Source organism: Dinoponera quadriceps, unplaced genomic scaffold (genome assembly GCF_001313825.1).
Source record: "Dinoponera quadriceps isolate SergipeBrazil2010 unplaced genomic scaffold, ASM131382v1 scaffold5977, whole genome shotgun sequence".
Taxonomy (NCBI): Eukaryota; Metazoa; Arthropoda; class Insecta; order Hymenoptera; family Formicidae; genus Dinoponera; species Dinoponera quadriceps.
This window is the reverse complement of record NW_014559899.1, coordinates 1-60,020: the sequence shown is the minus strand read 5'-3', so window position 1 is coordinate 60,020 and position 60,020 is coordinate 1. Positions and strand designations below refer to the sequence as shown.

General features: G+C 37.1%; 4 protein-coding genes and 1 long non-coding RNA gene across 9 annotated transcripts in view; 3 read left to right on the top strand and 2 right to left on the bottom strand.

Annotated features, from left to right (window-relative positions):
* The window catches only part of LOC106750521, a 17,002-nt gene extending 12,812 nt beyond the window's left edge, over positions 1-4,190 (bottom strand). Inside the window, exons 1-2 of the mRNA XM_014630924.1 lie at positions 4,011-4,190; positions 2,904-3,171 (exon numbers count right to left, since the gene is read on the bottom strand). The gene's annotated coding sequence lies outside the window, so the exon portion shown is untranslated. The remainder of the gene's footprint in view (positions 1-2,903; positions 3,172-4,010) is intronic.
* Positions 4,191-4,652: 462 nt separating this feature from the next.
* On the top strand, positions 4,653-10,148 carry LOC106750525 (cleavage and polyadenylation specificity factor subunit 5). Its single transcript, XM_014630934.1, has 6 exons — positions 4,653-4,848; positions 8,102-8,302; positions 8,396-8,459; positions 9,395-9,560; positions 9,647-9,761; positions 9,841-10,148. Exons 1-6 carry the CDS (start codon positions 4,730-4,732, stop codon positions 9,860-9,862), a joined length of 687 nt encoding a protein of 228 aa, XP_014486420.1. The 5' UTR covers positions 4,653-4,729; the 3' UTR covers positions 9,863-10,148.
* An 843-nt stretch (positions 10,149-10,991) lies between these two features.
* Positions 10,992-18,655, top strand: LOC106750522 (Golgi apparatus protein 1). Of its 2 annotated transcripts, XM_014630925.1 has the most exons (15): positions 10,992-11,151; positions 11,306-11,670; positions 11,763-12,325; positions 12,507-12,924; positions 13,162-13,263; positions 13,519-13,797; positions 13,961-14,130; positions 14,545-14,662; positions 14,728-14,924; positions 15,048-15,267; positions 15,550-15,876; positions 15,988-16,167; positions 16,248-16,476; positions 16,651-16,757; positions 16,853-17,017. In XM_014630925.1, exons 2-15 carry the CDS (start codon positions 11,356-11,358, stop codon positions 17,015-17,017), a joined length of 3,390 nt encoding a protein of 1,129 aa, XP_014486411.1. In that variant the 5' UTR covers positions 10,992-11,151; positions 11,306-11,355. The 2 variants fall into 2 exon arrangements, with proteins under 2 accessions (XP_014486411.1, XP_014486412.1); XM_014630926.1 differs by lacking the exon at positions 10,992-11,151 and having other exon boundaries at positions 11,356-11,670; positions 16,853-18,655.
* Positions 18,656-23,740: 5,085 nt separating this feature from the next.
* Positions 23,741-48,675, top strand: LOC106750517. Its single transcript, XM_014630922.1, has 4 exons — positions 23,741-23,950; positions 25,436-28,615; positions 48,206-48,389; positions 48,609-48,675. Exons 2-4 carry the CDS (start codon positions 26,956-26,958, stop codon positions 48,673-48,675), a joined length of 1,911 nt encoding a protein of 636 aa, XP_014486408.1. The 5' UTR covers positions 23,741-23,950; positions 25,436-26,955.
* A 7,124-nt stretch (positions 48,676-55,799) lies between these two features.
* On the bottom strand, positions 55,800-58,588 carry LOC106750526. 4 transcript variants are annotated; one of them, XR_001374952.1, is made up of 4 exons: positions 58,574-58,588; positions 58,117-58,288; positions 56,907-57,203; positions 55,800-56,232 (listed from the first exon to the last, which is right to left on the bottom strand). It is a non-coding gene; the product is annotated as an uncharacterized LOC106750526 (long non-coding RNA). The 4 variants fall into 4 exon arrangements; XR_001374951.1 differs by lacking the exon at positions 58,574-58,588 and having other exon boundaries at positions 58,117-58,373; XR_001374954.1 differs by lacking the exons at positions 58,117-58,288; positions 58,574-58,588 and adding an exon at positions 57,432-57,497.
* Between the last annotated feature and the right edge of the window lie 1,432 nt (positions 58,589-60,020).

Sequence of the window (60,020 nt, the reverse complement as noted above, 5' to 3'; positions counted from 1 at the left end):
GGGGGGGGGGGGGGGGGGGGGGGGTGCCAGAGTTCAAGTCGCGAGACTCGGAGATCCGAATCTCAGTCACAGCACGAAGCACCCCACGGTAAAACACAAAGACGGAATAAATTGCGTTACACATCGGCCGACGACGTATGACGACAGCGTGATAGTCGCAGCCGCCGGGGGGCCTTTTCTCTCTATTTTAGGGCAATCTGCAGCTGCGTCGACTTACAACCGTTTCGGGAACGACCAAGACACTCTCCCGTCGTCTCTCTCACTGGCGACCGCTCCTCCTCAATTAAACGGAGAGACCTACCTCCCTAGATCTCTCCTCGTTCCAATACTCGCATATAGGCATCGAAATCTACCGTTTCTTTTTCTCTCAATCACGTCGGCCGGACACTCTCTCGACACGAAAGAGAAACATCGAGGCGCATTCGAACGGCGTTACGGCCGCAAAATTTAAAGGCAAGCTTAGAAAAAAAAAAGAGGAAAAAAATAATGGAAAAAAGGCCGTGATATCAACGCAGATCGTTGACAGCGTGTCGTCTACATGTGTACATGCGCGCGCGTGCAAGGACCGGGGAAAATCGGTCTCTGTGTCGTCCACCTGAAATGGCATCATGCGCAATCCGATTCCAGAGAGTTCGCAACGATGGAAGCAAGTCGAATTGCAGCCACACCGACGTACTTCAGCCGTCCGTTGCTGCTTCCTCGTTGCGTTATTACGTATACCGCAATTTGGTCGACACTTGATTGACTTAATCGAAATAATAAAAAGAAAGAAAAAAGATACATATGCAACTTTCGGTTTATACGCATGTTACTATCCAGGCATCGAGGAACGCCGTCGAGAATTTCAGTTCGACGGAACAAAAAAACAGAACGATTCTACTGTTACGAGTCGATCATTTACACGTATTTCGTCTCTTTCAGCATAATTTGTCCGTTTTCTTTGTTCGGGGATAACGATGGTTATTTGGTTACCGAGTAATCTTCTTAGTTTAATATTTTTAACCCTTCAGTTCAGCGTACGAGGATACATTCTCCTTTTGCGATATTATGTAAGAAAGGTGGTTTTATTTTACAACCGTGTCCCGAAGATAGGCGCGCACGAAAGTTGTCGGTTAAATTATATTTAAGAAATTTGTCGATTATAAAAAATGCTGTAGAGATCTTGAGGGATGCGAAGTATCGGTAAGACGCAAGCGCAATGTCATTTTGTACAGAGTGAAGGTCCGTTTTGTAGTTTAAAATAATGAGTTCACGAATAGATCATACTTTTTGTTTTTCATCATATTTCGTAACTGTGGATTTTTAGTTCCGCATATTCGTTAAATAAATAAACGTTCACGATTTTGCGTTTCGACGCGGTACGAATAACGTGAAAATTAAATTAAAAGAAATTCGAGCACTGCTGCAACATGTTTTATGTTAAACTATGTAATAAAATACGTATGAATAAGGATGATACCCTGCACCTCTCGAGAATCATGTAAACTGCACTTCATTGCATTATTTCGGTTGTAGTTTTCAGTTTTAAGATACACCTTCCATTCTTCTTTTTATGTTACAACAAAAATTTTCACTGTTGGAAGATATTTTAACGTGTGATAAATTTAGAATTGCTTTTCCCTTAGCAAGAAGTTGATTAATGTTACGTATTAGATATTAATTTAATTTCGTTTAAGCCTTCTAAAAATGAAGATGTAGAAAGATGAAGAAGACCCACGAAGAAAACTTGCTTATTTTCTTAAAATATTTAGAATTATAATATTGTATTTTTCCGTGTCGATAGTATGTGTATTCTGTATATATAATATATTCCATTAAATAAAACTTACAAGAATAGCTTTTTAATGTTTTGTAGCGTACCTAAAATATATTTTTATTTCATTAAGTATATATATATATATATATAACAGGATGAGTATGTAATCCCATTACATATATCTTTTTATAATAGTGACATTATCCCCTACGCGAAAATAATGAGAATTTCAGATAAGATTAAAATTATTAATCAGGATCTTAGATAAGATTACAGAACAATAAAATGAAATGATATATCTAGTAGTGATCACGATAAAAATTATGATTAAAAAAACTTTTTCTTGGAAAAGGCTAAGTTAATTAACTATCACTGCGTACATAAGCAGTGACGATTTTATATTTAAAAAAAACTTACCTTTTATCGGTTAAAAAAATTATTTCTAAAATTACGCAATTATACATATATAGTATACGTAACGTCTTATAATAAATAATGAAACGTCTCATAATTCTTTACGTAGGCATAATTCACTAAAGTGTATGATAATATAACGAAAAGTATTTGATTAGGAGTAGAACTTATTGCGGATGCAACATTACTATCTTAATCTCACGAGGTAAAAAGTATAAGCTCTTATATCTTTTTACGATCTTTGTACTTAGGAAATAATAATTTTTATCTTTCTTTACGAAGGATTTCTCCAGGTTTTATTGCTAGTACAGAAAGACATTTATGTAAATCCTGCTTAATTCGTTGTTAGGTACGTTTTATAGTATAAGTCAAATAGTTAAGGGCGAACTCCGTGCGATTAATAATATCATAATGGAAACATGAAGAAGAGATTCACCATGTGAATGCAAAACATGTTGTACAACTTATTTTGTACGAATGTTTTACATGGTTTCTTTATTTATTCTGTAAATTCAGGGTCATGATTTACTTACCACCACAGTATATTAGACTCCGAATATACAGTGAAAGCAAAATCGCATAGGAATTGTGGATATTAATAGAGATATTTCAGTAAAATAATTACGGAGTGCTCGCAAAAACGATAGACAGCTAAACGAGGCTGTAGTAGAATCAGAACACTTCCCTCCTGAATTATGAACTAATTTTATTACATGACTTAATGAAGAATTACCTTCTGACTTTAGAAACTTCAGAAACTTGAGATACTTCTTTCTTCTTTGCTCTTTCTCTCTCTCTCTCTTTCTTTGTCTCAGCTAAAACGTACGACGAAAGCTAAGAGTTGATGAGAACAAAGACGACCGAGCAGCAAACCATCAGTGAAGAACAACGAAATGTGGAAGTCGAAAGAAGTAGTTAACTGCACCATGTCATTGTACAAAATCCATCGAAGAGGCCGAATCTGTTCTTGTCACCTAACACACACTGAGTGGTCTAAAACCCTGCAACATACACCAGTTTTCCCTCACTGTAACAACGCCCCTTACCTAAATTTTACAGCAATCATAAATATCTGCATTTAACTTCTTATCTGGATAGTTATCTGCCAAATTACACACGCACTTACATATATGTGTATGTAATTTTTGAGATCTGCAAAATGCTTTTATTTTCGACACCAATATCTTTACAACAAAATATTATATATCTCACAAAAAAATGTGACAAAGAAATGACATTCTAGAATGGCAGAGACTAAAGCTATATTTTAGTTAAAAAAAAAAAAAACCGCAAATAATGGATTTAATGTTAAACATTATACTTTACGGCTTAAGTTGTCGTAACATAAATATTATATAATGAGTAAAGAGAATTATATTCGATAAAAAAAATCAGGCGTAATGTGCCGAGTGCCAAGTTTACAGTTACCGGAATAAATATATATCGAATCGAAATTATTGTAAACATCGTGCGACTTTTTGATAGCTAATCTACATAAAAAATTCTTTAATGTCACATATCTCGTAATAATATCTGCGTTTCACTACGCCATACGCATTCCATACGCCATATTGTAAACGTTTCGTTGGCAAAGAGGCGGACTCTCTAACAAGACGCGCAGTAAAAAATTTCGTAAATCGACAAGTACGACTGTGCGATTAAGACAGGTTTTACGAGGAAAAAATGAGTTAGGAGAGAGAAAGATTCGCTTTAGAACTCACGCGAAATAATAAGAAATGCGGTAATTACATCGCTTCAACATATCCGCCATTAAGGGCGTAAACGAAATATTGTATAGGACAAAATATCAGCGCGATACGCTAGTTATATTCTCACTCACCGAAATTACTACGCGGAAGTGAAGTATTTCATGACGAGGACGATGATTACGGACGATGGAAACAATTTTTCACGCGACAAGCTATCGAACTTGTGCCTCGATGTAATCTTCGAGTGCCCTTCCCTGCAGCGTGAAGCTCGCTCGAAAAATGCTGTCGTTGCCGTGCATTCAGTCGAGTGGACCCCGTACACCATTGACTACGGAACCATTAGATGCGACTTCGTGCCCCTGCGCCGTCATGTAGCAGTTGTTTCGATCCTTCACTTTTACGAAAGTAAAGCCAGCGACACGCGGTGTTTGTTTTCGCACTGGATCGCTTGCACTGCGTTCCGAATGTGTTGGTGTGTTCCCATCCATTTTCAGAAACGCGCCAATCAGAACTCGGTATTTCCATCCGGCAAGCGGTCCAATTGACCAATCACAATTAATTAATCACATTAAATTCGACAGTGGTTGGTCAATTTCTTAAGGCTTAAGGCTTAAAATACTTATTGCGGACCGATACTCATGGATCCAAAAGAATGCCTCAATCGGAGGCATTAACACTCAAACGTTGTGTTTTCGAACGCACCCGTCGAACGGACAGATTCAATTGGTGCGCGCGCCCGCCACGGAATTACATATTTTCAGTTTGTACTGCGACCGGCGGCAAATCGTTCGCGCGTGGCGTTCGTTCTTCGTTCGCGGCGTTTCCGACGATTAGACGTACACGGAACGAAATGGCGATGGCAGCGAGCCAAGTCAAGGGTAGCGGATGGCCACGGCGGGCGAGTAATAGCTCGTTCGAGGGGAAAGTGGTGCAGAATCAGTCTGTGACCATCAACAGAACTGTCAATCTGTAAGTCGTAATGTAAGGTGTGGTTTAATTCACGTTTTACTATCTCTCGGAGTTCATGTATATTCTGACTCTCTGTAGAACAACTATGGCCGATGAAGAGACGCTAGCAATTAAAATTGTGCTCCTAAAGCTCTTTCGTTACATCTTAAACGGTATAACCATGAAGCGGCTGTTCATCTTCCTTTTAAGCACGAAGGTCTGAAATTTTAAGCAATTCGTATCAACCAATCTTTACATTTGTATAGCCAGTACATTTTGTTTGTCATCAAATCGCGTGAGAGTAATATAACTAATGTGTCATGTATATATATAAAGTAAAAAATCATTGTGACTTGCACATCACTGACAGTATCGTGCAAATAATAGCAGTGAATATTCATGACGATATCACTTGCTTAGAATTCTCGATCTTCTTAGGGTAATATCTTATAATATCTTAGTACATATATCTTATTCGCACGAACTATTACTCTTGAGGTGTATCAACATTTAATTCACATAAAGCGTCAATCATGTCCTCTCCACAATGTCGTTGTAAACTAATATTGTCAAATCTATATACTCGTAGTAGTTACTGTTCTTAGTTTTCTTTTGCACAATATGAAATCGATTGTTGATTCGTAACGTGCGTGCGAGAATGGAGAGAGATTTCCAATTCTGTGTCACCTTTTCGGGTTTAACTATCAAAAAAGTGCAGCAAATACATATATATCTTAGGAAGTCTCATATGCACGATCAGTCAGATGTAAGTTGAGATTAACAAGACTGTGTTATTTTCTAAGTTTGTATAATCTGTGATGCTCAACGCTAAGGAAATCATATATGTTTTGCTGATAATTTTGCTCTTGCATTTCATGGGTTTGTTCTTTTTAGCTGAATCTTCTGCACTAGTGTAAGAAGTATATATTAGAGTGTCATTTTTCTTGGAAATGACATCAAGTATTACTGACCTTTTTGTAAAAGCAATTTTGAATATCAGTGAGATTCATTTAATTGAGGAATACATTTTATTTATAATCTGAAATTAAAGAGGTGATAATCTTAAAAACACAATGTACACAGATACAAATATTATATATATATAATATATATACACATGCATACATATATACATATGTATATAATATATATGTAAATATGTACATTGGGTAAAGTATGATTGATACAAATATGTACTAAAGTATATAGTAATGTATAATTTATATATATATATATTATGAATTTATTTTTTATTGGTGACATATAAAAATTATAATGTTATGTTGATATTAATATATTTTTATCCTTCTTTATATTTCTGTTTTTATCAAATTTTATATTGCCTTGCACGACCTACTTCTGTTCCAGTGCAATCCCCTCGCAACTAAAAAGAACAGGCCTCATGTAAGATATATTTATATGTATATGTATTTTATAAAAATATCAGAGTTTATAGTCATAATTATATTATATATATTTAATGATTATCTTAAGATAGTATGTAATGTAATGTATATATATATATATATTTATATATATATACACATATTGCGTATATTTTGACTAGTTTGTTATAAGAGGATAATAATGGATTCTATAGAGAATATTGCAATGTTAAAGAATAATGCCTAGTTCAGCAAGTGGCTAATCGATATCTTGCTTTGCTGAAAATAACATATAACTGGAAATTATTTATTACTATATTACTTTTTGCTGTATGTAATATATTGCAGTGTCCTTGATGCAAGAACTATAAAGACTCTTAAAACAAACGCGATTATATATGATATTTATGTAATATCATAAGCGCATATATAAATTATCACCACTTTATGTTTATAATTATATCTGCATTTATAAAACCATATCTTTGCACATTATTTTATACCCTAAATTGGATGTTGAAAAATATTCTTGCAGATATACAAATGTACAATTTTGTTTGATAACTTTCCCATATTAATTATCAGTTTCAGTTGTTTTGTGATCATAACATTTTTAATATTTTTTTTTTCCAGTAAATACCTTAAAACATACAATGTTCTGTTAAATAAAAAAAAAACGTCTTTATTGAGAATATATACAAAGATGTAATATATAAATGGCGTAGATATAAGCGATTTTCTATTAGACATTCTATAGACAGTTAAAACAAGTGAAAAAATTACTAAATATGCATACATTATTTGCCTTTCAATATATGTGTCAATGATTATACTGCCACAAAAATAATAGGTCATATTTGGCATGTACTAAACTTGATATATCGATATATCATTTACCGAACAATTATACCTCATGTAACAATGTGTAAAAATATTTTGTATGTGTATATATTGGAATTTGATAGAAACAATTTTATGGTAAATGAAAACTGCTGTATTTATGAGGTATAATATTTTATACGTNATATATAAATGGCGTAGATATAAGCGATTTTCTATTAGACATTCTATAGACAGTTAAAACAAGTGAAAAAATTACTAAATATGCATACATTATTTGCCTTTCAATATATGTGTCAATGATTATACTGCCACAAAAATAATAGGTCATATTTGGCATGTACTAAACTTGATATATCGATATATCATTTACCGAACAATTATACCTCATGTAACAATGTGTAAAAATATTTTGTATGTGTATATATTGGAATTTGATAGAAACAATTTTATGGTAAATGAAAACTGCTGTATTTATGAGNCCAATTTACAATAATGTTGAAATTGCAATGTCAAATTAATAAATTTTCATTATTAATATGCAATATAATGAAATATAATACAAGTTGAATAAAGAAAGTTGCAAATTTGTTTTTTTAAATATGAAATTTCATTCTATGTGGAATATATGGAATCATATGGTTGTCTATAAAATTTGTATACAAAATTTTGCATATTTATTGTAATACCTTCTCTTATTATCAGAAATATATATATAACATTAAAGGATAAAGGCTCTTTTCAATATTAACAAAATATAATTCTTTCCATAATTGAAATGTCTATATTACTTTTCTATGTTGCTCTCGAGTTACAATATAAAAATATGAATGTTGCTAAAATCAAAGTATGATAAACATTATCGGTTTAGTAGAAGGAGAATTTACATGTATCTAGATTGTCTTACATTATATGGACACTATATAGTTTATATGGTTGAACATTGTGATGTTACGTCAGATTATATTTTTGAAAACTGGATTTAGTTTCCGACGGATCGAGTTAAACATATAAGAGCCTAACAAAAGAATACGACTCATTTATCATAGATATCCTTTGACAAACTATACATTTGGAACAAAAGAGCCACTCTTCGAGAAAGATCCGTCAGTACCAGCAAGGTTTCAGCGCATGAGAGATGAATTCGACAAGATCGGCATGCGGAGAAGCGTAGAAGGCGTCTTACTGGTACACGAACACGGATTACCGCACGTTCTTCTTCTCCAACTCGGTACAACATTCTTCAAATTGTAAGTTTCAGCGAAGCTGTATAAGATTATGAGAAGATTAGTAAGGTATATATCCGCACATTGGAATCTCATTGCGTCCTCTTGTTATTCTAGACCTGGTGGAGAACTCAATACAGGAGAAGACGAGGTAGAGGGCCTGAAACGGCTCCTTACAGAGGTAACAGTTAGCACGACGCCTTACGCTGCCTTACAGGCTGGCTAGGAGTGGCACTTTGATTATGTTAGATACCGTAACATTGTCTTTATAAACATCATTGTACAAATACCCTGCAAATGTTTTGTAGAACTAATGTAACCGGGCCTGTAGCTCCGTATAAGGGGGCTTGTTCTTTTATTCTTATTAATATTTTATACTTGTAGCGTGCTGCATGCCCGGACAATTCGATGTTCGTAATAGTGAGGATATACATATCACTCGTTACATTGTATCCGGTTAGCTAAGAACATTGTTCTTATTCTCATTTCTTTTGTTATATGTTAGAAAAAGAAACGGAAGAGGTATGACACGGAAGAATGTACAACAATAAGAAGATTGTATACGATATCTTTCTTGAAATTTTTGTAAGCCCGGAGAGCGGTTTAGACATCGAGGTAGGGTTAGAATCTCCCTGTAAGAAGAAAGTATCTGATCGGCACGATGAATACGTAGGTCTAGCTCGAATTCGTCTACGAGATTGTTAGGCCACGGCGCAATTAATAAACTTGACTGAATTCGTAATTTCTGTCATATTCTTGACTGAAACTGTCGATGTGCGTGTGCAACAGCGGTTTTGTCTAATTAGGGATCGGCAAGATACGTGATAAGAAACTGTAAGTGTCGCATACACGCGTACACGTGCTTTCGGCAAACAGCCGTGTGCCAGCTTTTAGATTTTAAAGGAACACGCTGTTACATAACGATTGTTAATTCGAATATTGTTAAAATTGATGTCATCATGTGACCGCCGAGAGAGAATGTTTCGAGATTTGATAATATTTGTGCAACCATGTTCTTAGTGGACTGACCTAAAGAAGAATGTACTTTATTTCATAGTTCACTCGCGAGGTTCTGTATCAGTACAGTATCAGACAACAAATTGGATTGATTTCTAGACTTTTGGGCGGCAGGATGGAGTGAAGCAGGAATGGGTTATAGAAGACACCATTGGCAACTGGTGGCGTCCGAACTTTGAGCCGCCCCAATATCCATACGTACCGCCTCACATTACAAAACCGAAAGAGCATAAGAGATTGTTTCTCGTCCAGTTGCAGGAGAAAGGTACATCGATAGACTTGATTGTAGGATTTACCGATTTGAAACGAATTAGTGTCGTAAGTGTACTAAGAAAATTTCAATTGTTTTAGCTCTTTTTGCCGTACCGAAGAATTACAAATTAGTCGCTGCACCGTTATTTGAATTATATGATAATTCGCAAGGATATGGGCCCATTATCTCATCTTTACCCCAGTCCTTGTGCAGGTAAGCCAAAGGACAAATCATGCAATCCAAAGAAACGAAGCACATCGCATTTAACTAACGAGATCGTTTTATGTTTCAGATTTAATTTTATCTATATGTGAAGTTCGAGACTTAGAATAAGAGAATCACAAAAACATGATAATTAGTTTAACAAGAATTACCTTAAGGATAGTCATATGTATGTGTGAGACGACGGATGACTTGGGGGGTACTTGTATGTACAGATATATTGTATGTACAATTTATGGCTGATCATAAATTAAATCATTTTTCAAATAGTACTTATCTAGTAGTATCTATATATATCCAACATAAACCTTGATACTTAATCGCAAGTTATATTTTGTTTTTATCTGATGATGCTGTTGTTAATATTAATAATAATGCTTAATAGATATGACTTGTAATTTTTAATTATATAATTTTAAGATGTATATATATTTACTTGACATTTTTATTGTATATTTATAAATATAATAAATTGTATTAATTTCTGACTGGAATAATAAGGGTATAGATGACAAGTCACACTATGAATATTTTGTGCTGTCTATGTATATTTTTAAAAGTTTTAAAAATATTTTCTGAAATATAATAAAGTATATGAGTCCGTGCATGCATAGTATGGTTGTTGGTCATTTTTATCTCCTGCATGATATAATATTTTCTTAAAATGAATTAATTTTATTCGCTTGTTAATTTCAAATTAAAGATTTTTAATTATGGGTGATTTTAATATTAACTAATAGTACTTAGATAACACGGTATTTAAAAGACATTTCAGGCAGAGTTGATTATGTGACGTTTTGAAAGCTTTGGAATATTTTTAAAATGCATTTAAAAACTTTCAACGGCTCTTAAGAAGAAATGAAAAAAAATACATATCGATATATTAATTTTAATAAATTAGATTTTTATTACTGAATTTCTCTCTTCTTTTTTGTCATTTTGTTTTAATAAATATATTATAAATAAATATCTTATACATTACCTTAGGTATTTGTAAATTTTTCACGTTGACATTTAATAATTTACAATTTACCTAATAAATCTTTTTGTTGACTATATTTTAGTTATTTCTATTTTTTTTTAATCCAAGAAACTGCAAATTCCTCTATTATCGATATCAGTTGTACCAGAGGAAAAGATCGATATTTTACCGCAGGTAGTGTATCTCGTCTGTTCTACAAGGTGACGCTGTAAAAATAAATGCACAGTGTGTGTCTTCACTATATGTTACTTGTCATTCTGTACCAATCATTTTATGTGCTTACATCGCTGTGATAATAATGCACTTGTGCGTTTATGACGTTTACGTCATACAGTAGATGACTAACAAGCTTCAAAGAAATAATAGAAAAACCGGTCGTGGTATAAAAGGATTCTCGAGGTTGTACTTATTTTCCTTACTAATTTTTTATACTAAGCGATATTTCATGTATAATTTGCTTTTCTCACTTTATTCAAATAGCTTCAATATGATATAATAGCGTTATTTGGACTGTAAATCACTTGTGTTTAACACGGTTATGTATTCATTACAGAATACTGGTGTAATGATTTCGCTAAGAAGTCAAGTTTGATCGCTTTAAGGATGGAACATATAAAACAGATACTTTATACACTTCTTATCCTATCGGTATTCCATTGTACAACATCAACTTATTTTGGAGATGCATTTGCTCAGCAGACTGACGAGCCTGCTAGAATTAGCTGGCTCTTTTCCAACGCTGCTGTTACAGCTAAGAGGACTCAGAGAAATATACTAGAATCCAGAACAGAACCTGAGATTGAAGGTTTGTTTATGATCACAAACGGCAAGTGTCGTGACAAGTTAAATCATCTTTGCGGAGATATAGGGAGGAATAATGACGAACTCGTACTGCTTGAATGCATTCAGACTTTCAAAGTATGTATTTAATTGAAGGAGAAAAAGTTTAAGTCTAGCTGTAACACTAATCTAGGTCCGATACTAGAGGTCTAACAACCATCATTTTATAGCCTACCGAGATATCCGGAATTGATCAGAAGTGTCAAGAAGCAATTTGGGGCTATATCCAGAATATTACAGACAATCGAAATATAGAGAGGCTGGCTAGGAAAGCATGCGGTAATCAATTGGACAATCTGCAATGTTCTCGTTCTGACTTCATCCATGGATCGTACTTGTCTTGTTTGATCGATAAACGAGAAATGGTCAGAGATCCTGACTGTATCACATATATCCAGAGATTGGAGTGGATCGCTTTCAGTGACTTCCGAATTCTGACTCCCTTCAAGACAGACTGTGCGAACGACATTAAGAAGTTCAAGTGCGACAGTCTGCAGCCGTACAGAGATATATCGCAGGGTCAGATATTAGCGTGCTTGCAAGAACACGTTGAACAATTGCAGCAGGAATGTAGGAGGCACATTCTTCATGTGTCTGAGATCCAAGCAGAGAACATCAAGCTGGATCGCCAGTTATACATGGCCTGTACTCAAGATCACATTAAATTCTGTCCGAGGATCCGACCGGGCAGTGGTCAGGTGTATAAATGTTTGATGCAGCATAAAACTGACAGGTTAATGTGGACACGAATAAATAAATGTACTCTATTAACCCAAGTTTTAGAACATAGTAGTTTAACGATATGAAATTTTGAGTATTAATTTTAAGATGTTTAGCGACATTTAAGTTTTGATATAACACATAAATCTAAAAATTCTGCCCTCATATTTTTTAAAATGTGTTTCTACTAACAGATCGATGACCGGACAGTGCCAAGAGCAATTGACGAGGAGAGAGAAGCTCATTGCTTCTGATTACAAAATTAGTAAAGGTCTGGTCAAAGCTTGTAAGGAAGATATTAGGAATTATCACTGTAGACGATCCGTGTCCGAGGACAAAGAGATCAAGTTGGCGCAGATTTTGCTCTGTCTGGAGTCCGCCGTGAAGAACGGCAGCAAGATAGACGGGAATTGTCAGGCGGAAATGTTTGATCACAGGAAGCTCCTGATGGAGGATTACAGATTATCACCGGAGATCGTGGACGGCTGTGCCAACGACATCACAACCTTCTGCAACAGCCTCGAGGTTGGCGGCGCTACGATACATTGTCTAATGGAGCACACAAGGACGAGGAAAAAGAAGTCGAGAGTCACGCCAAAGTGCCAAAGAGCGGTAAAGAACTAATTTCTCCGAAAAAATCGAGGATCTTAGGATTCAAAGTTTTCTAAAGATTAATGTGCTCGTTAATAGTACAACCTCTCGAAGAAATATTATTTTTGAGAGAAAGAGAGAGAGAGAGAGAGATAGAGAGAGAGAGAGAGAGAGAGAGATTATAAATTAAAACATTCATACAAGATGTATATACATATTATCGCAATCTTATGAAATATTTTGCGTTATTAATTCCAGTTGGAGGAGTTAATTTTGGAAGCAGATGTCGGTGAAGATTGGAGAATTGATCCGGTTCTAAGGGAACATTGTCAGTCTGTGGTTAATGTAGCTTGCAGAGACGTGAGTAAACTTTACGTACGAACGTGAATTCTTATTCAGTACGTGTACTCGAGTCTGTGGGAATAAGCAAATTCTAATTTATAAGAGATTTTAAACTTTGGTTTTTTACCAAACATATTCTGCAGTGCTTTTGATAAATATAAAGTATAAAAATGACAAATTGATATCGCAACTTAGAACAACGTTATAAATAAAGGCCTGATCAATTCTTTAAGCTGAGCTGATACACATATATTAATTGCACATTTCATTTAGGTGCATGGTGGAGATGCCAGAGTAATATCTTGTTTGATGGAGCAATTAGGAACGGAAAGGATGACCGTAGCTTGCGAGACAGCCTTAGTGCAAATACAATATTTCATCGCTAGAGATTTCAAACTTGACCCACAATTGTACAAAGCGTGCAAATTTGACGCTGTACGTTTGTGCCATGCGAGAAATGCGTGGGCCAATGACGGGAAACAAATGGATCCAGAAACAGGACCTCTCGTTTTACCATGTTTGTATCGGCACGCATATCAGAAAAATATGACGGTAAGATCAATAAGTGCACGATAAGTCCTTAATTAAATTAGCTTAATAATCAAAATTTATGAACTATAATAATCTCTATGTTATATCAATAATTTGTTAACATTACTTTCGAAAATAATATTCTTGTTTCTGATCGTCTCTGTTTCCTTTATACTTTATTTAGTTGAAATCGGATTGCTTGGAAGAGATTAGGAGAGTTATGAGGCAGCGTGCTGTGAATGTCGACTTACAACCTGAAATAGAAGAAGTGTGTTTCAATGAGCTTGCATCTCTCTGTTATGAAAAAACTGCAAAGGGAGAAGAAATTCTTTGCCTGCAGGATAATTTAGACAAGTATTTATCATTTCAAATCATGTGTGAATATTTGTACACTTAAAGAAATTTGAGCTTATTTAATTTGATAATTCGCCAATTATCGTTTTTTAAGAAGGTCGAATACAAAAGTTTTGTTTTGTAAAATGTTTCCATCAAATTTAATAATAGAATACTTGACAAAAGATTATTTCAAACAAAATGTCCAGTTTCTTGTATATCGTTTTATGTATTTAATTCATAGTTTATGATTGAGAACAATACGATTTTTAACTATTTTTGCTGCTATTAAACTATCTCTTTCTTTCCCTGTCTCCCTCTCTCTCTCTCTCTCTCTCTCTCTCTCTCTCTCTCTCTCTCTCTCTCTCTCTCTTTCTCTGTTAGTTATAAAAATATTAAAATATAATTTTGTGACCCAATCTGCACTAATTATAGCCTGAACAAAAAGTGCAAGCTTGCAGTTGGAAATTTCACGGAGGAACAAGCGGAGCGTGTTGAGCTAAATCCGATCATCTCTTCAACCTGTCAACACATCATGGAACGCTATTGCGAGGTGAAGTTTTATATTATTAAATTTACTTTGTCTCTCTCTTTTCTATGATATTATATATATTTTAGGAGGTACTGAAATATGGAAAAGATGAGGGAGATATGATGGAGTGTCTTATTGAACACAAAAATGAGCTAGACGCACGCTCTGATTACAAATGCAAAGCAGCCGTAGAACATTTCCAACTGATATCCTTGAAGAATTACCACTTTACGTATAAGTTCAAGGAGGCATGCAGACCTTATGTTAAGAGATGGTGCCCCAGGTAATTAAGATCTGGAACTCAATGAAAAAAAAATTGAAGAACATTATAATTTAGATAAGATTCTGAAAAATTTTAAATATCCTAAAACTCGATAATGACTTTCGCATTTCTTGGTCGACTCAGATCGAAGACGAAAGCTGATGTGATAGCGTGCTTAAGTTTGATCGTGCAAGAGGACATAATGAAGGAGTCCCAGCATCGTGTGCTGAAGGATTGCAGACAGCAATTGCGGGCGCAACTTTATCAGCAGCGGGAAAACATTCGTTTTGATCCTATCCTGCAAACATCCTGCGCAACGGATATCAAACAATACTGTTTCAATGTGGAGCCGGGAAATTCACAGGTAACGATTGTTGTCTAATATAAAGTGGCTATCTTTTGTCTTTTGTGTTCATATATTATATATATGTAATTTTTACTTGAAAGATTTCAAGATTGATAATAATTGTGTGTATACGATTATTATATATTATGAATAATACAAGAGAAATGATTAGAGAGTAAATAAGTATTTGTTCCTTTTTTTTTTTAAATATTTGCAGTGTTATAAAAAGTTATTTTCGTTGAGTGATGATCTGAAGCAAGTTTAATATAACGACTGCGTTGAGAACTAAGTTGTTTTCAGGTACTAGAGTGCTTAGCGTCACACAAATCTAAGCTATCCGATGTGTGCCACAAACAGCTGTTCAAAGTGAGGAAGCAGGAATTCCAGGACAGCTCTAGTGATTTCCCTTTACTGAACACTTGCCGAGTCATGATCAGGCAATACTGTCACGATGTGAGCAGATCGCAAACGTTGGATTGCCTTAAGCGATACAAAGACGAGCTCACCTTCGACGACAAGTGCAAGAACATTGTGATTCGAAGAATGATTGAGCAGAATACGGATTATAGATTCAACAACGCGTTGCAGAATGCGTGTTCCTACGATATCGACAAGCATTGCAAAGAGGTAGATTTTAATTACAAATTAGGATTAAATTTGCGCCAGTAATAATCTCATTTCACTTAATAATTAATTATCTCATTTAACTTGATAATTAATGCGCGCATGGTATTTTAGGTACTGGTACACGAGCCTTCTGACAAAGAGCTTGAAGGAAAGGTCATAAGATGTTTGAAGATCAGATTTCGTGAATCCAAACTGACCACAAAGTGCGAGCATCAAATGGCTAATATTCTCCGAGAAGCTGCGCTGAATTACCATCTAAATCCATTATTAGCAACAATGTGTGCGCATGAGGTAAGATACGACAGAATTACAGTAGAGAGTGCACAAACGAGATCAACTAAATACAAGCTCATGAAATTTGCCTTCGTCAGATTGAAACCATATGTCGTTCGGAGGAGAACGAGCCAGGCGCCGTTGAAGAATGTCTTAAGAGAAAGTTTAATGCCGGAAATCGCGACATGAAGGAAGAATGTCGCTTAGAGGTCGCTGATCTTATAGAGCAGACGAGAGCGGATATCAATGTGGATCCTTTGTTGCAGAAAGCTTGCGCCGTCGATGTCAGCAAATACTGCAGTGCTGTTCCCCAAGGCGCTGGAAGACGTACGTGATGTGTTTCATGTAGAGTTTTAAATACGAAGATATTTTTTATTATGAATTATTTTTTTATTATGCTTATTATGAATTTGCATATTTAATTTATCACATGTATATAACTAACAATATGGCAAATGTAATATGGAGAACGATTTATTAATTATTGTATTATACATACAGATATAATGTGTCTACAAAATGCGTTGGAAGATAGCAACAAGTCTTTGCAACCCGATTGCTACAAAATGCTGACTACCAGAATGGAAATGTTTAAGAATGCTGCCAAGGTCTGTAAAAGATATCTTTATTCTCGACGTATTGATTTTTCTTTTTATTTTTCAATAATCCGAGAACGATTGCGTCTTGTTGCATACTTTTGCAGTTGATCGCGCCGAACACCATCGAGGAGCTTTATATGACAGTGAATGGCTCCCCTGCGCGACGTTACTTCATGATTGTCGGCTGCACCATGGTTGGGATTATTTTTATCATCGGAATGTTCTGCGGCCGAGTGACCAGGCGGACGATGATCATGAAGAACAAGTGACGCCGCGGGCGTCCGTCCACTAGTAAAATGACTTTCGTGAGATTAGCCGAGGGACAGAAAACGTAAAATGTAACGGGTCAACTCTTTTGCGTAATACCACGCAAAATGCAAAGTTTGCGATAGACGAAAGGAGGTATCGATCTTTTTATACATTCGTTTATCAGATTTTCGAAGTGCCACTCTTTGTATTTGTATGATCAGAGACGGAACCGGAGATTTTTGATGTTGCTGTTATGCACAAGTGGCGTTGCAAGATTGTAAGAGTCGGAAGATACTGGTATCTAAAGATATAAGGAGAGGTAAGGATTTAAATATTCAGAAATATTACGTTACTGCAATATCGTGATCCTAAGAATACAGGGTGTTTTATAAAATTTGCGGCAAGCTTCGGGAGCGTCGTTACGTTTATCGGAAGTAACGTTCCTGGAACTTGTTACAAAAGTTACGAAACAAGCTACGTTACCTAATTATAACTTTATATTCTGTAGAATGAGATTTATTCGTCGCGAAAGAAGGTAAAGAAGAATTATATTAACTTTGAGCAGGATCGACTCTAGGATTCTTTTCTTTTTCCTACAGAGAAGGGAACAACGCTAATTTATCTTTACCTTTGAAAAAAAATTCCTTTGAGAAAACGGGAAGCAAGAAATTATTTAACGAAATAATATAATTAACTGTATTCGTTTTTAATGAAGAGATAACTTTAATCAGAAAAGCAATATGGCGATATGCTGCCTGTTGTATAACTCGTTTCGTCGGAGCCTGGAGTTGATCTTGATTCGGAAGATCGTATGCAGAGTCTCGCGCGCGCAACAAGAAACTACACAAATGTAACAATTGGAAGGTGGCGGTCCAATTCCCTCTCCGCTGTCCCTCGGGACTCGCTGAAGCTTTGTAATGCAACGCGTGAATAAGAACGTGTCCGAGGGTTCCTTACCGGAACAGTTCTTGGTAGTGCCGGAGAAATAACCGTGCGATGTTCGCGAGTGAATTATTCCCGTGGGACAGACGTGCGAGCTGACGATCCCGCCGGGACGACTCCGCGTACGGAGAACGAACACAGAACGAAATACATTTGTCGTCAACAAGCGTGTCTCGATGTCTAAATTTTCTGTACGTTTGTGATATAAAGGTTCATTAAGGGAACGAAAATAAAGTGTCTGAGATTGATTTCAGTCCAAAGATATACCGGGCACAAGTTATCTCAGTCTTCCACATTCAAGCTTAAGTTCCTCATCAATTTCGGAAAGGATATATCCTGGACGGTGTCCGACTGATTGTCGCGTCTTCTCTTGACCATAGATTCCGAGTGACGAGAAATTCTTCGTGGCTTTATTAACAAGAATATATAGATGAATATCAGAGAGTTGATGGATTCTAGTAGATGATGTTTTGGTAGATTTAGTTCAAGGATTGGATATTTGTAATCTTCTTGAAAAGAAAAAAATCGTTGTAGATAATTGTCTTCCATATGAAAGTGGAGTTACAAATGATTAAATTATCATTATATTTGAACTATATTAAATTATGTGTAAACAAGCGTATTTGCATGAAATTGTTTAGGAATCTATATCAGGAAGAAAATGTGATAATATATGACGGAGAAAAACCCTGTATGAATAAAAATTTATATCTTTATCTCGTGTGTATAATATTTCTCCATGTAAATATTTAAAGATTATAACATTTTTATTTGCTTTAAAATATATATCTACATGTATATAGGTGTAATTGAATATAAACGGTATAAATTATTGACCAGGATTCTAATCATTTTTGGAAACAAATAAATAACTCGAGTAATTACGTATTAATAATGTAAAAATGACACTAAACTCATGAGTGTGCGCTTTTGCAATAATATTATGTATACGATGATGTAAAACCTTTATCACAATCAGAGCATTAAAAGCAAAATAAAGAATTAGCGTAATTAAAAAAAGAACAAAAGAGCGCTACGTGGTCGCTAAACGTTGTTTATTTGAAAATATACTAATGAAAATGTTACTGGAAAGATCGGATTAATCGCTTATGCAATTTTATCTCCGACATTAGATTCCATAAAAATATTGATATTGTTGCATATTTGTCACGCGATGCGTGATACGAGCGAACAATATATTTATAACATTCGGTGAGTAAACAAACATATTCGGCGCGTTGTAACGTGATAAAGGATGCTATGTTTATATGTTTATATCGCGCCGCGCTCGAGTGAAGTCGATCCGAAAGTCGCTCCACGTATTTTTTCGCTCGTTTTTCTCTCATCGTCGCGGGTGAGTATCGCCTGTGAAATATCGCGAGCGAGCAAATTCCCTCGAATGCTCGAATGATCGTATAATAGCGTTAATTTGCGCATGCCGTTACGATTAACCGTGTATCTCGATATTCGCAATTATCCGCGTTGATTACGTATCGGCGACGCGGAATATATGCCGATGCCCGTCCGTAAAAGTAGGTAAATTAAAGCGAATGGGCAGAAGTTTAATCCGTGAAATTGAATACAAATGTTTTCTCGCAACTCGAGAATCAACTCGAGAATGGGCTAATTTTTATTTGTTTCGCGCATCGATCTCGATCTGCGCCAACCCTGTTTTTGCTTATGTAAGTAGAGGCGTTAAATCTATCGCTAGCCTTTTAATTTGCTGATCTTTTCGCTACACTGATTAACAGCTGAATTACAATCGAGATATTCATTTATTCGCTCTGTGTAAAAAATGAAAAAAAATCGCAGAATGCGATAAAATCGGTCTTTAATTTTGAAGATTAAAATTCTACTAAAATTTGATATGAAACTTTACATACATTGAGAGGAAAAATATCTAAAAACAAACGAATATTTTTTTGGCGGATCCTCACACGATATTATACTTAAATCTAAATTTACTTTATTTAAATCGAGTATTATTTACTTAAACTGAGTAAATAATATATACTGTTTTTAGATATTTTTCCTTTCAGTGTAGAAATAATTCCTATTGATTCTTATTAAATCTGATTGAATTCATGCTCGCTTCGTTTTAAATCGTTCATTTTTGGCGGGCAGGAAGGACATTATATCGAAGACTGATGCTTGAAGTTGCCGATATTTGCACTTGTTGATTCGACTCTTGAAACTTCGATTGAGTTTAATATATCGATGCAACTTCATAGTTCTTTCTCACCAATATGGCCGCCGGATGAGATCGATGGAAGAATTTCGCGTATCAAATATCTTGAAATATGAAATCGGTGTAGGGAAAGATCGCGATTCGTCATATTCGGCGATGTTTATTCGTTAGAAGCGAATCGGGCGTGTAAATGAGTTGCGATTAACGCGTGAAACGCGAATTATGCGCGATTATAATCGATCATGTTTTCCGGGTTATGTCGTATTAGTACGCGAAATGTGGATTGGAAGGAAGAGATGCGGTTCGGGCGGAAATTGGCGGTGAAGAAGTCAGGCGACAAGATACCACGATATACGGTGAATGAATATTCATTGTCATTTGTACGATAAATCTATTCTTTTTGGCATTGCGTTTTTAGCACTTTATGTATATATTTTATGTATATTCCAGTGAGACACTATCCAAAATCGGGTATAAACGTCATAAGACATAAGTCATCTTTAGGACGTCTTTAAGACGCCTGATTTACTACTGACTTACTACTATTTAGATATCTTGAAGACGTCTTAAAGATATTTCAAAGACGTCTCACGTCCCGATTTTAGACATTGGGCTGCCTGGGTGGAGTTCCACAACGATTTGGACACTTTTCTTCTTGATGCACTTCGGAACGCAACAGACAGTCCAATCAGAGCACTCATTTCTGGAAAATAACCCAGGCGGAACGAATAGTCACGATAACATAAAAACGAGATAATGATCGAATCGTAATCGAAAAGTGAGTATTTATAGTTAGTTTCTCGTCATTTTGACGTCATATTGACATCATCGTGATTTTTCGTTCTGTCTGGGAACTAAATTCGATCTGAGAAGTTTTCTCTTTAGAGTCGGCTGCATTCCGAAGTGTGTCAAGAAAAAAATATTCAAACCTTTTCGTTACGGAATCCAGTCAGTCACAGGACGGTTGCAATATTGATTTTTAACAAATTTCAAAACGCATCTCATATCCGATAAGAGAATTCATTTTTTAGTAATGTTCAGGAAATACATTTTCCTATTGGATACGAAATGCATTGCGAAACTCATCGAAGAAAAAATGTTGCAACCGTCTTGTGACTGACCGTACTTGTGACTGACCGTACTTGTAAGTTTCTTTATTTCTTCCGTTAAATTTCCAGTGTATGTGTATGTGTAGTGTCAAGTATATGTGTATGTGTGTTTCATTTGAAGTACAGAAAGCGACACAGTATAAATAAAAAGGAAAGACCTCAGGTCTACTCGCGTCGTACTTTCTATACTTTTCTACACTTTCGTTCTTTTTCTTTCCTCTTGTTCAAACCACACGCTACATTCGTTTCGCTCTATAGCGTGTTCGATCCACACGATTAGGTCGAGTCCAATTAAGTTCAATTTTCTTCTTATTTCGTTCGAAATGTATTTCGCATCCAAAAATGTGGCCGTATATAAAAACTTGTTTAAAAATAAAATATAAAATACTCGAATAGCTGAAAATAATTAGTGGCAACGCATATATGAAAGATATATTTATTCATGCATTTAATATTTCTTTACAAAAAGTAATATTCTTTTATAAAATTATATTTTGAGAGAAATTAATAAAAGATTATCCTTATATATAAAAAAATTCACAATAATATTTAATAATTTTATATACCATATTTTAAATTTTATATATCATATAATACGTAATATTTTTTAAATCCAAATTGACCGTAAAACCCATAAAATAACAATATGTTATGTTTTAAATATTCAGAATATTATAGAATTCTCGCAAAATGTCGTTATTTCCAACGAAATATTTTTTGTTAACTCAAACCGTTGTAATATTGATAGTACAAAATAATGCAAGCTGTTGCAAGTTGTTAGGAAATAGAAGGCTTTGAGCAGAGTAGAAATTGCAGATTTACATAAATAATACAACTTTTCATTCATCGTGATCATTACGTTAATAGAATTTTAATTTAGGCTCGAGATATTAAGAGAAGCTGAATATTGATATTCACAAAATTGTGGCGAGCAACGATCTCGAATAATAATCCTCTTATAAAAAAATTAATATCCAAGGAGATATTGATACTCTGAAAGATTGATATGAACGTCTTCCGTCGCTGAGAAGAAAATTACGATATCCATATTGCCGCGTATTCCGGAATTTATTCCGAACTACTACTACTGCGCTCGGTACATAGTCTAAATATGCTGGCTGGAAGAAAAGCATATTTCGAAGCTATAATAAATCTTACTAACTTATCTTACTAACTAAAGCCTTCATAATTGGTTTGGTAAAAAGTATTGCTCGGAATAACAAAAATGTTCACGTTCGATTGCGACTCGCGAATTTCATGGGTAATTTCACGGATAAATTTCGTTTAACTTGTTATAATTATTGCACGGCTTACTTTATAATGTTTTATTTAATTGATTTACCTTAAATATATATATATATATACCGTAATTAGTAGTTTCACACCTTTATCGAAATGCAATTGCGCGGAAAATTGAATTAGCGGAAATTCGACAGGGTCCGTTGAATAAGGGCTTTTTCAAACAAGCCTACTGACAACTACAATCAAATATCAGCCGTTCCATTTAAATAGGCTTCCATTTATTTTGCGTACGAATTACTTTTACGATCTCAAATATTTACAATTCGAAATAGGAAATTCAGGGGAATTAAACGAGTCGTATGAATAAAGATGGCATAAATGTTCGTGGTGTGGAAAGTAGAAATGAAAATATATAAATATTCAAAGCATCTGCGGATCAGAATAACCAGCTGACCTGTTAAGGAATACTAGAGAATACAATTTAGAAAATGCCGTCCGGAGCCCGAGCAGCGAAATTGTTATTGGGATACATCGACCCTTTGAGCTGTTACGTACAAAATTCCAACAGTACCACGAAATTAAGCGAAAACGAATAGCAAAAATATATTTTACGTATTCAAAGCGGAGTTGCAAACTTTACACTTGTCGAAGCGATTGTTTTCACAAATAATACATTTTTATTTGCGTTCTATAAAAAATGTATTTATGCTTTCGTTTCTGAAAGTAAAGGATTGTAACTCGCGTTGCGGTATAACACGGTGTAACAGACTAAAAAGCCATGTTAATCGAACGTGAATAAAGCCAGCATAAAGCGAATGAAAATTTACTTACGTTTGATAAGCGCGTGTAAAACATTTTATTCATACTTTTGTAGCAGTTGCTACAATCTTTTACTGTCAGAAGCGAGAGACCTGTAAGTTCAAGCGTATAAACGGAGAGAGAGAGAGGGAGAAAGAAATATGTGCTCTGAATGTACATATATTTTTCGTATATTTTTCCGACGATGAAGAAAGGCAAAAGCATTTACTCTGCTTTATTCATACGTCCCGCTACGAGGCATAAAAATAACACGGAGGCAAACAGTAGCAAAAGATTAAGATTAAGATCTAGACTAAGCATTGGAAGCGGAAACCGACGCGCAGCTCGGTGCATTGGTGAGAGAGGGGTAGATCATGCGCTCTGCATTCACATTGGTTCTCACGAAGGGTGGCGGTTTTCCGACCCTCAGTTTGACGCCGCGTGCGAGCGCATGAGGAGCCATCGCGCGACCGAAGCCGCCGACTCGCGAGAAAGAGAGTTCGAAAAAAGTCGTTTTTCCAGGGAAAAAGATTCGCCGTGAAATGATCCCCCGCAGGATGAGTCCGCACGCACGATTCATCGATCCAACTTGAAGCCGATCGGTCGGTCGGTCCGAAGAGCGCGACAGAAAGAAAGATACCGTCGAGAGAAAGATACCGTCGCTCGTTAACAAGGTGGATTGCATGCAGCCGTCTTAGGGATCATGAAAATACAAGCACACGGTCGCGCGACTGCAACCGCGCGTTGACGTACAGTTAATTCGATTATCCCAAGTCTCTCGGATATTTATGACAGATGGACGTTTACGAGCGATTCACGTGTAATTGTTCGGAAACGATTAATGACGAGCTTAACGCACAAACGGCAGATTTAATTAGAACTCAAAACGTTATTGCTGATCAGTCGGAAAAATACCGCGCCGTTTTCGATTGAATTTCGGCGAGTTTTGTTTCGCTCGCGTTTGATCAATAAAGAAAAAAAGCACCGGGCATTGAAAAAAGGCACGTGCGAAGACCTCTGGGAAAATCGTTGCAATCGAGAAAGCGGAATTACCGATCACTAGTTAAGAATGAACGTACTTTAAAGCGACTTTTTCACTTGAACAGGCAGCGTGTCAGTGTGGAGTAAATTTTTTAAATCTCGTATCTCGGCGCCTTGTCTAGTGATTTTGTGATCGGAATACTAATTTATGATACGAGCCGGGAAACAGATTATCAGAAAAATTAGATTAATTTTGCAGTGTATAGAACATCATGCGCGACTGGCGATTTACGCTTTTAATTTTTTCCTAAGAATCTTCCTTTATACAATTTATATTATCGGTTAAGAAGCAACCGTTTGACGTGTAGGTCGGATTTTTGCAGCTTTTATTTTTGTTTCCGGCCGTTTTCCATTCGTGAAAACGTCAAACAGAATACCGGAAAATTGCTATCGGTAAAATCAGTCTAATTATCTGACGTTGCTGCAATCTGACAGATTAATAACATTCCGACGTAAATTGAATTTTCGCGGTCTTCAATATTTTGCCAATTATGATGAGTGAATTAAATTCTATTAAATCGCGGAACTTTGCTTTATCCCGCCCTCAAAAAAAAAGATAAAATCGGATTATTTAACCGGTATTTGAGCATTGAGTACATCGCAAAGCTGCTATTAATTTGCGTAATTATAGAACAATGTGCCCATACTGATTCAATTTTCATTAATAAAGGTAAAATTTTACGGCAGACTTGTAGCATGAATTTTGTAATGACGTAATATCTGATAAAATAATGAAACACGTTCTCTTTGATTTCTCCGATATTTCCGGAACAATTGATTATCGTATAATAATTTTATGATGGTAGATTTAATTTGAGCTGATTCCGGCTGCCGCATTTTTTCGCGTTTTGTATCTCATCAATATTGAACGTTAGAGCAAAAATCGCGGGAGAAAATCGCGGATGTAATTATTTAACAAAAATATTTATTTCAGTTGCTCGGTTATTCTCTCACATTGCACCGCTTATTTAATTATTTAATGAACGCGCGTACGAAATAAGTCTCTCGCGCAAGTATAAACGCAGTTACGCCGATATTTGACCAAATGAGCAAATTCACTAAATTGTAAAACCGGTTGACCGATCGGACAGCTAAATATGTGTGTTTTCTAACGAAAGATGCGCAACAATGTCCGGGATATCGAGGTCGTTACTAATTGCCGACGAGATGAAATGGAGGCGTGCGCTCCTGCGGATAAATTCGTCATGTGCCAATTTCCCGAGAAAACCGACCGCCGTTATGCCGTGAAAATCTGCGCTTCTCCAGCTGTAACGGATCGCGCGCGATAATGCGCGATTATGTGATTATATGTGCCGTAATCTAAGATGACGCGCGCGTGAATTTCGAGGCCTCGGAAAAATCAGCCCCGGAAAGGACGCCGCCAGTCGGCAATCGCGATTGATCGCGACGTGTGATACAACCACGTGTGGATCCGGCCGTTGGGCAACTACCGGGGAAACGTCGTATGTTGGAATCAATGAAGGAACGCTTTGTATCCCTCTTGTTTCGGATCACGAAGGATGGCGATCGCGCGACGATTGCGCGATAAAACCGTCGATCGATCACGACGATATGGCCCCGCTTTCGTATCCGCGCGGAGATCGCTCTAATAAATCAAATTCAATTTGACATCGCCCGAGAGAGAAAGAGAAAGTTAGAGAGAAAGAGGCGAGAGAGCGAGAGAGAGAGAGAGAGAGAGAGAGAGAGGGGAAAGGTGAAAAGGGAGTGGGAAGAAAGTGAGATCGCCGAAAGGCTTTTATCTATGAGAGTGCTTCATCACATATCGCTGATTCTCGATCGCGATCGGTAATACGTTAACGTCGCGATCGACGGTCGCGAAACCGTCGGTCCGTGAGTCGAGTCCGCGAAAATCATCGTCGGGGCGACAGAGAGATTTCGAGATCGACGGCTTCCGCAACACTTCGTCTACACGGTCTGATCTCGAGGACGACCGAATCCGTTCGTCGCGAAGGATCGGCAGTCTACATTCGCGAACGTTACTGTTGCTCGTAAAAAAGAATAAGAGAAACGAGAAATAGTGACGTGAGTCACTAGCGGGCGATAAACCCGGTTGCCCGAGGTTTCTGAGGAGCTACTGAAGGGTCTATTACGGGGCTCTCTATTGAGAACCATAAGTTCCGGCGGAACGTAAGATCGCGGAGATACGCCGCGAGAGGATCTATCGAGCTTCCGGTGAATTAAGGAGAAAGGCAAGGTTGCTAAGGAGAGATGCTCTGAGGAGCCATTCTCTCTTACCGCGCGCGGCAATGAGACCTGCGGTTTAAGGAGCGGAAAGATTCCCCCGGCATTGTTAAAGCGCTCGTATCGATCTACGACAATCGAATAAAATATCGCGTCGTCGCTGCTGGATGCTGGAAGCCGGCGACGTTGAGCGCGAATGTCGCCGGGAAGTTCTAATATCGATGTTAAATTGATCCCGCGGGGGAGCGGCCGACGCGTGCGCGCGAAAAGTTGAATCGATCTCGAGGAATGCATAAATCGCGCGCCGATGTTGACGGCGAGTCGGGCTATTAGAGCGAGGACGACGATCGCGTCGTAGGGATGCCGGGATCGAGGAGGAGCGGGAGGATGTAACAAGCGGACGGTTGCGAAACGGAAAGATGCGGAGCGGCTGAAGATGAGTGCGTCAGGCTATTGGTGCGCCCTCATCCTGCTGACGTTCACGCAAGATTCCCTCGGCGGCAGCCACTACGAGAAGCCCCAGATCGAGAAGCCGAAGGAGTATCTGCGGCATCAGCAGAATCACCGCTCGTCCCTCGCCGACCGCAAGCTCTTCGAGCCGACGGGCTTCGCGATCCGCACGAACAACCCCGCGCCTCCGGCCGAGGACATCCGGTCGGATCGCGCGATGGCGCAGAATCACGTCTCGACGGAAACCGACCGGCCCGCCGGGGAAGCCTCGATCGCCGCGGAAACGAGTCGCGCGGAAATTCCGCCGACGGCGGAGCGTCACGGAACGCCGGAGACCAGCGCGCCGACGGAGGTCGGCCGGCCGATCCCCTGGGCGGAGATCGAGCAGACGGAGATCGAGCGATCGCAGATCCGACACGGGAGGTCGAGGAGTCACTTCGCCAGGCAGATGATCGAGGACAGCTCGAAGGATGCGGCGAACTCCGGCCGGTCCTTCGACAGGATCAACAAGAGCAACGTTCGCCAGGAGGAGCAAGAGAGCCGCTTGAAGGCGCGCCGGGCGGACAAAACGAGCGATTATCAGGAAGGATTGTCCGTCTACCCGTCGAGGCGCAATCACTCGTGGCTCCTCGAGCGAAATTCCTCGAAGGACGCGAACGGCCAATCTCTCGATCGAGCCGAGGACAACGTTCCGGAGGGGCCGGAAAGTTTGCTCAAGTTATACCAGGCAAGAAGGGGAAACATTCCCGATGAAAGCTTCACCGTTCCCCTCATGCGCAATCACTTCTCCAAGGATAATTCGGCGATCGCCGGCCTCCGAGCCTCCGAACGGATCAAGAACGTGGCGCAGAAGGAGGCTGAGAGCGCGCTCAAAGCGCGCCATTCGGAGAATCACGGCGTTCTCCGTTCGAGCCCCGACTCCTTCAAAGATCCCTTCAAGGACGACCCGCTGAGCAAATTGAGAAAAGCGATGTCCTCGAACAAGACGATAGCCGCGTCGACGGATCGCAATACTACCGAAACGATCGGCGTCGACCCGACAGCCGAGGACACCAGCGAGTCCTCGCGCGACCTCGAAGAGGAGATCCTCCAAGACGTGGTGTTGGACTACACGAGCTACGAGGAGCCCGCGAACGCCTCCGATCGCGGCCGCAAGAGGCCGGAAACGGCTCAGGTTGACATAGTGACGCGTTTCCTGCGGATAATCGAGAATCAGCACACTCTGGGTGAGAACTGCACCGCCGGCACCGATCTGAATCTCGGCGAAGGCGTGGTGGACCAATACGCGCAAGAGAGATTCCGGCTCGAGGCGAATCTCGCCGTGAATCGCGCCAACATGCTCACCAGACTCTGGAAATACGCCCCGGAAGTGATGTTGTCCTCCGAATATTTGCTGCACGCGAGCGTACTCTCCATGGTGGAGTTCGACGAGGACATCTTCGCCGCCGGCAATTGCTACGACAAACTGCAATACAAGGACCGCTGGCTGTATTGCCCGTTCGCCCATCGGCTGCCAAATCAGGACGGCATTCTCGTGAAGGATCTTGCGATCGAATACAAGTACTTGACCAACAGCAGCGAGTGGTTCTACATCGCCCGGAAGAACGCCGAGAGGGTGATCGCCAGCTACGAGCAGTTTAGTCGAGGTAAACTGTTATTACTTAATATATATCGGCTTTATTACCGTTGTTATCGCCGATATGCGAGGAATGCGTCGATCGGGTTCTCCCGAGGACGAACCGGTGAATTAATCGAGCGAATTTCCCCTCCAGGAATATTGCCAAATAATTACGCGTATTATTACATCCGAGGAATACCTGAGGTGCACGGGAAAGTTACAGTAAATAAATAAATAAATATATATATATATAGAGAGAGAGAGAGAGAGAGAAAGAGAGAGAGAGGAGCCAGTATAATTATTATGTAATAGACAGGCCGTTAATATTGGCTTGTAAATAAAATCGTTACTCTTTGGGGGGAAGAGTTGACGTCGAAATCCCGTGGACAAAGTAATCTTTGCTGCTCATTAATTGCTCAGAGAGAAACCTATGATGAAATGCTCCCTTGGCGAGTCGGGAAATATTTGCGCTTCTGGTCAAACGATTTTACGGAAAAGTTACGTCAGTCTTTGCGAAGTTCGCGCATAGTGCACCTGACGACTCAGCGGTAGCCGGGGTCTTCATAATCTGTAAGCAGAAGTTTGCAAGTCGATGCAAAACAGGCGCGGGCGTTCGTGACTGCCCGCGGGGAACGTTACATCGTAACTATGCACCCATGTTAAAATCGACAGCAGCCAATTGGTTTATCAAGCAGCAGCAGTAGCATACAACTATAACAACAATAATTATAATTACAATTCAATTTGCAATACGTTCATATTATGAGGTGTCATTGCGTTACGATACGTAACCAATTAAATATTATGCATAATGTGCATACTAATGACTTTAATTAATTCTCTATTACTGTGATCTTTAATATTATTATTATTATATGTGTTTTATCATTGTTTGCTATAATAATTTATTTATGATGTATTAATGTTCCACGCATGATAATTTTATACTGTGTGTATATGTTGCCGAGATTACTGCTTCTGCTCCTCTAACAATTTTACCACCTCTTTGCACACTATTTTCACATGTATGCTGCCTTTTCACTGTCTCTTCTGCTTTTTACGCTCATGTACTCGTCAAGACGACGATGCTCACAGATGCCCGCAGGGCAGCGCTTACCTGCCAACCCGTTGATTAAATTGTTCTATTTTCAGTAGACGACCGTAATAATTACATTTTTCATTTAACTTGATTACGTTGTTCCACCGACCGTAAAAAAAGGAACGGGCGGCATGAAGAAAAAATATTACATCTAATAATTTTGTCCAGAATGTCTCTATTAATAAAATATTTATTACTTAATATTAATTTATTAAAATATTGAGAACAATCATATTTGCGGTCAATTAGTTGACTGATAAAAATGAGTAAAACGACGCCGTGCGGAATATGCATGGGAAACTTACGGGAACTTCTTTCTGATTACTTTTATGCAATAACGAGTTGCATGAAGAAGTTTACAAACCTCTCGAGCGTTCAAGCAACTTTAATTTACGGTGAAACGTGTGTAATCGTTTGTTTTCTACAAAAAAAATTCTCTGTTCTACATCTTGCGACATGCGAGAAAATCTGCGAGGGAATGATTCCGCGTTTTCCCTCCCAATGTAAAGAACACAACTTCATCACGTCGTAGTAAATATTTTCAAAGAAAATTTGTCGTGTCAATATCCTCTTTTTGTCTTAAGTTATTTAAGTTTGATTCGCGAAAAATATTGCTTTCTCCGGTAAACGATTTAAGCTTGTTAAGCCTTTACCGCGCAACTTTTTTAATCTCGCCGATGGGATGAGTGCTTTTCTTACGATGTGTGCAAGGAAACATAACGAGGAAGGAACTATAATAGGTATAGCGGAAAAAAAGGAAAAACCCGAGGAAAAGAGTGGAAAAGAACAAGCTGTTTTTTTTGACAATTTAATTATTAATTATATTTTAATTATTAATTATTTGTGAAATACATTACTGAAATATCCTTTCTCTCTCTGTCTTTCTCGTTTGCTGTATCTATTTCAACCAGATTAATATTTCTGTATTTCTGACACGAGAAGTTTTGTGTTAACGCAGAAATTAAATTATAAAGTTGTAAGCGTTTCATTCCGCGGGTTGTTTGATTATTTAACAGGACCTAAACGAATTAAAAGAACGGAAGGATATATTAACGACCTTGAAAATGTGTGTCATTCACTCATACTCGTGCGCGAAATAATCTCGCGAATTCTTTAAAATGAATTTTGGGATCTATATTGTAAAAATGATATTTAAGCGTTGGGCTTTTATTATCCATTAGAATTTTAGAGATACGAATGGAATACAAGTTTTCCTCAACTCTATTCTTTAAGTATCTCTTTCAGTTTGTCTTTCTTAATGCATTCCGTACATGCGTTTGATTTTAGAATTTCACATGCGCTATTTCAGAGTTGATATAATAAAAACGTTTCATGGAAAAATGAGAGATGAAGGGAATTTTTCGATAGAGAGGATATCTTTCGAAGAGATATCGGTTCCCTCGACGAGAGGAGGCGGGGCGGATTGCACTCACGATGATATTGAGATCTATGTCGGCACAGTAATATAGCTATATCGGCAGAATCTTCCAAAGTAGACATAGTTTAGCAGAGGACTCCTCAAGACAGAGTGTGTTCCTCAAGAAGGAGTCGACAGTACTCCTTGCACATATTGAAGCGAATCTGCTCCGGGCTAATTCCCAAATCACACTTTGATTTTCAGATATGAGCTTGTAGTTTGTGGGTTAATAATCTTATCCTACTGAAACGCCGGCATCCAGAAATTCATAATTGAACGCATTACCGGGGATGAGATTCCTCGGTGGAAGCGAGACGATGAGGAAACGTGTGTACAGTGTATATACGTGTGCGATAAACACATGAAATGTTCGAAATCCGTTTTATTTGGAATAAACGAGGAGGAATTTCCCGAGGGAGCTTTAAGAAGAGCGAAATCAAAGCAGCAGCTGTCCGAGAAATCGGCTGGCCTGCCGAAGCGGCGGATGAAGAATATCGATGAGTAATGCGTTATGACAATGGTAACAGCAGGAATACTGTTTCGCGGCGCTGCTCCTCTTATTTATAGGAGCCTTAAGCGATATTTGGTGATATGCCATGTCATAGGCTTCGCCAACGGGGGTAGAAATATGTGTTACATACAGTGAAAAGAGCTTGAATGCGCGTACCGTTGCGTATACGCCGCATTTGTTATTTATTTACTGAACGAAGGGACCCGACGAATGGGAGGGATGAGAATTTTATATCGCGAATTAATGAGAATCTCGTGCGCGCACGCGCGGAGCATTGAAACGCGTCACGACGGCTTCTCGCCTGGGGTCTCGCGATTCTTCGAAAATAATAATGCGACGAGACACGGACGCGCGACAGGAGGATTAATTCTAATGGCTCGCTCTTATCGTCTTCGGCATTCTCGCTGCAGAAACGAGGGACTTTGCGCGGTCGAGGACGGGTTCTGGAGAATCTCCAAGGGATAGCGAAAAAAAGAGATAACCGCAACGAGCCTCCCCTCGCTCTCCTCTCCCTCTTTCCCCTCTCGCTCTCTCCCCCCACCTTGCGACGTAACGCGAGTTCAAGAGTGTAACACACCATATATTTTCATTTTCGCCGGGAACGCCTCGCATGCCGCGAAATCATCCGTCATTTACGTCCGCACGCGGATCACGGGAGCTTTGTTACGCCGTTTCGTACTTGCAATACGAATTTAATAACTCTTTATGCGCGGATCCGTGCGATCGAAATTAGAAATTCAAATGATTCGATCGCATTTCGCATTCCGCGAGTGCTATCGGACACTTTGCATCGATCATTTCGTTGGCCGATTTTCAAGCGACTCGCATAATAAGGTGATAATCATCAAACTCGTGTTGATTATCCACCGATCGCGGCGCTTTCGCACGTTACGTCCGTTAACTATCGCTAATTATCCGATGGTTATCCAATTATTTCAATGAGATTTGCATAAGATGATAATAATTGTTTTCGGAGCGCCGTTTAATGCGAAGTAATTATTACACAATTAATTATCGATGATCATAATTGTCGGTCGCGCGAGTCTCGTTATTTCATTTGCGTTTAGAATGCTCGATCAACTGGCGGTTGTGAATGCGTCTCTCAAAATAGAGCAGGGAGTCTTAAATTATGAATATTCGTGATGTAACATTCATCCTAATCAAAATCTTGGACTCCCGAGTGTGTCTTCCTTTCTGCTTGATCTTTTATCGATTCGTCCTCGAAAACTTCTTCTGTCGATACCGACACGCGAATAATCGAGGCTCTTACCAGCGAAGAGAACCTCTTCGATTATCAACGGGTAGCGTGTATGTATGTGTGCATACATATACGTGCTAATGCCGTAGATATATTTTTATATGTATACGCCCCGAATAAGGAAACCGGGCAAGGAGCACGATCGATTGATTCGTGTACCAACTATCGAAAATAACTGGCCTTTTGACCTAAAGTATCAGCTGCAGAAACATTTAGCACACCCGCTTAACGTTGGTGCTAATTAGCACGTAAATCAAGCGCGCATTAATTAATGCATAAGTCAATCGCACAATATGTCGCCGAGTATCGGAAACATTCGGTGTTTATAGTCGCGATCGGTCCGCCCGACAGTTTGCCATTCGGACACAAAAAGCCAATGGCTAAAATTTACGAGAACGACGACGGGGAATCATTGCTACATTAAAACAATGCGTTAAAACGTGCATTAAAATGAGGTCGAAATAATATTTTGAATAATAATGTACAAGATAATATTCAGTTTCGTGAAGATACGTGAAATCGCTTTGTATAATTATTTCACCGGTACGAATGGATATTAATATCGGTTGTATCGTTACGTGATTCGTTTGGAAAAATCAATAGGACAAAGTCAGCGGATATGTGCGCGCATATACACGACTAAATGCATGTATGACTACATGTGCGCGTCGACTATAGCTCGAGGGATAGTTTTTTAACGTTCTCGAACTTATACGTGCATTATTGGATTTCAAGAGATACCGCCATGGTTGATGATCAGCGATCGGAATTAGAGTATGACTCGGGTTTTGCATTAAAAATCTGCGCATTCCCGCAGGAGTTTCAACCCACTTCGCTGACTATCTCTCTCTCTCTCTCTCTCTCTCTCAATTCGCGACGAAGCGGTTACTCTTCCGCCCAATCATTATAGTTTTTCTAGGGCGCGACTGTATAACTTAAATTCGATATACTCTCCAATAGATTGCTTTAATCGGTTTAGTCGTTTGGCCTCTGCAAAAGATACATATACATGCGCGCACACACACACACACACACAGACATTCACAACTTTCGAGTTACACATTTATACAATCACGTAGACTAAATTTACCACGCAACGAATTTTAGATTTCGATTTAAACGCGTAAATTCAATAGGATTTTCTGAATATTTTTAATCGTTTAACAGCTCCAATGGTTCTTTAAATCATTCTCTCTCTCTTTCCCTTTCTCTCCCTCTCTTTCTTTCTCTTTTTAGACTTTTCGAAAAATGTGATGACGTACAATGCGTATATTTTACATTCCTCTGTCGCGTTACAGACAAAGGACAAACATTCCGTATGATCGTCCTCTTATGCGGAATTAAGAACGAGTAACCGTCGCGCGCAGGATCTCCGACACGATCTGTGATCCCGATCGGATTCTGCAGCGCGAGGCGATTGGAAAAGTTGGTTTTGTTTGGTGAACACAAAGAATCCGACCCAGATTTTAATAGAGAACCGGCTCGGGATTACTTCTTCCGTTTCTGTGCGGGACTCCTGATTGTCCACCGAAATTGAATGATCGCGAGGAAGAAAGCAAAACGAAGTCGAATTATTTCGTCAGATAGTACGGATTCGTTCAAGGAAATAACTGTCCCGGAACGTGAAAACAAGACAGTAGTTGCCGATATAAGAACGAGTGATGTTTTCGGCAGTGAAAAATATAATTGCAAGCCAGGAAGCCGCGTTTGTTTAGGAACAAACAGTTGCGACTGTTGCGAAATAACAAAGTACAAAAAATATAGTTGTGCGGCCAAATATTTCGTTCGTGTGCACGCGCGCGCGCGTGTGTGTGTGTTCAATATAGTAGATTATAAAATATAATAAATTTAATTTAAATAAATTATAAAATATATTAAATTTGCATGAAATTATGCGATCGCGTGGCTCGTAAAATATTCATTTGTAATTTTTTACATCTTTTTTAACGGTACTTAAAGCTTGTTTTGTGAGATTTTTCTTGTTTATATTTTGTTTTCGATTTTTACCATTAGTATCCTTAGTAGGCTAATTTGAGTCTATTTTGCTTTTCATCAGGCTCTTATATTTTTGAATCCGTCTTCTTGTCACATTTCTAAGACAGACGTTTTATACTGGCTTTTATTTTTGGACACGGCTGAATCGAATGATTTATGTATTCGGTACTCGCGCGAAAACTCGAGCGAATATCCTCCAAACTATTTAAGGTATCAAGAGGAATCTTGTGAAATTTTCAAAGTGCTTCATCTAATTGAGAAAGATTGTGCCTTACGCGCGAAAGGAGCATAATAAAATTATTATTACGCGAGAATCTAAAGGATCTGAAAAAAATGCATGCGCTTATTATAAAACATTTTTAATTACTTTTACAGCGTTTTTTTTTTCCTTACATCTATATTACGTAGATATTTTTAGGTTATTAACTTTTCTAGGATCTCTTTTTACGTTGTTTTGCATTCTTAGATCAATGGCCTTTTAAGTCGCTGAGTTCTTAAATTTGCGAGTTCTAAATTGTTTGAAACTCTTTTCGCGCATGCACGCTGACGTCGCGCGTGAATAGTCACTGTGTGTTTTTTTTTTGTTCGACCTCGAGCGTCTGCGAAAAGCTGACCCGCTAAATCCGGCATACTTCGTGTAATAAATAGAAGAGTCGCTGTGGAGAACTTTAAAAAACTGGCTAAGCGCAAAATTGCATATTAAATTAAGAGATTGAGCGCGAAATGTTGCGAGCGAGAATAATCGGTGGAACAATTTATTAGTCGATTAAAGTTGAACTCGCTCGCGATTATATTTTGCACTGTTGCACCGATGTTTATCTATCGGTCGGCCATTTTATGCGCAAAAACTGAGAAATATTACATTTGTGATTAGTAATATCGTTCAAATTACTATCATTTATTCTTATTATGGATATAATTAACTGACAACTGCGTCGGGTTATACGAAATCAGTACGATATTTCTCGGCGTTTGTTCACATTTATAGTTGCGTGCTTTATGCGTTTCAAGTGCGTGACGGTTGTACGAGAGCACGGGAGAGAAGGGGGGGGGGGAGAGGAGGGGAAATTATCGGAAAAGTCAGGAGACGAGTGGAATCGATGATTCTCACTCGACTTATATCGTCATATAATAACAGCAGTCGATCATCGATTTCTCAGTTTCCTTCCGCTCGTAAAATCACGCGTGAAGGAAAGATGAGTTCGCTCGTAATTCGCGACGATATAAAACGGTCTCGAGGGTATAAAGCGATCTCTGTGCATCCTGCAGCCATTAAAACGGCAATTTCGAGACGAATTGGTGTCAGTGCGAGTTTAACTCGTCCGTTTGCGATTTCTGCGATTCACGATTTCATATCGCTCTGATGGAACGTCACTCGCAAAGTTTACTCGTCGTGTCTTCCTTCCAGTTGGACTTTTTAACGCTTTCAGCTTCGCACTAATCGCGCTAAATATTTGAAAAGCTCGCGTTAATCACCGACAAAATTCAGAATTGCCCGCTGCAATTAAGAAATTCACTCCTTAAGCCGATACGGGAGTTCCCTTAAACACGGGATCATAATAAGACGCGCAAGGAAATAAAAATAAATCTCACATAATTTCCACGTGGCTGTTCTCCTTGCGGTGTGATAGTGTGTGCATGCTTTTAACTAGGGAGTCCTTTAATTATGATACTGTCTTTCGCGAAAACAGAACACGTCACAAAAGAGCGGAAGCACGCTTTAACGATTTTATGCGGCAAGCATTTAGCGCCCTGATATGTAATAATTAAAGAGCATGATTTCAACGTAGCCGGTCCATTAGACTAAGCGAGCTTTCGTACAGATTGAAATGTTTAAATCATGAAACATATAAGGCAAAATATAGCTGGTGACATTACGAAACTTTACATTACTAAACATTCGTCTGACGAGAGTGCCTTGGTTAACCGAAAACGCTTCTTAACGGCGTGCTCGCTGAAATTCTCTCGGGAAAATTGCACGAGCCTTTTTTTTACTTTCTCACGCTTATACAGCATCGACATCGCATCACGACGACTTGTTCTCCACGAGACACAAAGGCTACGAGTGTCTCGCATTTGCCGTTCGATTTCTGAACTTATGCACGTTCGTGAGGGGATTATTCCCGGCCGCCTCACTGGAAATGGCGCACTTGCTCCGTCTACTTGCCCTTTCAAGTGGATTGGGCGTTAGAGAGACTAATGCTGGTTCCACCGGCTTGATAATTAATGCGGTGAAGCGTCGATATATTTATTGACGATGCGCATCGATTGTCTTGGAGGGTATACGTTGCATAAGACCGCCCGACATTTCACTGAAAATCAATGACTTGCCTACACGGAACGCATTCAAGGACAATCAAACTCTTTCAATTATGCATTTCACGAGACTTGCTCGCGTATTACACAGCGGAGCGGTGTATATTTTACGCGTAAATTAAATCAGCGAAAGATCATAACGAAATCGGACGTATATGGAACATTTATTTGAGAATGTAATCGAAGCGCCTGCAGTTTGTGACATTTATTACATTATTATGCACGTATATACGTCAAAATCTGTAATCGAATACACAATCGTAAAATCGTTATTAGTATCGGATTATTATTCGTATCAAATTGTATCGTATTTTATGCAATACTTTTGTACTCTGTAACAATATAACAGATATTACGAAACAGATCTCGCGTATTGTTGTTCGGAATGAAAGCTCCACGTCGGGACATGCATGAAAGAAAATTACATGTTACATTAAAAAAAGAATACTTGATAAGAGGTAAACTTCAAAGGTATAAAAATATATTAGTTTTAATATTTTGAAGTAATGGTCTTCTTAGCGAAATGGCGATTTAAAGCTCAATTTAACGCGGAAAATTAAATTATAGTTTCGACAAATAGAATTCTTGGTTGGAACTTCAAGGCGATCTGCCGAAAACTTTCTATCTCTCTGATTGTTCTGAAATTTAATTCACAAACTGTACTTTAATAAAGAAGAAGCTCGAGAAATCCTTAAGCGTCAATGGCTTTGCCAGAAAATTTCTATTCGCTCTTTTTCTCTTTAGCATTCATTAAATATATATCAGATATACATTAGATTATGTTGCGGTACATGTGGTATTTATATTTTAATAAAAATTATAACATACGATATACGTACGTATCTCAATTGAAGAAGCAAAGCATTGGTATTAATTATTAATATCTTGATTTCTTGGTCGATGCATAAAAATAATACACATCGCTGTATTATCGGATAAACACGTTAACGTCGACCGTCCCACATCTGCCGGCTGAAAAAGCACTCGGCAAATCACATCGCGTCGTATAAAATATTTTCTTTTCTTCGGAAATATCGAGGCGATTGAAATTATACGAAAACACCGCTATCGTTTACCATCTCTCCCTTGTTTTGTACGGTATCTCGCAGTCGAAATCCGACTGAATAATAACCATTTTTAGCCGGCCGCGTTTTTCCCTTGTTTCAAAAACTCACAAATTGGATCCCTCTTTGATTTTCGAAATACCGAAGTTTGCCTCGAAGGACAAAGGCTCGTAGCAAACGTCTCGTTTGCGGGAACAATGTGGGAGCATAAAGGGAGACTCGAAACTCAATATTGTGCTTGCGCGGCGCAGGCACGCGATGTCTCGAATGGGCTCCATCAGAAAATTTCAAGCACTTTCTACGAAGAAGCTTCGAGTTGTCCAAAGCGGGTACGCGCGCGGGGAAAATCGACGAAGAATCGATTTCACAAGCGAGATAAAGCCCCGCGGATAAAGAGGATGCTTGACTCGCTTAACTCTTTCGGTTCTGGTTTTAGCAGGGGTGTTGCCGGGGACACCTCACTGGAATTTTTTGGGTAAAATGTATCCGGGTGAATAATGTGCTTATCGATCTCTCTGTTCGTTGTGGACGTATTTTGATCGAGCTTCTTCGGTGTTAACGTCAACGTACGCGATGGCTCGTGGAATTATTTAAATATTATTTAAATATTAGTTACACTTCAATAGAATGAAATCGTTTGAATCTTCTGCTTGAACTTTTGTGTGCCGCAGGTACTTCCCGATTCATGTGTTTTTCTAAGATAAATTAAATTAATATTCATTATCATGTATATATATATCAATTTATTACATTATACCGATTTTCTAGGGAATTTCTCGACGTTTCTGACATACGTTATTTGATATTACTATGCCGAACTTTTCTCTCTCTCTCTCTCTTTCTCTTATTGCTTCAGCAATACGCGGAACTAATTTCCCATAAAGCTAAGATCTGTCTGTACAATAGACGCGTTGTCTATTGTAAAAGTAACGATGTAAAAAACTCAAAAACCATTAAAGTTGCTCTAATAACTCACCGGGGAACAAAGGGTTATTGTGGAGTAACGTTTAATAAAGTACCTTCGTGTTTCACCCTATTCTGTAAAGGAGGTAACTTGTAACATTTTTATTTGAAAAAAAGAAGGATTGTCCGGAGTGTGAAACTGTGATAAGTACTCCAAGAGAAATATCTTTACACTCTACCGTCTTATTTATTAAAAAAGTTTCTGACATCTTTTTTTGTGTACGGGATTGCCTGCGAGTTATAAAAGTGGCGAAGAGGTTGAATAACGGGGGGATAACTATCGTGTTAGAGCTCTCTCACCCTTTTTTTAGTCTGCGGTTCATATGCGCTTCGCCCTCGTTCTTGCCCTTCCTTCCGCCTTCACCCCCCGGCGATTGCTCAACCCGAGGTCTCATCTTTCCTGGCTGTTACCGTCTGGCCGCGGTTATTGGCTGCTATATTCGCGGAGGCGACATAAATTATTACTACGTTCGGGTAGGCTCGCTTCTCCACTTTTACGACGACTGCGAGCAGCTTCGACCGCTTTCACTCACATAAGACAGCAATGGGGGAAAGGTCAACCCCCGACCCATCTAGGTCAAGCTAAAATCCTTGACTAAGAAGATTTAACATTAACCCTTTTGATTCCGGCGATTTCTTCTCATGAAATATCCCCCGTCAATGTCAAGTACTTCTCGATTTAGAAACTACATATGTTCTCTTGTGTCCTCCTGTCTTTTTATTTATAATACCTTTATAAAAAGCACACACGTATGCGTTAAATATTTATGAATGACGATAAATAGTAGCTTCTTATTGTCGAAATAACTTTTGACAAAAATATTGATTTTTCCTCAACATTCGTAGGAAGAGTCGATAAGCTCTCTGTTAACGGTGAACAGGCAAATTGTTGAAAATAGCAGATACACAAAAATAGCAGATATTACATTCTTCATCGTAAAATATTCTACACTAATATGAAAATTTGAAGTAAGAGAAATGAGAGTTATATATTGCTCGAGCCTATATGTATTACATTTTCTCGTTACGAGGTAAACTGCAATTTTATTAGATTCGATTCCGTCACGAAACATTGACATAATTATGTCGAGACGATTCACGTATACATCAAGTCACACTGAGATTGAATAGCTGATACAAAAGTTACCGAAGACAGTTCGAGCATTCCGTTAGCCGAGTTCCCGAGTCACTGCATTATTTCGTCATTTTCGCAGGAAGTCGTTATTCCAGCGGACCTCCAGCTTGTTTTTTTTAATAAAATCCCATCGTCGCTGAGGAGAACTTTGCTGCGGAGTTGGTTGTCGAGATTACAAATAAATTTTAGTTGCTCCGTGACGATTTCCCGTTTCAGCAAATAGTACTTTCAGCAAAAACCGCGTTTATCGTTTATCGCTCAGCGATTTCCCGTTTCCGACGGTTATCTATGTTGCACCGTTAAAAATACTTGAACTGTGTGAGAACTACAGTTAAATTAAATCCAGCTCCTGCCTCCGAATGTGTACATTGCGGTACAATCGCTTTTATGTACGATGTAAGCACGTAAGAACGAACAGGAGACCCGACAAGTAATTCCAAACGGATTAAACAAACCATTATTTAGCAGCGCTCGACAGAAAAAACAGTAGGAGACACAATTGGTTCGCTCTCTCTCGCTGATATTTAAGAGAAGTTTAGAAATGGCGAAATTAAATACCGCACATTCTTGTATGAAGTTTACTAATTGAGACGGCACACCACTGTACTGACTTCGTAGTGCGCGGAACGTATTGAAAAACAGATCACGACGCTGGTTAAAAATTGGTGCAACACCGTAGATTTCGCCGTTATTGATATTCCGCGGATGAAAATCCGCGCGATGCTGAAACCGTGTAAGCTATCGATCGTCATGCGCGCGCTACTTTTTCCGAAGCGCGTGCACACGACTCTCTTTGTCTGCTATTCGTAAATGAAATTATGTTTGTATACGCGACTCATTATATTGTGCTTCGAATATTTTACTCGTTGTTCATTTTAACGGCGAGTCACGGGAGAGAAATCAATGTGAGGTCCATTCAATCAAGTATTCAAAGTGTCATGATATTTTAATATCGATTCTAAAAAAGAGAAATGAGCTTGTCCAAATAATACAACTGGAATTTAATTATCAGACGTAGTTTTCAGCTGTGGGAACTGAATATTAGGTGCAGGGACAAGAAGAATTAGCTAAATTAACTAGATTTCAGTTGTATCGCATGGACAGCTAATTTTTACCTGTGAGAATTAGTTTTTTAATTGTAGGAGTTACTTTTTTTTCCGTATAGTCAAATTCAAAGGAGTTATTTTTAGCCAAACTGTTTAATTTACAGTTGCGTTCTGCACCTCACCTTTTCCTTTGTAAAAATTTTAACATGTGAAAGATAATAGTATCTATAATTATACTTTCATGATATTTTAACGATTTCAAAAGAAAAAAATGTTTCAACATGGTGCGCGCATCTATAATTAAATATTTAGTATCAGTCGAGCGTAAGAGTTTCTTTTTCAAATTAATTGGAAAAGCATGTACTTTTTAATTGATATTCGCGAAATGAATTTTCGGTGCGGCGGGGAAACGATAAAAACTCGATTCGTACTTCTGTATTATTTTTTTTTGTTTCCCGCCGACAAGTATCTCTTGAACGATAATAGAAATTTTCATGCGGCTATCGGAAATTGCGTGATATATGTATGCTGATGTCGTTAACAGGGATTGTCGAGAATTTTTCGGAAAAGATTGCCATCACACGCTAAAGAGTCTCCGATCAGGTCGGGTATCGATATCGCGATGAAAGGAACGGAAATGTCACGGCGACGCGCACGTACCTTCAACGTGACAGACAATGCTGAGCTCAGCGCTCTGTCGTGAAATCGATCGATATGTCGTGAACTGTGTAGACGGGTCGCCTTGTGCCGAGATCACTTCCATTGCCATAATGCTGTAACGGTATCGCTATTGTGACATAAGGCTGTAACGATATCGCAACTTGCACTATACAAAGAACATATCTTGTAAATTTTTCACAAAGGCCTCCGCTCCTCGACGTGAGAAGTCACATTGTGTTAAATCGCCTTTACTACGAAGCTATGATATTTATTTTTGTGAAAAATAATTATTTCTCGAATATATTCGACAGTATAATGTAATATTGATCTTTAACTCGATATCTAAAATCTCTTTTAACAATTCTACTCGCTGATAAAGTTGCGCCGTTTTCTCATTCCCATTTTCGTCTCTTTTTCATTTTCCGTACCTTTCTCCGTTGTAACTGAATGCAGCAGCTCTTTCAGCCTATACGCGCATTTCCCCAATTCTCGTTTAATTAAACGACATTACCTAATTCTCACTGTTACATCGACTATAGATTTACGAGACGTATAAACCATAATCGTGGCGTATGTCACATTTAACGCTAAATGCGCCACGATAACACGAGCCGTTAACCTTTATAGTCTATTATTCTCATCCATCGTGAAAGCCGAGCGCTCATTTTAAATATCAAAACTGGCAGCTGTTTGTACAAATGGCGGTATTGGTCTGTTAATGAACGCACCAAATTATGATGAATACGCTAATTGACGGCACTTACTTAAACGAGCGCATCCGCGAGTACCTTAGGCGCGAAATTTCGCGAAAATAATTCAGCAGTCGCACGCTTACCCCAGACATTTTATTCGACCACTTTCTCCGACCATTCTGCTGAAAACCGTTATCGGAATTTCCATTAAAAATTTTATTAGAGTTATAAACGTTCTCTCCGGTGTGTACTGTCAGTAACGGCCGTAAAAATTCTCACGGCGCGACGAAAAATTTCTCCCGGTGGCCTCAGACTGTCTGGAGAAACGGATACCCATCGCATGCATACGTGCAAGACTGCACACGACTTTGCCGTTTCGTTGGCGGATTTCTCGTGTCGTGTTTTGTAGTTTCGTGACGCGGATAAAAGTTCGTGAAAACGCTCGATAAGGTAACAAACAATGGACGATGCTTGGATGAGCAACGAACGTTCGAACGAAGAACGAGGGCTCGGGCCCTTAAAGACCTCCTCTGTAGACTTTTTTATAGTCCAATGAGAATGTGTGTGTGTGTGTGTGTATGTGCGTGTCCCCAGGTTTAATCGCCACCAATTAGAGCGAGAGAATTCCCGAAATTGCGCTGAACACCATTATTGCCAAATATTTTGAATGAGATGCACATCATTGATAAAGCTAGCATCGGAGAGTCGAATTAATTTGTGTATACTCGATATTGCTTGCCGTGTTTTACCGATATTTGCCTTTTTGCATATGACGGAACGTTACTGCTCATATTTCGCGAGTATTATATATGCCCCCGTTTGACATTTTATAACGTAAAATTTTACATATAAATATCGTGCGTTATCGTGCGTATGAAATAAAGAGCAAATTTGGAAAAGAGTGCAGCAATGTACTGCACGTTAATGAAAGGCAGCGATCGATATAAGCAATAATAGCGGCACGTGTAGCAAACACATTTTTAACACTGAAATTGAAAACACTGTTATCCAAAATATATAAAATATAAAAAAAGTTTCAATGATAAAGAGCAAACCTTCGGTAAGGAAGTGAGGCACGAATATGCTCAACTAACACGTTTCTCAAGTTTCAGTCCGTGAGTAAAATATCGGCGTCGTTTTCTCCAAGTCGATAGCGAATTATGATTACTACGACCATGACAGATGGCTCGAGCGAAATAAACGTCTAGGTTATAAGATACTTAAAGACTGTACTTCCATCTGTAGCACCATTATTGAAGAAACTTAAGAATTGCTTTTCTTAACGAAGGAAACTAACGAAGGAAGCGAAGGAAAATTTTTGTCATGCGTTGCGATATAATTCGGACGGAGAGGAATAAAATGTTATTTTATTTATTTCATTATATTCACATTAAAGCCATTAAGAGCATAATATATACGAGAGTTGAAAAATTTGACAATATTAAAAATGAAATTATCAAAATAAAGCATAATAATGATGCAAATTCGCAGAAAGCATTTTATGAATGTCAAATTAAAAAGATTTAAATTTTGCAAATACGTTTAAAAAAAATTTTTTAAACATGTGTTAAATAATTTTGCACGTAACCACCTCAAAATTCAAGAATCTAAGTAGTCAGGTGTCGAGGAGCTTAAGAGATTTGAGATAACAAAATATGTCAAGACTGGTAAATCCGTTTCACATTGGCTATTTTTTGCAAAAAGATATATTAAAAGAAATGTTATATGGCACATATCTCCCTCGCGTATATATCTTATGAAACTACGAAAAATTACGGAAAAAAATCACAAATATCGCAAGGAAACACGAAGGAAATAAAGTGATTCGATATAGCGTAACATACATGCCGTAAGCGAATTTTATTTATTTAATTCCGCTAGATGCTCTTTTAGAATGGTCTTCTTCCCCTCTACGTTTTCCCATCTTTCACCGTCTCTGCGAACTTTAATGGCATCGGAGCTGACCTGAAATCAAATTGAATATTTTTCTGTGTCAGTAAATCTTTTGGTGTCTTCGCTCTTTTGCTCTACGACTTCGTTCGATCTTCTTTGAACTGTTTCAGTGATCGCAAAACCGAGTCTTCGGAAATGTTTTTATGAGAGTACGCTTATCTAACTCTTTCGAGATTACACGTCGCGAATTTAATTAAGGTAACGTTTAATTTGCGAAATTTCTTTATATCATTAATGCATCTTATAATATATCGAAACCAAACAAAGAAGAATTCGTCTACATAGTAAAAAATTTTGTGTTAAAAACAGTGCTCTGAAATTTGTGTTACTTTAACATGGGAAATGTGTGTAATAGATAAATTCGACGTGTGCAAAATTAAAAATTTAATTATACAAGTATATATATAAATTTGATTTTTATAACAATATCATAATTTTATCTATATATTTATTATAGTATATTTGAAGGTAAAGAATTTCGCGTATTGGACGAAGAGAAGATCCATAAGATGCTTTTCCTCTAGAAAGCGGACTCTCTTAGAAAGAAGGACGTAAGCTTCTATAATTTAACATTATGTTTTGTGTATTTTTAACACATTCCCCACGTTAAAGTAACACAAAATTTTAGTGGATCGTTTTTAACGCAAAATTTCTTATTATGTACAAAGATATTTCTTAGCGTGGTTGGGAAATATTTTCACGTTTTGAACGAACTCGGAATCAATTTGTTTTAAGTGAAGCTTAAAATTCTCTGTCGTTGTGGAACGTTTTATAAATTAAAAATCCGAAGGGAAGGGGATTTGAGAGTATGAGAAAAGAAACTCCAACCGCCACCGCCGCGACGGCGGTTAATAAACATGCAGATTTCCTAAACAGGCTCCGGGAGGATCTATGTTAAAAGAGAAATTACTGGCGGATAAATCAGAACGGGATTTCGGACCCGCAGCGGTAGGGGAACGAGGGTAAGAAATGAGGAGTAAGGGGCGAAATGGGAGAACAAAAAAGAGAGCACGCGTTACGACTTGGCGTCGTATCAGGCATTTTCCCGATTTCTCACCGCCGCTGAGAGCAAGCGCGTTTTTTCGATGAGACTGCTTTAATTAAGGGTACCCGTTTGTAACTTTTCCATAAAACGCGTACTTTTCTTACCGTCACCCAATTATTTGCCCATTACGATCACAAATTGGACGAAATAAATAATATACGAGATATGACGTTTTGCGCGTTTTACATTCTTAGTCTAATATTTTGTGTGATATCTTTATGTTATTTTAACCGTGACATATGCGCGGGTTGTATATCTTTATCTTATTTTGGTCATTTGGAGCGCATGCGGGTCATAACATGCTGGTATCTTTACTCCGAATATAAATAATTTGTCGAGTTGGACAAAATGAATATGCAGGGAAAGCTATACGATAAAGATATCCTTTTTGCTCTTCATATTTCCAGATAATATTCTCTCCCTTCCTCTTCTCCAAATTTTTTTCATCATCACAACGTGACGCAATCGTGAAAGCGTCATTTGACGCGAGATAATTAAGATAAACTTGTCAAGGGTAGAAATAAAAATTGAATGAAATCAATTGTTACAATTAATAACTGATTGCGCAATCCTCGATTTATAATTTACATATAATTACAATTTATACAGAGACGTAATTACATACAGGAACGTAAAAATTTGTCATAATCAACTTATGTGACAGGCGCTCTTTCAGCCGGTTGAAATATACGTGAATCGTTCGGACGAATATTTACGAGGCTGTATAATTTTATTACCGTTCACGCCGTGATAGCAGGTTCCGTTGCTCTCGATGTAATCTGAAATGCTTCATAGCACATTTGGGAATTTAAATGCGAGGTGTTACTATCTTGGAAAGAGACGTTATTTATGACCATGAGGCCAAACAAGGTTAAAAGCGCGCGACTCGTGCGTTTACACAAGCGATGTTGCAAACGACATCGATTATCCGCCCGATACAAGGAAAATTGGGCAAATAACGGTTCTCACATTCAGCGGATCATGCCCGATAAAGCTCAGCTATTTTCTCATGGGGACCAGACGGCCGGCCGGCCGGCCGGCCGGGGAAAAGGATGTACACATACATGGCAGAGCAAGTCGAGGGAAAACGGATACGAAACGAGGCTCGTTTTCTTTATCTGCCCGGCATACGAAGACGATCCCACGCGCGGCACCTTTCGTCGCCTTGTATATTTATACAAATCCCTAATACTTTCTCTCTCTTTCTCTCTCTCTCTCTCTCTCTCCCTTTACTGTGTATGTGTGTGTGTGTGTGTGTGCACGCGCGCGTATCGCAGCCGAAAGAAGTTACGTGTTTCAAACTTTCGACTCTTATTGTTGGATCCTTGAATCGTCGGAACTCCTCTCTTGGGATCTTACACAACGGATTCCCGGAATCTCCAGGTGTCCTTTGACGCTTGAATTTCTACATTCTCGGAGATTAATCTCGGGAGAAGCGTAGCCTCGGTGAGGAATCGTGAAAATAAGAAGAAAAGAACAATTGGAGGTTTCGAGGGGGGGGGGGGTTGATTCGTACATCGAACGGAGATAGCTCGGAACTTCGGTCCGAGGATTACCTAGCGGAGAAAAAGTTTCACCGGAGATACAAACAATCGCGCGAGGATTACGATTAATTACAATAATCGATTCCGTCAGTTTCTGTATTTCACAAAATTGCACGTTATTAATTTAGTTTAACAAAATTGCGTGGAATTCCTCGCCAGAAATGACGTTCTTACGAATTCGCATCAAACTTTCACACAGCGGAGACAATTTAATAGAAAGATATTACGCAGAAGAATCTCGAATGTTACGCTCAACACTGAAACTCTGAAAGTTGTTCTCTCCTTTGCCTTTTTAAGCCTTTATTTTGAAAGTAAATTCAATTGGTTATTTTACGGCTATCGGTCGTCAGTCAATGACGAGACACCGTGGCTTACAGTTCAGCCGTGCGAAAATAAAAGGAAAACGTAATCAATCTTTGTTATTGCTGCTCTCCTCACTCAGGCGCCTGTTAGTCAGTCGTTTAGCGAGAGTTCAGTTTATAAGGCATTGTTATTCTCAATGTTCGACGGCCGACAGCTTGAGTGGAACATCCGGCTGCAAGAGACAGTAATTTTCGAGCTTTGTTCATCATGCTTCTCGCAAGACAAACACATACAATTAAAATACAGTTCAGTTCGAGCTGAATTCTAAACTTCTCGACGTTCAGATAAAATTAAACGTTTCAAGCGGCATAAGGTTTATTATTAAGTTATTTGTAAACTATAAAAGGTGTGTCTGATCAATGTGATCCTGAAGTTGGTGTGTGAATGAGTTTTATCGAGTGTTAGCGTAACGTAAGATTAGTTCCGAGGAATCGAATTAAAAATTAATTAAATATACTAATTAAACTGTCATTAGAGCAAAGTCCCTTTAATTAAATTTCGGGGCGGGATAAACTTTTACTCGCTTAACGGTCTTTCTCTCTCTGTCTCTGTTCCAGGATTCCATACTTATACGCTGAATGAAAGCATGCACACGGAAAGGGAGGAGGACGAAATCCTGACAGTGAAATACGAGGATGGCAGGTGGTCGAAACCGTATTACGACTGCGGGGGTGGCAATATCTGGATGCTGACCTATACAGTACCCTTCTTCGGATACGTCAACGACACCTACTTCTTCAAGTGAGTACGAATTTTCTCGTTATCGAGCGCGCAGCCTGCTCAAGTTCGTTCGTTGATAATTCGAAAATAATAACGCGAACGACTTTTTTATCGTCCCAGGCTGCTATCGTATGTTCGCATTTTACCGTTCGATTATCGTGTGTTTCATATTGTTACGCGATAAATAATTACAAAATTCGGATCATCTCTCGTTATATTGTAATTATTGTTTATGCGTAGAAACGTAAAGGAAAATCGTCGATGTTTAACCTTTTTGCACATAAATTCAATGGAATACGAATTTTGAATCTGGAATCTCCGCATAATGTAATATGCTAATTAATCCACGCTGGATGGAACCTAGTATTATCGAAATCCTGTTATTAAAATGTCATTTAATAACAGACCTATCAATCTTTGTGCTTTTTATATAGAGAGAGATTGAACATAGATGAGAATCTTATAGAACGCTGCGTAAGTGCATCTTACATTATGAATGTTCATATTATCATTCGCGAATTAAGGACGATTTGTGCAGCTCGAGAAATTGTATAATTCGGTCTCAAGATTGTACTTGAACCCTTCAAAATCAGAAATATCGAGAATATTAAGAATTCTATCATGGAAAAATTTCAGGAATTTCAAGACTTAAATATAAAAGTAGGTGGGAAGTTTTTAGAACGCCAAGACGTATCCTCACTTAATTACAATGTCGCTTGAAAATATAATATCACATATTTGCTTCTTAAATTCTTTCATTAACGAATTACGTTGAGATAAAAAACTGGTAACTTTCAGATTTATTTAACGTTAGAATACTTTCCCCCCTTCGTGACGTTTTTAAATTACGTTATTACATTACGTAACGAAGGAATTAATTAACCATGACATCATCGGTAATTAACATTTCTTTCCGTTAATTTCATTATACGAAGGTCCATTTTCCATAAAAACTTCTTACAAATTCTCGTAAATTTTTTTAATACTAATCCATTTTGATTTGATGAAAATGAAGTATCACGGATTTTTCAGTAGTTCTATTATTTACATTTGAAAATCGACATTATTATCTTGATTTTAATTAATTAATTAGTTTGATGTTCTTACGGTTAAGTGGCGAGTTAAGTTTAACCAACCAATCAGAACATTACTTGGGCAATGCAGCAAAAAGATCGTGCAACATGAAAAAAAATGAATATCAAGAGCCGCAAAATATTCATATTGGATTTTTATAATAGGGAGTGGGGTGTCGTTAATTTAAACATCAGATAATCTTCAAAGACGTTCCTTCATGCTTTACATACGTATACACACACACACATACACAGCTCGTCGCAGAAATGGTAAAGGTATCATTTTCCAAGCGCGCTTCATAATAGCGATGTCTTTTTCGTTAATGAATCTATAAAAGAACGAAAAGAAAAATAAGATAAAAGAAGAAAATCTGACGATATCAGATATTTTAAACGTAATAAGTCCTCGAGGGATTGCTCGATCTACAGGTTGTCCCAGACTAACCAGACTGAGTTTCGACTCAGTTTTCGAGGCGAATTCAAAGTTGATATTGCGAGAACACAATTAATTTATATTATTTGATATTGTAAATTATAAAGTATCTCAAAAGTATCTCGAAATTTTGCGTTTAAATAGATTTCTATAAATCGAATCTGTCACGAAATGAATAAGATAAAGTTAATTTAACCCAATTTCCATTTTAAATGTAAATTTCGCACTGGCTATCTTACGATCCCTGGCTATTAGCCAATGAACGGACAATGACCTACAGTTTAATCATACGAAAGTAAAAAGATGAGAACTGTAATGAATTTCCTAGGAGGAAGGGTCGGAGAATAGTTTTCCATAACATGTGAAAATTGATGTAAATATAAAATAAGAAACAGAATTTTTACGAGACTTACTATGCATCCTTCCTTCTTTCGCGTATACTCTTTATTCTATTTATATTTTATTCATATAAAAAAAACTTCTGAAATGCCCATCTTCTGAATTTGTTCGTTACTATATTTTATTTTATTCTGGCGAATTGCGAAACATTATATTTATAGTTGATAAAGAAGTAGAGAAGCTTACGTCCTTCTTTCTAAGAAAGTCCGCTTTCTAGAGGAAAGCGTCTTATGGATCCTCTCTTCGTCTAATAGGCGAAATTCTTTACCTTCAAATATAAGACAAAATGATGGTATATTGTTATAAAAATTAAATATATATATAATCGACTAAATTTTTTATTTTGTTCGCGTCAAATTTATTTATTACTGAGGAGAGAAAAATTAAACCGCAAATAACTACCGATTGTCCTCTCTCTCTACAAAATTAAACCCTTATAATTTCTAACTGATAAAAATAATATTTTTGTAAATAAGGAATACATACAATACGTACATTACATCGTTATCTTTAAAAGTTACACGGTAATATTACATCAAGTTATAAATAATTTGACAAAGGTAGCAAATAAATGTTTCTGAATACTCGCAGAAAGATAACACGCCGCTTATTAGTACTAAAAACGCAAGTTTTTATTAATAACGAGAGCGATACGAATATATTAGACAACACTTTCTCTTATTAATTTCAAATTTCATGAAGAGGAATTTCAAGAGAGGAAAAAAAAAACGGAAGTTATTTGCGACTTAATTCAATATTACACAGTGTTAGTCCAGAAGTGGAACAAGAAATCCCCCAGGATTCGTGGTCGCTGACCGGCGGCCGGTCATTCACTAGTCATATCAACCACAGTGAGGGAGTCGTGTTACTTCGTGACGGTGAAACGAGCGATCATGTTCTCTCGGGAGAATCGGCGAAACTGAACGCGCGTGCGACAAGAGTGAGCGGTAACACAAAAGGCGCACACCATGCAACCACATGCCTGCATTATGTCGCGCTAATGATAGCCCGTCGCGGCTCTTCACGTATACAAGGGGGTTCCGGAGAGAACGCAGGGGGACGAGGGGGCAACAAGTGTGTGGGCGAACGGACGGAAAGTTACACTAAAGTTGCCAACTCGCCCGGACACAACCTTGTCGATATTAGTAGCGAAGTTGCTCGCCAACAAACTGTCGTAAACTACCGTGAGTTTTCCCAAAGATTTGCCTGGACGACCGGCTGTTCGCTCATTCGTTCATTCGTTCGTTCGCTTTCTCGCGTGCGTTCGTTTGAAATCGTTAAACTTCGTCGGGAAAGCTTCTTGCGCGTGAATATGAAAATAGTTTGGTGTATGTTCGATGGGAAAGAGACGCGCGTGGCTTCATACCTCCTTGAAAGTGAATTTCTCAATTAAAATGTTCCCTCGCGAGGGCGAATCGAAATATTTTATACCGCAATAAAACTTCCCCGATAATTACCGGTTAATTTGTAACAAAGAACTGCAGGTGTTCGAGATCGATCCTCCAAAATATTCATATACAATTTTCGCTAAATTCAGAGTTTGGAGAGGAAAAATGTTTGCATATATAATTAAATATAATTAGATGTATAATTAGATGTATAATTAGATATATAATTGGATATAATTATATATAATTGTTCATATGCTATTCATATATTATTTCTGCTAAATTTAGAGTTTGGAAAAGAAAAAGTTTGTATACATAATTAAATATAATTAGATATAATTAGATATAATTATATATAATTATATATGATTATATTCAACGTCAAAGATGATTTTGCACTTCTTACTTGCTTGATTTTATAATTTGTTAGAAAATAGCCGAAATATAAGCAATGTGTCAACTTATTTCTGTAATCAACTAACCCTCTCTATTTAAACTCACACTCTCCATTACTTAGGCATATATTCCTCAAATTTCCCGCATAATCTTTTCTAGGTGGGGTATCTATGATATGAGGAGCAGAATCGAGAATTCGGATTTTTGGAAGATATCAAGGGGGCAATGTTTCATTCATGTCTTACTGTTTCGCTCTGAATATAATCACTACCAACACCGCAATTATTTCCGAAAAGTATTTACGACCAATTTTATTTTTATGTTTGCATTTCTTTTATTGTCTCCTGTAATTATTTAAAATGTTTGGAAATACTGAACTTTCCCAAAATTTTCTTTAATTTTTCTTATAGTTAAATTTTCTTGATTTTTTTTTTTTTAGTTTTCGTATTCCTTTCTATTAGTTCGCGAATTCGACAATTTGACCTCAGTACGTAAACGAACTCTGCATTTCACCCGTTTCGTGCTCGACATTTATATTCCTTCGGATTACGTGAACTTTTTCGTTGCGAAGAAAGAACTGGTATAAGTTTCACAGCTATTTTGGTAGTAACTATTCTCTTCTACGAAATATTTAAATATAAACGCATACGCTAAAGCAAGTTGCGCATATTTAATGGGAGATATATCTTATGCAAAGAATTTACGCATTGTATATATTTTCGGAAAGAAGCGCTACTAGTTTTGTATTCTTCAAATACTGGCGTTTAAACAAAGTTTAAAGCACAAAAATAACGATACGAACACAGTAGGGACGCAAGCGTGGTAAAAAGTTACATTTTGTTGCTGCGTATTCAAATTTCAACATTTGATTATTTTTAATAATCTCGATTATCGAAGTCAGCTTGTTTGTAACAGTTTGCGCAACGTGCGCGTATGTTTGCTCATGCAATTCTTTATTTACATTACGATATATTACCCAACGTAACCCTTTAGTATGATAACGTATGGGGATTTACTCCATCTATCGCAATTACATCTATCGAAATTTCCAATGTTAAATCGGTAATTACCTGCACGCCTTTTCCGCTCTACTGGTACACGATATATTCCGTGAGAATCTTTCCTCTGACTTTCTGGACAAGAAACGATTTTGGCTGAAGCGTCTGTGATATGCGGGGCCATTGGGGGAAAATAAGAGGGCAATGGTTTATTCGCGTTCTCCTAACACGCCCTGGGTAAAATCACAGTGGCTGTCAATATCACGGTTATCAAGAGAAATATCGCGAGAAACTCCACTTTCATGCGATATCGCGTAACGTTGGATACTTTTATATGATAAAATGGTTAGACAGGGTCGAAATTAAAATATCGCTTGCGCGTTTCTCTTGACTGTTCTTTTTCCTAACTACTTCGTATATCTACACACTATTTTTTAAATTCTTGTCAGTTTTTTGTCATTTATTTTATTTCGAATTTTTTCGTTTATTTTTGCTCTTCTCTACTAGAGATAACATAACTAAACAGTTCCATTTTAGCACGTAAACAAATTCTGCATTTTATCTGTTGCGAGCTCGCTACTTATATTCTCTTGGACTATGTAAAACTCTTTGTTATAGAAAAACTGGTTATGTAAACGAAGTTTTACGGAGATTTTTGTATAATCGATGAAGTAACATTTACTTAAAGACGTGATTGTCGGCACAATTTACTTGTTAACTTTAATGTGCTAGAGACTATTTGAAAAATAAGATTTCTCATTTATAAGAGATAACTGGTAACGTATAATGCAGAAGTAATAGCTGATGAACATTTATTTTTATGAAATGGAAATAATTAAATATAGCGATAAAGTAAATATATTATGTTCACTTAACAACGTAGATGTGTGCTATATATACGTAAAATTTATGTTACATACGCAATGTTACATTGCGTAGAGCATATTACTTTTTGGAAGAAGATGCTATTAATTTTGTATCCTTTAGATATTAATTTTTGAAAGCAGGAAAGCAAAGTTTAAAGAGAACATGACAGTATAAATAACACAAATGAAAGCGTAATGAAAATTAGATTTACCTGCCGAAATAATATAACTTTTAGCAATTTTGTTCTTAACGTTCTGGATTATCAAAGTTGTAGCAGTTTATGCGATATGCATGCATACATATTTATCATATGCAATTCTACATCTACATTCGATATGTTATTTAATGCTAATTTCTGGTATGATTATGTACGAGGTTACTTATGTTGCTGCTGGTAAGATCAAAGTTTCAAATAATCAGTTAAATCGGTAATTACCTGCACGTTTCTGCCATTACACTTGCACGCGACATATTCCACGACGATCTTTCCTCTGCCTTTCTGAACAAGGAACGTTTCTGTTCCCAAAAATTAAAATACTTTTCTTCGGAAAAGTGTTACAGGCGGTTTCAATGTTTTATAGTCTATGGTTTATTCGTGTTTTGTTGACATGTTTGGAGTGAGATCACAGTGGTCGCCAGTATCATAATTATCAGCAAAATGTTCACGACAAGTCTCATTCTGAAATCATGTCACGAAACACTGAATTCTTTAAATAATTAAAAAGCTGACAACTCGAATTGTTTCGTCGTGTATTGCTTGTCTCTCTTTGTCAGTTGTCTTTCCTTCCAATTACTTCTTATCTTCTTAATTCTATCTTATATTTAGTCACTTTATTGTTTTTAAATTTGTATGGAATTTTTTGCTATCTATTTTCTTTAATGTCTGAGTTTTTGTTACATTCCGTCGCGATATATAAATTCGACTCGTTTATTTTCAGCACGTAAAAGAACTTTGCATCGTCATTGATCTTGTCATTTAAATCTTGGTTACGTCAACCATGTCGCTATGTTAGTAACCGGAAACTGATTATTAACTTGAAGTTTCATGGTCACTTTTTAATTAGGAGATCGAGAAAGTACGGCTCCTCCGGATATTCGCTTCTATGAAATTCTTAAATATAAGCGATAAAGCAACGCGAAACGTATATAAAGATACGATAAGCACGCTTTTTTTTCTCGCACCTATCATTAGAGATAGATGTTATAGGTAGATTATGCTATCCACCGGGATTTTAAACGCAAAGTTGGAAATGTGTTATGTCGATAATTACTTACACGTTTTTGCTTTTACATTCGCGTACGACATAGTCCATGAGGAGTTTTTTAGCCTTCCGGGCAAAGAATGTTTTTACTCGGAAAAACTATAATATTTTGCAATGACAGCAAACAGTTTTCTGTAAAATTTTTGTGTTTTCTCGAGTTTTTCCGCTTATGCAAACTTATAAACTTACTGTAACTTTTGTCATAAATCGGCGTTCTCGCGACGTACTTTATTATTTCAAGTAATAAACACACGTTGCTACTTTGGGAAAGTCTATGAAAGTTTATTCGTGTTTTTCTGATATACCTTCAATAGAATCACAATGGCTGGCATTACAATTATCAACAGAATGTTCATGAGAATTTTTTTCCTGGGACGATATCGTTATTAGTCATAATGGTTTATATTTATTCATATCTATAAGATTTTGCAATATATATATGTGTGTGTGTATGTACGTGTGTGTATGTATGTGTTATCTTATATTCTTTTCATTATTCCAACACCTTTGCTGGCTTATCTGATAATTATTAAATTATAAAAATTACCAATACTTTTGGACCTGCAAGGAAATATGAAATGTATGAATGTCACAGATAAATGAATTAAATCTAAATTCGGATAAATCAGAATTTTTTTTATTCAATTGTATCTATTGTGTACAGTTAAAATTGGTAAACTTTAAATTGATAATTACATGTTGTTTACATATGTTATATTTTTTACGTTACGCTCGCTCACGACATATTCCGTGTGAATCTATTCCGTTGTTCATCTGGGTATTGCATAGCTTGTCTTAAAGGAGTATTTATGAAATGACCTACGATACGGTTGTCATCATAGAATATTGGTCTTGGAGAAGATATCACAGTCCTAAATGAAGAAATTGTATAATAAACTTTGGAGGTAGAAAGTTCGGTGTTCGCCATTGATAGTTCTTCAATATTTTTCGATGTCCCCATTGTTATCACATTGACGGTAATTAAGATGATCATTAAAAACAGACGAGTGTCATTGTACTGTATGAGGATTTGATTATTTTTCAACATCTAAAACATAAAAAGGTCAAACTAAAATATCATTTCTCTTTTAGTAAGTTCTTGATTTTAAGTAATTTCTTGTAAAATATCGCTATGTGAAAAACGTGGCTAGAGTTTTTCAACTTGAGTTTTAAGAAATTGCGTTGTATCAATTTAGTAAATAATTATTTACTAACTCCCATCGCACGTAACAATTATATGAACTGAATTTGTCGAGATCTTAATCAGATGATTTTTCGTACAGTTCTAAGTATTATATACATCGTTGTTCTATTGTTTATCACCATAAACATTATGTCAATAATTTATATATTATATCATAGGTTACATCATCATAAAAACATAGTTACATTATCATAGAAACAAACAAACACGGAAAAATCGCACACACGTATAAATATCAATATAATTATAAAATTTATTCAATTTTGTACGGTGCCCCGTATGTTATATTTTATATTTCTCGAATTACCCCATTATCTCTGCTACTTTTTTTCGCAATTTCAGTATTGTGGAATATGTCAAAATCGTTGGAATTGATCCGTTCCACTTGAGAACGAATATAAAAATAACTGCCGTATAAGAGTACATAGAATGCGGATTCTGAATAATTTTCATACACAATTCTATTTGTTATAATTAATATTAGCAAATATCTCCCTCTTTTTCTAATTGATAATTACCTGCTTTTCTCGATATTATACCCTCTCGCGACATATTCCCTGCGGATCTCTCTTATATCCATCAGCGCAAATCACAATTCTTTCAGGAGTGTTTATGATATAAGGATAAACCGGCGCAGTTTGTGTTGTTATTTGCGTCTCACCAAGTTTTTCGGGTGTTTCATGAACCGGGCTAATCACTTTTGATGTCCCCAGTGGTATCACGCTTATCGTTATTATCACAATTATTAAAAGAACATGAAGAAACTTGAATGCTCTCATTGTACTTGTTATAAAACGTTTAATATTTTTCACTACCTAAAATTCGGAAAATCAAAGTTAGAAAGCCAAACTTTTAATTTTTTATTTTTTTTTAAACTTTTCTATTCTTTCGATATTTTTTCTATACATTTTTTTCTTTTCGACTTTTCGAATTTTTCTATAAATATAATTTCCACAACTTATTTTCCCACCTCATATATAGATTAATTTATAAAGTCCACTTAAGAATTTAACGTCAGATTAATTTTTTCTGGCACACTTTACCTTCTCAACCAATAAGCACGCATTGTGATTTCTCTCCTGCGCACATCTTATTTATACTGAATTCTAATGATTTGCATGATTACGTAAGATATTCTTTTATGTATGATGGTATAAAAACTAGGAAAACAAGTCGTAGAACAGCCTACATTGTTTTTATTCTAATGACGAAGACATTATATACAATTATGTATGTATGTATATATGTATCTATAGAAGAAAGCGGGATAATTGCGTTAAAAGCGGAAAGTTTCATAAAACTGATGAAAAATATCAGATCATTAGCACAATTATTAAAGAAACATTAAAATGTGTTTTCATTGTGGCGTACAAAAATTTAAATATACTTCTCATAAAATGCCTATAAACGTTAGAAAATATATTAAATACAATTTATTCTTTTATCTTTTCGTGTCACCCTTCCCATTTTTGTATAAATTAATTCTATTCGATTTTTGTAATTCTTGTAACTTTTTTTATTATATATTTCTATTTTTCAATTTGTTTTACTAATTCAATTTTACTAGTTTCAATTTGTTTTGCTTAATTTCTTAGTTTGTTAGTTCCTCTAATGCTTGTCATTTCTTGTTGCCTTGCACACTCGTCAATTTTTCAAAATGTAACTACAAATTTTCCACATTTTTCTTTATTATTCTCCTTTCAAATTTTCAATTTATTGAGGACTTACCGCACTTAATCCTCTGTTTTTCTTAAATTCCAACTTACGTCCGTTCCGAGAAGTAAACATTTACAACCAATTCTCTCACGCGCGTCTTCTATTTATAATCTCTGTGTTCTCACCATTATGCAAACTTCATTACCATCGTATGAAAAGAACCGGTTACGAACCAGCATGTCCTCTATTATACAGACGAGGAAATACGACATAGCTATACATGAAGGTTAAACAGATGATTACGGCTGTGTATCGTTTATATTTCGGAACGTTTGAAAAATGTTATCTTTAGTTTTACCAGTGCGTATTTCCCGAAGATTTGTTAATTATACTTCATGCAGATAAATATTTCTAGAGACATTATAAATAAGAATGAGATATAAAATTACAAAACTATATAAATTTAAACTGTTTAAATCACTTATAGAAAAATCACAAAACATTGAATGATTCGCGCGTTGCACCTTACATGTCTCTTAAGACGCTTATCACTGCTCATTTCTCCAACCACAAATTCTTCGGCTTTTTGCATAGTTTATTCATCACGAAGGTGTATCCAGCACGGACTACAACGTTTATGAGACGGAATTTTTAACACTGTGGCTACATCAGCACAAATGAATATAGATACCAGCTACGAAATAAAAATACGGACGTATTACTTTTGCGTAATAGTAGACGTCGAGAAATAATTTCAGCTGGAAATAAATCTTTTTTTAATACTAACTAGAAGTGATGCTGGCGTAGGATAAAAAAGAATTGAAAGCAAAGAGCTCAAAGAAAAAGAGACATCGTATAAACAACGTTGTTGGAGAGTAATGAAGCGTGATTCATTTCGTCCGCGTTCTCGTCTAACCGCATTTGTTTTTAACCGTTTTTTTAGCATTTCATGAAAGAAACATGCTGACACGTTATTAAAAAGTATGATTTAATTTTTCTGTTGGATAAATATGTATATATATGGATAAATATGTATATATAGGAATAAATGTGTATATATAATGTGTGTGATGGACTGGCAGAAACATATACAAAGCGTTGCCGAATCTTCGATTTTGCCTTCAAGTTCTTAAAGAAGTAAAGTCGATTTTTTCTTAATGAGAAGTCTCAATGAAAGGTCACTATTATTTCCATCATTTGGACATATATAAAATGAAATATAATTTATCGCGTAATTCATTATATCTGCGCATAATTTGTAATGTAATTTTAATATTCACATATTTTGGGCAAAATTAATAACATGAATTTATTGAAGTTTCCTCGGTATACAGAACATTTCCGTTATTTTGCGGTTGCCATTGCGATTATATTATAGAGCTCGCATTTGAATTTCAGGCGACATTGTTGAAATGTTGATATCTTCGAGCCTGTAAAATGACATAAAATATACATATATTTCCGAGAGAAATCCGTCGCAAGCCAAAATGTAATTTTTTAAGAGATATTATTTATAAAGCTCGCAAAAAATAGTTGGCAAACATAAAATCTGTGTAAAATAAAATTATATTTAATTACAAATATCTTGTGGCTTGAGATAAATCAGCATTATTAGAGAGTTTACTTAAATTCGTAACAATTAAGGCTAACAATTGAACCAAATATATATATTCAACTTGTATAAGTGTTAAAATAACACATACTTTTCCGGAAGAAATGATTATATATAATTATATATAATTATATAAAATCATACATGAATTCAGCCCACATATGTGGTTACATATATGATCATATATGTCTATACGAAAAAAATTATATTATGTCATTTAATTAATTGTCGATATCATATGCTGCCAGAAACACAAGTAGCCAGAAGCATTTACTTCGATTTGTATTTGTACATAATTTGTAAACAACAATATTTTTCGTTGTGGACATATATGATTATATATAATCATGTACAGGCAACTTTC

What these genes read in the sequence shown, in the direction of transcription:
- LOC106750517 (XM_014630922.1), top strand. Translation starts at nt 26,956, where the DNA reads ATGAGTGCGTCAGGCTATTGGTGCGCCCTCATCCTGCTGACGTTCACG. An exon ending in CTACGAGCAGTTTAGTCGAG is followed by an intron (nt 28,616 to 48,205) that starts GTAAACTGTTAT and finishes TCTCTGTTCCAG; the next exon opens with GATTCCATACTTATACGCTG. An exon ending in AACGACACCTACTTCTTCAA is followed by an intron (nt 48,390 to 48,608) that starts GTGAGTACGAAT and finishes GTTTATGCGTAG; the next exon opens with AAACGTAAAGGAAAATCGTC.
- LOC106750522 (XM_014630926.1), top strand. Translation starts at nt 11,356, where the DNA reads ATGGAACATATAAAACAGATACTTTATACACTTCTTATCCTATCGGTA. An exon ending in AATGCATTCAGACTTTCAAA is followed by an intron (nt 11,671 to 11,762) that starts GTATGTATTTAA and finishes ATCATTTTATAG; the next exon opens with CCTACCGAGATATCCGGAAT. An exon ending in ATGCAGCATAAAACTGACAG is followed by an intron (nt 12,326 to 12,506) that starts GTTAATGTGGAC and finishes TTCTACTAACAG; the next exon opens with ATCGATGACCGGACAGTGCC.
- LOC106750525 (XM_014630934.1), top strand. Translation starts at nt 4,730, where the DNA reads ATGGCGATGGCAGCGAGCCAAGTCAAGGGTAGCGGATGGCCACGGCGG. An exon ending in ATCAACAGAACTGTCAATCT is followed by an intron (nt 4,849 to 8,101) that starts GTAAGTCGTAAT and finishes CATTTATCATAG; the next exon opens with ATATCCTTTGACAAACTATA. An exon ending in TGAAACGGCTCCTTACAGAG is followed by an intron (nt 8,460 to 9,394) that starts GTAACAGTTAGC and finishes ATTGATTTCTAG; the next exon opens with ACTTTTGGGCGGCAGGATGG.